This window comes from Juglans regia, chromosome 13 (genome assembly GCF_001411555.2).
Source record: "Juglans regia cultivar Chandler chromosome 13, Walnut 2.0, whole genome shotgun sequence".
Taxonomy (NCBI): domain Eukaryota; kingdom Viridiplantae; phylum Streptophyta; class Magnoliopsida; order Fagales; family Juglandaceae; genus Juglans; species Juglans regia.
This window is the reverse complement of record NC_049913.1, coordinates 20,752,803-20,824,891: the sequence shown is the minus strand read 5'-3', so window position 1 is coordinate 20,824,891 and position 72,089 is coordinate 20,752,803. Positions and strand designations below refer to the sequence as shown.

General features: G+C 35.5%; 3 protein-coding genes and 1 long non-coding RNA gene across 4 annotated transcripts; 2 read left to right on the top strand and 2 right to left on the bottom strand.

Moving 5' to 3' along the window:
* Nucleotides 1–11,851: 11,851 nt before the first annotated feature.
* LOC109006306 (pentatricopeptide repeat-containing protein At5g61370, mitochondrial) lies at nt 11,852–13,734 on the bottom strand. Its single transcript, XM_018985536.2, has one exon. The coding sequence runs from the start codon at nt 13,466–13,468 to the stop codon at nt 12,008–12,010; it is 1,461 nt and encodes a 486-aa protein (XP_018841081.1). The 5' UTR covers nt 13,469–13,734; the 3' UTR covers nt 11,852–12,007.
* A 4,234-nt stretch (nt 13,735–17,968) lies between these two features.
* LOC109005828 (protein FAR-RED IMPAIRED RESPONSE 1-like) lies at nt 17,969–19,397 on the top strand. Its single transcript, XM_018984883.1, has 2 exons — nt 17,969–18,058; nt 18,363–19,397. Exons 1-2 carry the CDS (start codon nt 17,969–17,971, stop codon nt 19,395–19,397), a joined length of 1,125 nt encoding a protein of 374 aa, XP_018840428.1.
* Nucleotides 19,398–38,071: 18,674 nt separating this feature from the next.
* Nucleotides 38,072–43,760, top strand: LOC109006324. The gene is made up of 3 exons (XR_001998643.2): nt 38,072–38,219; nt 40,744–40,864; nt 41,251–43,760. It is a non-coding gene; the product is annotated as an uncharacterized LOC109006324 (long non-coding RNA).
* Nucleotides 39,168–58,206, bottom strand: LOC109006318 (tobamovirus multiplication protein 3-like). Its single transcript, XM_018985561.2, has 11 exons — nt 57,790–58,206; nt 57,475–57,565; nt 57,312–57,364; nt 57,109–57,201; nt 56,929–57,000; nt 43,904–43,976; nt 43,767–43,812; nt 40,735–40,798; nt 40,593–40,646; nt 40,246–40,323; nt 39,168–39,739 (listed from the first exon to the last, which is right to left on the bottom strand). The coding sequence occupies exons 1-11, from the start codon at nt 57,955–57,957 to the stop codon at nt 39,647–39,649; spliced, it is 885 nt and encodes a 294-aa protein (XP_018841106.1). The 5' UTR covers nt 57,958–58,206; the 3' UTR covers nt 39,168–39,646.
* Between the last annotated feature and the right edge of the window lie 13,883 nt (nt 58,207–72,089).

The following is a 72,089-nucleotide window of genomic DNA, read 5'->3' as shown; positions in this document are numbered from 1 at the left end:
TGCAAGGGTCAGTTCCCACTGACACCAATAATGTGATGGACCCCATGGGTTGAACCGCGTCCCCCGTAAATCCCTTCAGTGTGGTTGGCGTTGGGCGAAGTTGGTTGACATTTAAACCCATCTTTATGAAAGCCTCCCATAATAGAATGTTTTCCAAGCTCCTTTTGTCACTACTATCGCGTCATCGTGTGGGGTACACCACCCTCCTAGAATCCTCCTCACTAAAAAAGATTGGGGGTGAGTTCTACATTCGTGCCTGCTTAACAGGCCTCTCTACATTGTAAATTTCTTCGTACCTTGCCTACCTAGCATAAGCCTTTCTCCCCGACGAGGTTGGTCCACCTCCTTCATATCCACCAGTTATAGTACGGATTTCTCCCAGAGGCGGTCTCTGCCTATCTACTTCTTGCCTAGACTGCTAGTTTCTTGGTTCTTGCAACCTTCTCGACTTTTTAGGGGATCTCCTCTTCGGGCTTCTACTTCGTCTATCTTCATGTTTTTGCTTTTTTTCATTCTAGTGTTATGGCGGAGATGTGTTCTCGGCCACAATACTCTCCAGCTCCCCACTTCCCTTTAGTTCCTCAATTTTTTGTTTGAGTGTATGAAAATCCTCAATTCGATGGCCATTCACCATGTGATAGGTACAGTACCTTTGTTGTCGTCGCCCACGGTCCTCCTCTCGCCTATCTTCTTTTGCCTCGTCCTGGTTATGTGCACTGGAATAGTGAACGTGACCATTATTTATACCTCTCGCCTTCTCGCCTTTTCTCGTATTGATTCTTCCTTGGCTTCTGACTATTTTCTTGAGTCATCTTAGGGCCCTCCCTTGATGCATTCTCTTCTTTTTGCCCCAGCCGGGTGGTGAGGGCGATCAATGTATCTTCCGCATTCACAAAGTCGTCCACCCGATCCATAAATTCTCATAAGGTGGATGAGGTTTTTCTTGCTAGCTCAGCCATAAAGAGACTCCTCAGCCATATTCCCCCGAGTAATGCAACCAACATGATTTTTTCATCTTGGTCATCCGCTGTCATTCTCTCTTTATTAAATCGTGTCAAGTATGCCTTCAGACTCTTATCTTCCCTCTACTTTATTGTCAATAAGTACGTTGCCGGTTGCCTCCTCCGCCGACTGGCCATAAATTGGGTAATGAACTGCCTGCCGAGTTCTTCAAGATTTTCAATGGAGCCCAGCCCAGTGCCCCAAACCATCCCCTAGCCATTCCCTTTAGTGTTAAAGGGAAAGCTCTATACGCAATCTCTCTTGGGAACCCATGGAGGGTCATATGGGCTTTGAAAGTCTCCAAATGTTCCACTTGATCCTTGGAGCTGTTGTACATGTCTATTGACGTGGCTTTGAACTTTGGAGGGACTGGGACCGCCATGATCTCTGAGGTGTAGGGTAGGTTGGTACTGGTTAACAACTTGTCAACAGTTGAGGATGTGTTCATCTTTTTGGTCATTTCTTCATATTTATCCATTAGGCTGCATAAGTCATGGTACATCTTCTTTGTACTTTCATCCTCCTGATGGCCCTTACCAGCGCCGGCACTGTTTGCCTCTGTCTCCTCTTTATCAACTTGACTGGGGGTTGCATCTTCTCCCGACAGCCCGTTTCGTGCCTTGAGGGTCTCGTTCTCCTTTCACAGCAAGTCTACTTCTGAGGTGAGTTTCTTCACCATTTCTTTCATTTCCGCAAGCCTTCCCTCCATGTTTATTGAAGTTTCTTCCTGATCTCTAGTTGCCTGAGACCGAGTAGTGATGGGCATGTGAAAAGCATGCTGATTTGTAAGATATAATGATTCCACAAACGGCGCCAACTGTTGAGGACGTGTTTCACCGCTTATCACCCACGACCTCTTCCAACCAAAGGATAAAAGACATCGGGCAGAGAATGAGAGCCTCTGATACTTAAGTCAGTGATAATAGGAGTAATCTCTAGACCAATTCATTTCATGCTTTATTTTATGTACTTGATCCCTTTAAATAGATCTTTTGCTTTCTTCTCATTCTTTGAATTTAACTACCTTATCTATAATTTGAAACTTGAATATCAGTCTTTCGGAATTATCTGTCTATTTCGAGTGAATAAATATCCTTAACCATGCCGAGGTAATGGGCGACAATCTCTCTTATCAGTCTAGTTCGAACTCTATCGGGTTAAATGAGTATTTAGGTCTCATACGTCTTACTGGGTTGTGGACGATGGAGCCCATGTTAACACCTCACGATCCATTGGGAGTATTTAGCCTCTTCCAAAGGAGATCCCAGTTGTCGTCGGCATCTTTGCCTCCTGTCTAGATCTGTTCCGTCGCTTGTTCTACCGCACGGTAAGCCTTCTTCTATCTCTCGGCCCCAGCTCTCTCTTTCTCAACTCCTATTTCTCTCTCTCCCTCATTTTGCTTTCGGGTAATTCGCACTTCGTTTCTCTCTCAATAGTTTATTGCTTTTATCATATATAGGGCTGTACAGAAACCGACAGCACCGGCCGCCACCGACGCGAACCGACCGGCCGCGTCAGGAACCGGCCGGAACCGGTGGAGAACCGGTCGGCGTGCGGTGGAAATTTCAAGAAACCGACGTTCAGCGGTTCGGGTCTCGGTTTGAAGCTGGACCGAACCACTGAACCGACCGATATAATAAAATTCTTTTTTTTTTTTAATATACCCTTATCAAAAACTTAAGTGGAACGACGCTGTTTTAGTTAATAAGTATTACAACAGATACTGGAACGACGTCGTTTGGCATTAAACCAAACGGCGTCGTTTTATTAAGGACGTAAGAAAAAAAAATAAGTCTGAAACGACGCCGTTCCACTTAACTTAAGTGGAACGGCGTCGTTTCGTTAAGATTATTCTTCTTCCCCGATCTCCTTCTTCCCGAACTCTCATCTGTAACTCTCTCTCTCTCTCCTCTGTAACTCTCTCTCTCTCGCTCCTATGCATCTCTCCCTCTCTCATTCTCTCTCATAATTCTCTCAGTAGAATTGCCAAAGAACCGATGCCGATCGAGAACTGGCAGAGAACCGCCTCGATCGGTGTCCTCCTCGCCATCAACCGGTTACGGTCGACGCCTCACCCATTTTTCCAGACGTCGGTCGACATCGATTTTGTCCAAAAACCACGCCGACAACGTCAATTTTCACCCCTAATCATATGCGTACACTAGCAAACAAATCGTGTCTAGAACTCTAAGCAAAACGATGGCTTTTCCTTTTCTAATAAAGTATTTTTAGCTTTCCGTAAAGCAGGTGCAACCCATTTTTAAATTGTTGTGTCGTACTTCTTAAGTGTTATTACGTTATTGCCCATATTTGATAACCATGGCAGCTTAGAGTTGGTCTGGATTTATCTTATAATTTCACGTGGGCTTTGCTCTTACGATGGGCTCGAGTCTTATGTTGAGCTCGATTTAATTTGTACAGAAATTATTTTAAGTTGGGTTGGGCCTAACATTTTAATTTATGTTTAGTTGTAATTGAATAAATATGTTAGTAAAAAAATTTATTTTATAGAGAATATTTAAGGAACTTAAAATATGTTCCCTCCTAAAGTATAAATTGAAAGTTAAGATATGATATTAGTATGTATAACATATTCATTAGATTAAATTCCCTAGTTTCAAATTAAGTAAATAGAATATTATAATACAGTTTCTAAAACTTTAGTGATGTTTAGTACTTCGTATCGGTGACTAGTTACAAAGAGAAAATTTGGAAGCAGTACGAGGTAAGTAGCTTAATAAAAATTAGGATAAACATATGTTAGCAATTTATATATATTATTATTAAAGTAAGTTCTTTGGAAACCAATATTTATGTACCATCTATGTCATGATATCTACAAGCACACCATTCACTAGGATTGAAAAACCGACCTATTGGTTCGGTTTTGGGCCCAAACCGAAACCGATAGGTCTGTTTATTTGGAGAGGCCAAACCGACTGATCATGAGGGGAAAACCGGCCGGTTCAGTTACCAGTCGGTTCACAGTCGGTTCATCGGTTTTTGGCCGGTTTGGGCCACAGGTTTTGGGCCAGTTTGAGCCACTCTGTTTGGGCCATTTTAAGACCCAATTCAACCTCTTTTTTGGCTCAATTTGTTATTCAAGATCATCTACATTTAGACTTTTTTTTGCAGAATTTTTAAAATTAATTAATTTATTCAATTTCTTTTTAATTTTAATCATGCCATGTATATATTATTAGTAACTAATAACTACTACATATATACTACTTATATTTTATAGTCTTATTATCTTATATACTAAATTACTAATTACTAGATAAATAAAATAAAAACTCTACTAGATGTTTAATACACATTACAAACAAAACTAAATTGTCTTAAGTAAGTAAGCAACAAATAACAATTGTTTTTTAATAAAACTCAAAAAATCTTCATTCTTCAACTGCAGTCTTCGACTCTTCAATCATCAATAGTTATGATGTGTGATGCTCCTAACTCTATAAGAAAACACCATATAAATATTAATAAATTAGGATAATGAACAAAAAATTAAATTAAAAAATCAATAAATTATTTATAAAAAAATTAAATAATTTTACTTTCAATAAATTATGAACATTTATTGTCAATAAAAATCATAAATTATTTATAACATATCATAAATTTTACTTTCAATAAACATCACAAATTATTTTACTTTCAACAAAACTGTCAGTCAACAAAACTGTCAATAAAACCGATTGTTCATTGTACAAAATCTATAAAAAACAAAAAAAATCTATAAAACCGATTGTTTATTGTTTATTTAATCTGTGAATGCACACTGCACAGTCCCTAACCCTAGATTAGAATACCATCAATCTTCAATCATCGATTCACTATTTCACCATCTCAAATTAGAAAACACAATCTCTAACCCTAGATTGGAATACCAAACCAGAAAATACAATCCCTAATCCACCGATTGGTCCTCTTAGGCTCTTATCAAAAAATAAATTTCAAGAAAATCACTAATAACTAATTAGACTCATCAATCGACACTCATCACTAAATTTAAATCAAAATTTCAGAATTTTCATCCTCATAAATCTCACAAAATCATACCTAAAAAATAGAATGGAGGCTCTCGGGCTGCGTCGTTTGCCGGAGGAACGTGGAGCGGTGGAGGTTGCGCCGCTACTGGACGGTGGACCACTGGGCATCGATGAGCCATGAGTGGCTGGAGACTGGAGTCGCTGGACTGGTCACTGGAGTGGAGTGGACGGCGCTGACTGCTGAAGTGCTGAGTGTCGAAATCGAATGAGAAGAGGGAGGGGGAAAGAAACTGGGCTCGGGGATAATATGCCCTAGTAGGAACGGCGTTGTTGGCAAACGACGCCGTTCCCTTTATTTTTATTTTTCTAAACGTAAGATGCAAACGACGCCGTTTCACTTATTTAAGTGAAACGACGTCGTTTAATGAATGAATATATTTAAAAAAATGTATATGACGTCGGCCGGTTTTTCGATTTTTGGCCGGTTCAAATCAGGACCGAACCAGTCGATGCCGGTTTTGATAATTTACCATCGACGGCCGACCTGTTCCCTACCGGTTTCGGCCGATTCCAAACTCCGACGGCCAATCTGAGTCGTTCCTGGTCGGTTTGCCGATTTTTTGTACAACCCTAACATTCATCATAATTCATAATTATGTTTAATTATGAATATTATAGTTATGTATGTATTATGCATCTCATGCATTTCATGTTGCATAAGACATGTAAATTTCCATAAGATAAAGTGTAAGATAAAAATTAGATTAATCATATGGTCATTCAGATACATGGTACCAATGCATACAAGCTGGATACGCAAGTCACGGACTCAAGCGTGGTCCACCATAGTATTTTATCAAATCAGATCAACAATTCCTCTTGTGGACACAGGATGTGGGACTGGTGCACAACCTTGCACACAAAGTTTATTGTATTGGCCAGTCAGACAAGTCAGTTAATCCAGATAATTCAGATCAGTCATTATATCAGAAATATTTCCAAGTCATGCATGCAATCAACATATTTATGAACAATCATGATTTTAATTCTCAATATGAAATATTTTATGAAAAAACTTATGTTAAGTATGTTTACGTTATGATGAATTTCTTAATAAGTTTTCAACTCATTTAACTTTGTTTTATGTTTTAAACCTTCCCAAATCAGAATAATTATGAAGGTGGAGCTGCAGAATAAGACTTGACCCAGGAAGTCATGACATAGGCCTAGATCATGCACGAAGATTTAAGTTATGATTTTTATAATACAAAACTTAAGAAATTTTAGTAAGTCCTTCTGTATAGTCTCTTTTATAATTTCAGTACTTTGAAAGATTTTTTTTATTATAAGGAATCTTTGTATCGAGCGCTTTTTTAACAATATTAAATTTTTAACTCAAGGTCAGTAGTAGCCACCGATTTATCAGATATTTCTAAAAATGACGTCGTTCTTAACATTGAGAGAGCTGGGTGTTACAAGTGGTGTTCATAGATGATATTTTAGTGTATTACAAGAATGCCAAGGTTCACCCGAGGTTGGTGTTAGGAGAGTGCAAGGAACATCAATTATTTGCTAAACTCGAGAAGCATGAGTTTTGGCCGGAGGAAGTTTGATTCCTTGGTCACATTATATCCAGAGAAGGAGTCATAGTGGACCCAAGCTAGGTTGAAGCAATGGAGAATTGGTAGCGTCCTATCACGGTGCATGAGGTTAGGAGTTTCTTAGGACTGGCTAGTTATTATAGAAGATTCGTGGAGGATTCTCCAAATTATCAAGTTCTCTCATAGTGTTGATTAGGAAGAACGCTAAGTTCATTTTGATGAAATAAGTGTGAGCAAAACTTTTAGGATTAAAGAGAAGGTTAACCACAGCTCCTGTATTAGCATTGCCAAAACCTCACAAGCCATTTGTAGTTTATAGAGACGCATCAAAGTACGAACTAGAAGGGTTGCCAGAATACCCCCAGAAGAGTCGTCTGCCGTCGTCGACCTCTTCTTTGAAGATAGAAGCTCTATCGGAGTCTCCGATTGCTTGGGCTAGGCCACCACTCTTGTCGGGCTCTTATATCTCGAAAGCCCTAGGTTGGTCTTAGCCCGTCATTTCAATGGTCTAGCAACTGGGCCTTTAACCAGCCCATTTCTGATCTTCATGTTATAGGCCTTAGATCCATTCAACGTAGACAAGTCCCCCTTCAAACCATTAGGCACCTTAATACCCACAAATTCCCGGCCGAAGCCCACAAGCAAGCCCGAGCCCCTATCTACTTTCTTCATCAAATCTTCGAGCCTCTTTCCAGCCAATGAGCACTGCCCTGATATGCCACAAAGACCCCTCGACTTCTCCATATCGGCTCCACCATCATTACGATTCCGTCGGGATACTTCATTTAAACATTCTTCCCTAATACTTCCTTCCGGCTGAAACGCTACCTTCCTATGATCTACATGGCCACTATTCTGATGTAAACCATTGGACCCAGTCGCCAGCTTCATCAACGCCAACAAGTACGATGATGGCATCCATCTCACCGGAACAATACTTGGAGGAACTCATCAATCTAAGCTTGATCTACATGTTTCACGGAGGACAAATGATGGAGTAAAGACATGCTGTATCCACGGTCTTTTCCAAAAGCCTTGTGTTTTCAAGGGTAGAGAAATGAATTATCTTGAAACGCCGGAGAATTTGAGCTATGCTTATGAAAATACAAGAAGACTATCCATTCAAGTTCCCAAGGAGGTTGGAACGCTGATTCATTTGAGGTACTAGAGGATGAGTGCTCGGCGTCGGGCATTTTTCTTCCACCATATGCAATCTTCTTAATCTGCAAACATTGGACATGAGAGAATCTAGCTTGAGCAACTTGCTGGCTGGGATTTGGCAGCTCCCAACATCTCCACTTCTGCTCCATAGTTTACCTAAGCATCAAGCTGACGAGAAGTCTCTTGTTCCAATGAGATGGATGCCGTCACCGTAATGTGGTGGGAGTTGGGAGAATTCAGATTTTGGCGATGAACCGGTTATCGGGCAGAGCAAAAGAAGTGGGTTTCAAGAAAAAGTTTTTTGAGTAGATCAACGTGTACTTATAATTTTATTTATAAATTTTGAATTTTAAATTTCATAATTTTTAGCATATCAATAATTGATACGTAGAAAAATAAATTTTTTGTAAATTTTTTTTAATTACATTTAGCATTTTTCAAGTTTTTTTATTTTTATTATGACATGGCTCTGACAAGTGTCAGGCCACATCAGTGTGAGGAGGTTTTGTGAAATGTGTGTGAACCTAGCAATTTCATCTAGTAATTCGAAAAAAAGATGCTGATATTCTCACATTGAATGAATTTTTCCCAAGGAATTGTTCATGGCAATACTGATCAAATTGGCAGAGATGTGAGGCTATGAGGTAGTATCCTCCTTTCCCTTTGAGTTTTACCTTGCCGTGCTGCATTTAATTGCACATATCCATGATTGAGCATAATACTCTGCCGCATTATTTGCCAATTCCTGCAATTGTAACCATATAAAGAGGAATTCATAAAGGTGAATATGAACATAAGGTACACTATCTCCTGATAGTGGATTCCATATCCTAGACTATCAAAACCAGACTACATGATCTTGTACCAACTAATACATTTGAAACTTAATCCGACTCATCAAGGAAATTAAAGACTCAGTGTGAAACCTCAAAGTTGGTCTGTTAATTCATATGTTTTATAAAATTCCTGTAACCAGCAGACTTACAGCACATTGTCACTAAGCTGTTATAGGCTACAACTTAGGTTGAAGCATTTGAAATCGCCAATAAAATCTCAACGAACCCAAAAATGTCTGCATCCATCCATGCAAAACCATAGTAAAATATCATAGGCATTGTTACAGTTTTTTAATGCTCTTACTCCCAAAATAAAGGCATACTATCATACTTCATACTTATTTTTGAAACTATTTTCTTTTCCTTTTTATTTTCTTTTCTGGAGAGGTAGGGGGTGTCTACAGCACACATACAAATGAGAAGCCAAACTAGCAATTAGCTTGCCTCTTCTCTTTCTCTTGTTCCTTCAGCTGGATAGCTATCCTGCACCCATTCAACCTTTGCAAAACGATAGCTGCAGGAATTATAAACATCAGCAAAACATAGAGTCTAACCAAAACAAACAAACAGCCGATGGTCTGAATGACCAGTAAATAAACATGTAAAATGACAATAATAACTCACCCATCTTGATTCCAAGATCAGATTATGCTAAATCTTTGTTTACTTTCAACCTGCAAATTAGATATGGATAATATTTATTGAACATCAATATGAATATTAGTATAAATAACGATTATGATTCCCTATCTATAGATACATAAGCACACATTATGCACATGCTGACATGTATTTAATCATATGAGAACCATGTTTTCTTCCTCTCTTAAATGTTTGGAAGCCACCTTAGTGAAGAAGATAATTAAAAAATCTTAAACCACAAATGAACCATCCTTCGGGATAAAATCATCACAAATTCCTTTACCTCAATTATGCATGCCAAGGGAGTATAAATTAATCACCTATAAACAACTCACACAATTGTCTTAATAAAAAATAAATAGAGCCGTGGAGATAAATTGCAAAATCTGCACTACAGGAAGTTGTGATTTTATTTGCAGGATATTCTCTGGTAGCAGGACGTCAGAGATTTTGTCACTACAAGGGTTAGCTTCAGCAATGCACAATGTAAGGATATATCGGATGGTCTTGAAGCAAGAAAAGCAGGCAGGGCCTGTCCTGTGTTTTTAAAGATTCTTGCAAGAATAGAAAGCAGACTGGTTTTAGCTGTTTCAGATGCTTGTTTATGGTAAGATGAGGTTCTTAGATATGCTTTCATGATGAGAATTAGAAGAAATCTCAGGTAATTTATTATCCACAGTGCAGGAAATAAAGCAGCATATGAATAGATTCTAGGCTTCATATGTAGATTTTCCCAGGCATTACTTTGGCTTTCCTTAGCATCACACCTTGGCTTAATGTTGTGACACTATTTTTACAAAGCATTTATGCTAGAAAGTTATCAAAGATTCAGAATAAGCTTACTAATGTAAAAACTATTACAATCCAACTCATAAGCCACAAGAGACCACACGTGAGCAGTCAATTCCCAAAATTGACTCAAACTGGAATGTGTATTATCCATAGGAATGTATATTGTTCATATAGGGGATCTTTCTTTAAGCCCCATGGGCCACAAATAAAGCCCATGCCAGAAATTTCTGAAGGACAGAAATCACCTAACTTCAAAAAATAAAGATATGAAGCTAAAACTAAACGAACAATTTTCTGGTGAGAAGAAACCTTAAAGAAAGACAATTATTTGGTCTAGACATTTTTAATATTTAAACTGCTCTCTGCATCAAATACCAACGGTTATCTTGCACAGTGTAAGCTTGTATTTCCAAAAATTTCTTGTCATCTTGGTCAGTCAGACTCCTACATTTTGTCATTTTATAAACAAGTTGGAAGGTATCAATGACTTGGATAAGCCAAGAGGCTAACAAGCTGTCAGTGACCATCTTATTCCTTGCAAGGAGCCTCCAATATAGACAAAATAGAGCTCCATCCCTTCATGTGAATAGGCTATACAAGTAGTTATGAACCCAGTCGTAATTTTCTAGTAAAGGAAATTCAAATTCTTGAGTGGGTTTTAAAGAATCATTTCATGGAGTTTATGCCAAATAACAGAGTTAGCCATTTGTCACAATTACAGCAACTCATCAAGTGCAAACTTACTATCTTGAAACATACATAACCAGTCCAACCAAAAGCTTCAAAACCAAGAAAATGACCCAAGTTTTAGATAGTAATGACCTTCCATGTTCATCAATGTAAAATAACTGCAGTCGCAAATTACAAGCAGAAAAGACGAGATACATTATCAGAAAGGAAATGCATTGAGTTAGTTCCAGAAAAGTGCACAGCCATGAATACAAGGAAGAAAACAACTTCACCTCTAGATAGAAATGTTCATCTGGAAGTGGATCACATCTACATCAACAATAAAAAATCAAGACCACTTTATTCTGAAAATAGTACATAATAGTACAGTTCAAACAAACTAATTAGTACGCATGCTAGCCAAGTCATAAGGGAAAAAAGGTATCAAACTCCTACCCAGTAATTTCGACTTCACAAGCAAAATCATCTGTGGAACCAGTTTTAGAATCAATGACAACCTACATGATTAATAGACAAATCAAACTCAGTAATAGTGAGGAATTCTTGATCAATCAGATATACATTAAGAAGGAAAAGTGAAAGAAAGAAAAGGACCAGTGACAATAATCTACCATTCCCATCCAATGTTTCCTTATTCTCCTCACCTGATGTCCACATAAACAAAAATAACATAATATTATTTGCATGGATATATTTAACATGATAGATGGAATGATAACTTATGATGTAGACGGAGGTTGTGTCATCAATAGACCAAAGCAGAACTTGGATTCTATCTTTTGTCAATTTTAATAAAACAAAAATAAACCTTTTTTTTTTCAAATAAAAAAGAAATGGAAAAAAATAAACTCTCGTAAGCGCCATGTCTACAATCCCTTCGCTTATCCACTCTTTTGCAACAGTCCCCTTAGGCCTAAAAAAAAAATTGATATGAACTATCAACTAAAGCTTAGACAACAACTTGGCTATTAATACGGCTTCTCAAATATGCAATAGACAAAGGTAGTATATCATATGGAGATACTGGCATCTCCATACTTGTCCATTTGTCATAATTTTATCATGAGATATGAAAGCTTGACAGGAAGATTAACCATCAATAGACTGACTCATCAGATGGAATAAGAGATTCAAATAACACATGCACTATACAGTTTTTAACGTATCAAGTTATACATTTGCTAGTGGATTATCCAGGGGAAAAATAACTAATGATAAATGTGCTTGCAAAAAAAGAAGCCTCATGAGAGCTTCATAGAAGGAGACTAAAAAAAAAAAAAACTGATCATTTTGAAGCAGAGGTCTTGTTTTTCTTCTTTTTGTTGCTGGCCTTTTCAAAATTATTTGAAACTTGTACTAGCTTCTTGGCTGCGGTGCATTCCACAAGGCTGACTTTTTCCAAACTCCTTGTTGGCTTGAAAACCTTGGTGATTGAAGGGTCCAACACATCACTTGAGAAGTGAAGAGTAACACCCATTCCCATGGCCTCGTTCCAGAGCTTTTTACCCTTCTCAAAGTCCCCTCCCCTACACAGTTTTGGGATAAGCACATCATAAACTGGCCCATAACCACCCAATGAACATCTCTTCATTCGCTCAAAGAGCTCAAGAGCATGATTCACCCTCTCAGCTCCACATAGAATACCAATCAAATCATAGTAAAACATACGATCTGGTACCAACCCTTCTGCAATCATCTCATCCACTATTTTATTACCTTTACCATATCTCCCAGTCAAATACGATACCCTTGCAACAAGATAATAGCTAGTCCAATCTGGAGAACAGCCTGACTTCCTCATTGTCTCAAGAATTCGACAACATTCCTTCACTCTTCTTGCCCTTACAAGACAAGAAAGCAAGATATTATAACTAATTGACGTTGGGACAATCTTATAGGACCTCATTTCCATCATCACATTCAAGGTCTCAGGAACAAGGGCAGAAGGATTGCGTTTAAGATTTCTCTCACAAAGGCAACGAAGGAATGTATTATAGCAAAATAAATCCGGCATAAACCCAGCCGACTTCATTTCCTTGATGATTCTTCGCGCTTCCTTGGCATTCTCCTGCTCAGACCAACCATAGAGAAGGCTCCTGTAAATGCATTGCTCTACACCAGAAATCTTATCCTTGTGGTGCCAAACAACCCCCTCTGCTCGCCTAGCATGTCCCTTTCCACATAAAGCAGTAATAATTGCAGTGACAGTAACTCTATCTTGGGGGCACTTGTACTTGTCCAAGTTCTTGAAAATACCCAATGCCTCATCTTCTCTCCCCAGTTTAACCAATGTCTCAGCTACAACGCTAAAAGTATGAGTATCCATAGCCCGACCCTCCTTCCTAAGATCTGAAATCAATATATCCATTGCCGTGCGATCATTTTTCTCGGCAAAGACTCGAATGGAATGATTATAATCCTTGTCTTCCAAACTATAATTCAAATTCTTACGAGTCCACAAAAAGAATCTCAGCAATCTTCTACTGGGTGCTTCATGCTTGCAAGAGTCAATTACTTGGGTCACTAGTGATGATGTTAAAGAAGCCGAAATTTTATTTAGATTCAATTCTAGTTCATCTAATCCACCAATTGAACTTGAAACAATACTGCATAGCTCCTGCAAATTGGGTGGTGGCAGGTTTGGCTGCATTGTGCAGTAAAGACATAAATATCGACGTTCGTGTTTGTGGGCTCTGATAACTTGCCAAAGAAAATTTCGCCATTTCAATTTCATAACGATGTGCATCTTCTATCTTCAGTAGGAAATTTATCAAGCAGGCGGAGTGCATGTGCAATGTAATTCTATCGGTCATAGAGCCATCTGAACATACATACTGGCAAGGTGGTCGGAGAGGGAAATGGAGAGAGAGGAGCTTACTGGCGTGAGGCGGCGCGGCTGTTGCGGCGTGTAGATTGGGGTCGCACGAACAGGGACGACGGTGGCAGCACGGTGTCGCTAGGTTGGCTATTGAGAGATGTAGCGGAGAGAGCAAGAGTGAAACACGGGGAAAAGGAAAGAGGCGGGCCTCGTTTTTTTTTTAATTTGTTTGTTTAGATAATGAGATGAAATAATTGAAATTAAAGTTAAAAATTAAATAAAATATTATTAAAATATATATTTTTTAAATTATTTTTATTTTAAAATTTTAAAAAATTAAATTATATATTTTATTTTGTGTAAAAATTTTAAAAAAATTATAATAATTAGATAAGTTGTGAAAATAAATAAGACCTGAGTGCATTGGGGAGAGAAAAGTCAAAACGCACAGTTTGGTCCTCTTTTTTCTTTTTGGGCTAATATGTCTTGAGCGAGTAATTCTACGCAACCTTTCCAACCTTCACATATTACATTTTTAAAATTTTAAATTTTTAGTATTTTTTTTTTAAAATTTTGAATTTATTTTTTTAAAACTAATTTAATTATTCTATACATTATTCATATATTAAATATCTGATAAAAGAAAAAAAATTAAAAATTAAAAAAAATGTGGTGTGTAGAAATTGTGAGGAGATTGTTTAGATTTTTTCGTCTTGAGCTAGCGTCACAGTTATTCGAGAGCTACTGCACGACAGCATGTATAAAGCCTACTTTTTTTTTAAAAGTAATATTACACAACCTCTCAATCCTCCACACATCATATTTTTTAAAATTTTTGAATTTTTGAATATTTTTAAAAATTTTTTTTTTGAGTTTATTTTTTAAAACTAATTTAATTTTTTTATTCATTATTTATATATTAAATATTTGATAAAAGAAAAAAAAATATTAAAAATTACAAAAGTGTGGTGTGTGGAGGTCATGTAAATAGTAAGAAGTTGTGTAGATTTTTTTCTATTTTTAAATAAAAAATCTACACAACCTCCTACTATTCACACAACCTCCACACATCACACTTTTTTTTAATTTTTATTATTTTTTTCTTTCATCAAATATTTAATATATGAATAATGAATAGAAAAATTGAATTATTTTAAAAAGAATAAACTCAAAAAAAAATTTAAATATTAAAAAATTTTAAAATTTTAAAAAAATGTGGTGTATGGAGAATGGGAGATTGTGTAGCATTACTCATTTTTAAACGTCGAGACCCATCCAAATATGATTTTTATCTCTCTCCTCCATCTCTTTCACCGAACCTCATCCCTCATCATCTCTCTCATAGAACCCCCCTCTCTCTCATCAAGCTCCTCTCATCGAACCAACTCTCTTTCATCGAGTTCTCTCTCACCAAACCCCCTCTCTCTTATCAATCTCTCTCTCTCTCTCCTTAAGCTCTTTCACCAAATCTTCTCTCTCCTCAAGCTTTCTCTCAATCTCTCCTCGAACTCACTCTGAACCCTCTCTCTCTCACACAACCCTCTCTCTCCAAGTTATTGTGATCTGGCTGCAGATCTAGAATGAGGTATGGTTTCCCTTCGACATTAAGTCCAGTTCACAGATCACGGGACACCAAGAGAGAGGATGAAATCGATACGGGTGAGAGGAAGAGAGAGGAGCTCGAGAGGGAAGTTAGATAATTTTAGAGGGAAAAAAATAAGATATAATCGGTCCGGTTCTGTTTTGGACATCATTTAATATCAAACTGATTTGTACCCATTTTTTATTTTTGAAAATCAATTGCATCTGTTACTCTTCTAAATCGATAATTTCGATTTTATTGGTTCAGATTTGATTTGATCCGGTTTTTTTTATTTTAATAAAATATAAATTTGACATAAAATATTATTAATATATATTTTATATTTAAAACATACGATGAAATATATTTTTATATTTAAGATTAAAATTTTATGTTATAAATTATAATAATAATATTATTTTATATATAATTATAATTTAATAATTATATATAATATTAAAAAATTAATTTAAAATATATAATAAAATCGGTTCAATCTTAAAAAGTATTGAACTTAACCAGTCGGTACCAATCGGTTTTAAAATTAAGAAAACTGATTTGAACCGGACCGAATCAATTTTATCGATTCAGGTCGGTCCGATCTGATTTTTTTATTATAACTTGCAGTCCTAGAAAAGAAAAGAGATGAAGCACAGTAGTGGGTATTTCATTAAACCGTGATTTGACCTTAAACCGTGATGTGAGGGAGGAAAAGGGGAGACGGTTTTTTTTTATCTCTAAACCGTGATGTGACCTTAAACCGGGTTCACACATCAAGTGTGTTGTGTACATTAGAAAACCGGTAGCTGAGGAGCTTTTTTTCATCCTCAATATCATGGAGAATGTATATTCGCTCCTTCAAAGTTATAGTGGGTATTTCATTTTATTTTAATAGTTAATAAAGTGAAAATTAGTAAAGTTATATATATATATATAATAAATATAGTATTAAATAGTTAAGAATGATTAAATTTTTTTTTTTAAAAATTCAAATGCACTAGGGGCAGTCCGGTACATTTGCAGCCCCCTAGCATTATCCTTGATATTTTTTTTTTATTTTTGATAACTATCTCAACTATTACTTTTATTTTATATAAAAAAATATTATAAATAAGCTTTATTTGTTATTTTTATTTTTCTGTTTAAAAACATATATATTTAAGTATTAAAATAGAATAACAAAATAATAAATCACATATTAATTAAGTGGAAGTGTGTGGTATAAGACTTCTATATAAAATTTATTTTTACATATCTCCTCTTTTATAATAATTTTTGTTTGATTTCTACATTTTCGTTTTGTCCTGGTTCATCATTAAAAATATAATTAAATTTTTTATTATTCTACTATTAGTTAGAATATAATAATAATAATAATAATAATAATAATAATAATAATAAGAATGAAATATTAATAACTTACAAATAGTCTAATGAAGATTTTGGTTTATTAAAAGGCCGAGGGCAGGAAAGGAAGTCAAGTAAAATTTGTACGTGGAACAAATTAACAAATTATAATGTTTTTTATATTTCTTCTTAGATTTAAAAAATTATATTATTTGAAAAAAATAATAATTATCTTCATATTATTTTTCATAGTAATTCATGAAAATAAATTATAGGTCATTGGCCTAATAGTATTTTTTATTTTGAAGTATTATTAAAAAGATTAATAATACTTTTGTCCTTTAGAAAACTATTTTGGTAAGAACATCTTTTCATTTTCTAAGATGCAATTCCAAAATTGAAAAGAATAATAATATTATGTTTAAGTTAAAAAATGAAAATTTTGTCTTTAAATTTAAAATATAATTTTTTATTACTATAAGATATCGTTTTAAAAAAGGAAAATACTACTCTTACCGTTTATTTCTACCGCTCTATTCTACCGCTGTAATTTTTTAATTTTTTTTTTACTTAGTGATTAAGAAAGTATTTTTTAATAATATTATGATTTTTTTATTTTTTTAAAAAATATTTAAAAGTATTAAATATTACATGTAAAAAAAGTTTAAAAAAAAAAAAAATAGCCTAACGGTAGCTCCCAGCGGGAGCTGGGAGCGGTAGGCGTAGCATCACTCTTTAAAAAAAGAGAGTTGCTACAGAACGGTCCCATTTAACCAGCCCCGCGGCGCACAGTGACTTGACATCTTCTTCTAGCTTTCTTTTATCTTCTTTTTTCTGACAATTGTACTTATTTTATTTTTTTTCTTATTTTAATTTTTTAAATAAAAAAATTAAAATATCTTTTTAAAAAGAACTCTGTATTTCAGTCAGTTTTATTCCTCTTCTTCCGATTTTCTCTCTTTCAGTCTGGTGTGAGGAAGCTGATGTTGTGAGTAGACGCCACGAAGAATTTTCTGCCATTGTGAAAGCAACGATTCTGTCTCGTAAAGAAGGTGCTTTCATTTTAGTGAAGTTAAAAAATATATTAGTTTAATTTTAGTTAGGTTGTTTGGAAACCCTTGCTATGTTCATTTAAACCCAACTATAATCACATTGTATATGATACAAGATTTGTTGATGATAAATATTATTGTTTTTTGATAGTTAGCAATTTGATTAAGATCAGGCCAAAAGTCAATAGAACAAAAAGTCACAAAAAATAAAAAAATAAAAAAATTAATGCATCTAGATGAATGTGGCATGCTTAAAATGCAAGGAGATTGAACTATCTTGATCTGCTCATTTCTGGATTTTAGTGACTGCTCAAATAATTTACTTATCTTTTTGCAATGTAGTTTAGTGTCTGCTACGAGCAGGTTCACAATCAAACTTATTTATTTGATTTTATTTAGGTTTATTTGGCTAATTGCTTCATTTTCCGTTAGGTCTATAATAGGGCAATGCCACCTGCATTCTTTTCTCATTTCAATCCTTATTCTCTTTTGATTCCTTATCCAAATGCCAACTCTTATCACCCACGGGTAATTCAGGTAATATGTTTGTTTAGTTTTTTTTTTTAGACATTTTGTTTATTTGTGTCACAAGTATTTACACATGAATAATTCAAAATTGCAACAGCTGCTAATCAAACCATTTCCATCATAAACTAATTATCCAAATCTACTCAATCTTTGTTCGTCTATAGAAGTTGAAAAGACTCTCATTCAAGATTCAGATTCAAGGGATGATGAATTTGATCAATAGGTATACCTTTATTAATAATTCTTTTTGGATCTGAAGCATTAATAATTTAGCTGCCCATGCATGATTTTCTGCCCATATATGATTTTCTAGAATTTGAATGGACAAGATGAGGATTTTGGAACTATTTTAGAGGTGGATAACGAACAAGATGGAGTAGATGGACAACATGAAATTACACCTGAAGCTCATATTGAGGTTGCAGAGGAGGATGATGATGAAATTGAAAATGGAAATGTCTTCAACGAGAATTCTACTCTTGAAGAACCCACTCGTGGATTGATGTTTCATACTAAACAGGATCTCCAAGCTTATTATAAGCAATATGGGAAGCAGCTGGGGTTTGGGGTTAGCATTCAAAGAGTCAAAAAGGATGTGGATAGTACTTTCAAATACTTAACTCTAGGATGTGCTCGTGGTGGTAAGGTACGTAACCGCACACGTGATGTTTCTAAGCCACGTCCGACCAGCAAGACAGAATGCAAGGCCAAGATCAATGCAATGCTAGTAAACGGCTTGTGGCGTATAACTATAGTAGAGAATGCACACAATCATGGGTTGAGTCTCCAAAAGTCCAGATACCTTAGATGCCATAGGGAAATTGACACAATCACCAAGAGGAAATTAGACGTAGTCGATAGAGCTGGGGTACGCATGAACAAAAGCTTCAACACTTTAGTTGTTAATGCAAGTGGGTTCGAGAATCTTCAATTTCTAGAGAAGGATTGTCGTAATTATATTGACAAGGCCATACAACTTCGCCTTGGCAAAGGAGATGCTGAGGCACTTCGTGCATATTTTATGAGAATGCAAGTAATGAATGATGGATTTTTTACCTTGATGGATTTAGATGATGATTTGAGATTAAGAAATGTGTTTTGGGCTGATGGACGGAGTAGGGCAGTATATGATTATTTTGGGGATGTTGTGACGTTTGATACGACATACCTCACTAATATGCATGGTATGCCATTCGCACCATTCGTGGGTGTGAATCATCATGGCCAATCGATACTATTGGGGGCAAGATTGATATCATTTGAAGACACAAATACATTTGTTTGGTTATTCCAAACATGGTTGTCTTGCATGAATGGAAAAGCTCCAAAAACTATAATAACGGATTAAGACAAGGCAATGAAAAATGCAATTTCAATTGTTTTTTTCCTAACAAGTCATAGATACTACTTGTGGCACATTATGAGGAAATTGCTAGAGAAGTTGGCTTCCAATGCTCAATACAATAGTGGGCTAAAAAGTACACTTCAGCGTTGTGTGTATGACTGTCCAACTGCATAGGAGTTCGAGAAGCATTGGGGCTTATTTCTTGACACCTACAACTTGCATGATCATGCATGGCTGCAAAGTCTATACAGTGAGAGGATGCATTGGGTACTGTTGTATTTAAAAGATGCATTTTGGGCAGGGATGAGCACCACACAACGTAGTGAAAGTATGAATGCCTTTTTTGATGGTTTTGTTCATTCAAGCACTACACTTAAAGAGTTTGTCGATCAATTTGACAATGCCTTGAGGAAGAAGGTTGGGAACGAGAATGCATCAGACTTCCACTCTTTTAATTATACAATTCCATGCATATCTCTTTTACCATTTGAGAGGATATTTCAACATGTGTACACAATTGCCAAGTTTAAGGAAGTGCAAAAGGAAATAATAGGAGTGATTTGTTGCAATGCTCATCTTTACAAAAATGAATGTGCAATTTCAACGTATCATGTGGATGACAAAATTAATACTGATGACTTTGTCAAATTAGTTGCATTTTCAGTTTATTTTAATAAAGATGAATTGGAGGTGAGAGGTATCATGTGTCAACATGCTCTTTCTGTTTTAGATACACAAAATGTTCAAACTGTGCCTGAAAAATATATTTTGGAACGATGGAGGAAGATATAAAACGAAAGTATACCCTTATCAAGAGTAGTTACGATGGCTTGAGTGAAAATCCTGAGACACAAAAATATGATCGAATCATGAGGCGATGTTGTAAGGTAGCAAAAATGCTTCTACAATGGAGGAACATTGTATTGATATGCTGAAGCGATTAGATATCATGGATGGCGATTATCTTTCCTCGAGACTTCCAACCTCACCTTCTAGAGGTAATGATCCCACTGAACCCACAATAGTGAGCTCAACAAAAGTGCTCAGTCCTCACGTTGTGTGAGGCAAAGATAGACCACCATCAAAGCGGAGAGTGCTTCCAATAGAAAAGATTTCCAAGAGGTCGAATACATGGAACAAGAAGGTAAAGGACACTAGTGGTGTAAATAAAAGGAAAAAAAAATCAGTCATGTGAAACAATAAAAAGAGGTGGAATGGACGAATACTTGATTCCCAATACAGCTAACTTGCAACAAGATTATATGATAGGAACACAACACAGTGTCATAACTCAGGTGTATGCTCACAACCATGCAACATTTTACTTGTTATTTTGTTATTTACAGTGTATTGTGTTATTTAACAATGTGTATTATTCATGGCAAATGCACTATATCAGAGATGAAAGTTCTCAAAATTGAAGATATTAAGAAAATTATGCATTGAAGTGATTATGAGAAAGTTTAAATGTATCACTTCATTATTAGTTGAATTTTGATGTAATGTTTGACATATTGGTTGAATTTAAGGTAGCTTAGGAACATGTAAATTGCTTAAGTCATTGGGCAAGTTGTTGTATTTTGTAAAATGACCATGATGATGCATTCTGATGATGTCAATGCTAATGAATTCCAAATTAGTACTAATGAATACAAGTATTTATGAATCAAAATCATGATGGAATATATTTTGCTTGGTAGTCATTCAATGTGAAGACTAATGCTCATACTTTGCTGAAGTTTAGATTTTTTTTAGTCTTGATTTTTTGCTTATTTTCATTAGTACAATTGATTTTTCACCTTTCTTTATCCTTGTATTTTATTCTTCTAGAAAAATACTACTCACATTATCGTCAAGTGCCACAATAGTCTTGGCCTTGCCCCTCTACTGACTTTGACTCATTTATTTATTCAGGAACCAAACCATAAATGAAGGAAAGTTAGAAACTCAATGAAACTGGAAAAAAATATAATAGTGCCAATTGCACAAGATAATGCCATAACAAAATCTTATGGAAAATGATAATATGTCCACCAAATGTGTTCACTCATATTTTTTATTGTTTTATTTTTTTCTTAATAGTTAAGAAAATGACTATTAGTAAGTTTACATTTTTTTAATTTTTTTCTTAATAGTTAAAGATGTTTAAAAAATCATAAAGAAAAATAATAAAATAAAATAAAATAACTCATTTATACTAGTGTGCATATTTGATAGTCACACTAGCATTGTCTAAATTTTATTCCATTATACAAGTTCAATTGTACCATAAAAAGTAAGAGATTTACACCAATTGTACTTCCAAATTTTATTCAATTATCCAAGTTTAATTCTAAAGCATTTGATTTTTTATTTATTTAAAAATTCATAAAATGAAAAAAAAAAAGAAAAGAAACATGTTTTACACTGTCAGAAGAAAGAAAAAACATGGATGTCATCTCATGGTGTGCCACGGGGCTAATTTACCGGGGCCCTTCCATAGACTTTTTCTAAAAAAAATAATTGTCTTCATATTATTTTTTATCATAATGAATCATATTGAATAACACTTTTTAAACTAAAATTATTTTTATTTGAAAAAAAACCATGATTCTTTTTTAAATTTCATATTAATAGTCTATTTTTAAATTTTATCATTTCAATAGCAATTATATCCATATAATTTTCTGAATTAATTAAAAAATATTATTTTTCTTTTTCATTTATAAGAAAAAAATTATTATTATTATTATTATTATTATTATTTTGTATATGTTTAATTGGTCTTATCAGTAGAGAAATGCATGTCCTATTATGATTTCAATATAATAAGTTTTAAACATTTGATTTGTTATATGTTCAATAGTTTTACATTTTCTATTTCCTTAATTTTTTTTCAAGTATAATTATAACCATTTGTAAAATTTGTTACATAGATTTACGACTATCTTTACATTTATCATATATTTTGTTCTAATTGATATATATGCATCTTAAAATATATTTACTGTATAAAAAGGCATTAACATGTAGGCTCCTACCTAGTGCGTGTGTTTGTGTGTGTGTGTGTCTATATATATATATATATATATATATATATATATATATATATATATATGAAATTTCATGCCCAAGTTTATAGTTCAATAACTAGTATAGTCAACCAAAGCAATAATCTCAAGCCTGATTTGTTTTCGCAGATGAGATGAGATAAGATGATAAATGTGTAAATAGTATTGAGATATTTGAGTTAAGATGAAATGAAATGATTTCTAAAAATGTGTGTGTTTGGATATAGAGGTGAAATGAGATATTTTTAACTTTTTTCTTTTAGTTTGATAAAGTTGTGGATCCCATCAATTATTGTATAAATTTTTAAATGATTAGGCAATAGTTATTAAAATATTTTCCATTAATTAATATCAATTATTAAATAAAATACCCATAAAAATATTTTTTTCCCAAAATTAAACTTTATAATTTAAAATAATTTATATAATTTAATATTTCCAAGAAATTCAATTTATTTTGGAATGTATACTTCAAAAGCTTCCATATGTTATTTTGGATGCCAATTTATTTGTTCCGAAAATTCTAATATTATCCATGGGTCCCACCAAAAATTACCTACATAGTAATCTTCATAAAAATATAGGCACGAAAACTCTCATTTTTCCTGTTATTGAAAAACTATATGATAATGGCTTAGAAATTGAGAATTCTTATAAACTATAGTTGAATCCTGATTTTGTTAATTCGAAAATTCAACCTAGCAGACACTTGTATATTGCTTTTATTAAATTTTTTATTAAATTATAATTACACAATTTATTGCTCTTATAAACTTTAGTATCTGGGTATTTATTTAATTCGAATATCACAAATTTTTCATTAAATATTAATATTTAAAGCACCAATCGTACCGATATTAAATATTGGAAAATGTTTATATATTTCAGTAAGAACTACACCATTACAATAAATAACTTAATTACATATATGCCCATTTTTAATTACATGTTCAATGGCCACCCCTAACTGCCCACATAGGTATTGCAATCTCATCTTTTATTGCAGCCATAACTTGGCTTGATTCAATTGTCATGTTTGGATGATGAGATGATCCAGCTCCATCACCAAACCCACGCGCATTTTCAGAGAGCTGCATGTTGCTCCATCTCTCAAATATCCAATTGTTGGGAGTAATTGTTCTAATAAAATTATGCAGCGTAAAACATGCTGTAACCATGAGTCCTTGCCTCCCAACGAATTATACAAGCACTAAGCTTAAACTTTTAAAGCTTTTTTTCAACACACCAAAGGTGCATTCTATAACATTACGAATTAAGAAATGATGGTAATTAAATTAGTCTTTATACCCCCGAAATGAACGTTGATTATGACGATCACTCCTGTGATATCTTTTTCTCTAGGATAGGGGACAAAAATCCCAAAGTGCACGGGAAAGCAAAATAGATTAGATAATAGTAACTTGAGCAAATTTCATCCAAAACATACAGTTAATTACGAATAGAGAAAAAAAATATGCTTCAAACATTTCACATATGAAATTAAAACATAAATAATTACCTTAGATATATTTTATTTTGGTTTCATATTAGTCAACTCAAGTTACGGATTTTTTTGAATAATGGGAAATTTCATGGGAAATTTTTTATCTCAAACCAAGGAAAATTTCGAGGATTGCTTGCAATATAGGGGTGCACCCCATCTATGTGTGTTGGCGCAATAATGTCTCCCAAGCTCACATAGAGCCCTTATCACTACCGTTATATAAAGATTAATTGTTTGGCTCGAATTTTGAAATCAGTCCCGACAATGTGTTGTCCTTATGCATGGCCCACCAAAAGGCAAAACATTGCTACTAATTCCTCCACAGTCATCAATCGTCTAGAATCAATCAACAAGTGTGATGCCCCTGACCTCCACTTGGGATGTAAGAGACGTCGAGACATGCAACACAATATTACATATCTCGTACATGATAGTTAATATGCAATGCATCATAGAAATGCAGCTAACAGTATGCAATAATTGCAACATGAAGTAAGGGTTAAAATGAACTTATGTCAGAATAACTAAATCATCCCAATAATATTGATTAAACCATAACTTTCAAATCATCATGTAGCTTAATCTTAGTACACAATATTTCCAAAAAAACTAAATTAGCTGCTTCATGCGCTCTATGGCATGAAGGGTCAGGCCTAGAAATATCAAAATAAGATCAAGTCTCTTGTCGACGTTTGGTTCCTCCTCAATCCTCTTAATCCACTCGTCCATTGGATTCATCTGCACCTACAACTTCTCTCATTTCGAGTGAAATGATAGTAGGCCCACAAAGGATGAGATTTACTTGAAATCTCAGTAAGTTAAACAACTAATGTGCACAAAGATAGATTATGCATGATGAATGATAAACACGAAATACGTGCAATACAGAAAAATTCTATTTATCTCCCATTCAAATTTCTCTAGAAAATAAACTTTTGATGCACATTTTCTTACAGAGAACATAATTTCACTTCCGTCGTTAAAAACTTAGTCTTTCATCAAGAATTATAATAAAATCATGGAATTAACGTAACGTATGGTATCATCACAGTTCTCCATATGCACTATGAATACCTGCCGGTGACTATGGTACAACTCACGCTGAAACTACATTATCTATAGACTCATTCTTAATGCATTGATAATATAACATAACATAATATCGTACAAATCATAACATGTACACCCACCAACATTAAGTGTCGTAATATATGACTTCGCTCTAGCGTTCTTTAAAAAGAATCCATTTGAAATCTATTGACTGTTTTTCGTCAACCCAAGTGTTAGCACTCCATATTTAAATACTCCATAGTAGACAGAGGAGTTCTACCAGGATACTTCCTCATCCTAGCCTTTGAGGTCGTGATAAAGAATAATTTTTTTTCATGCAATACTTAAACAATTAAGATTTTCATGATATGAATAAATGTGGCACATTTGAAAAATGATAGTTGTATGCAAAATGACAAAATGAAACATAAGATATGACATTTCATGCTCAAAATAACCGTTATAAATTAAATGCAATATTTATCAATAAATCATAAATAATCATCAAAGTGTAAGTTAGAGGCCAACTTACAGACTGTTGAAATTGGCAGTGAGGTAGTGGCTGTGATAAAAATTGCACTAAGTTAGAATCATATATGCTTTGATGATCAACACAAGACAAAAATTAAAACTTATTATGACATGTTTCTAACCTCAAACTAAACCTTCAGAAATTATTCTAAGTGACTTACTAAAAAATGAGCAGCATGACGGCTATCCCAAGTATAGGAGGATGTCGCGTAATAATTAGGAATAAATTTCTAGATTGTCTCATCAGGAAAAGTTGTTTAAAATCAAACACGTTTAAAATGTTGAAAATATTCACAAAGAGAAAATAAAAGTTATGGTATCTGCAATGAATGAAAGAGTGCAACGGGAATAAAAATGGCACTAGTCATGAACTAGATTTATATTTTTAGATTATTTGAGTGTCGAAATGAAATATAAGAGACTAACAAATTGAAATTAACAATTAAGAAACCAACTAAGCTAAATAATCTCAATTAATCAGAAAATTAATTAATAAAATCAAAATTAATTAAGTCTTAATTAACCTAATATGCAATGGAACTAAAAGATTAACAAAACTAAATTAAGAACTAAGCTAGATTAGAAAATAATTAATGCAATATGAGTTGAAAATTGAAAAGCCCTAAAATAAAAAATCTAGGGTTCATCGTTGTATTTAAATCATAAATTCTCAAAATCAATCCATAACAATTGTAATATTTATTTAATGGAAGCTTAGAAAAGCAAGAAAAATAACTAATATCAAGTAAATAAATAGCAAATAAAATGTCCAAATGTCTAAGCCAAATATCTAAAAAATACATCATAAACTTTAAACTAAAATTAAATAAATAGTAGAGAGTGGAAAGAGCAAACCAAATGAATGTAAATGGAGGCGGTAGGCAGTGGAGGAGGCTGAGCAGCGGCAGTTGGACCCTTCAAGGTTCTTCAACGGCGTTGCTGTGTGCGTCTCTCCAGAAGTCAAAAAGAAAAAACTCTTTTTTTTTGTGTTGGCGTTAAAGACCCTCCAGCCTAAAAGAAAAGTTCTTGTATATGAGCAATAAACCCAAAAGCCCTCTATGTCTTGCTTCCGTCTAAAGTCCAAACACCCATAGATAAAAAATGTTGGTGCCTCTTTGACTTGCCTTTTTGTGCCTTTTGACTTTTCTCATGCTTTTGCATTTTTTGGCTTGGAAAGAAAAATAAATAAAATAAAAATAAAATAAAATAAAATAAAAAATAAAATAAAATAAAATAAAGAGAAACAATAGAATATCAAAAATGTGTTGCCCAATTAAATCACAAGTTATAAAATTAAGTATTAACTATGCTAAAAATCAATTTAAATCACAACTCAGATTTATGCATCTTAACTATTTTTCCATCTAGGACCAATAATAATGTAATGAAATAACTTAAATATATGTGTTTTAAATGTATAAAATATACAATAATTCAGTTTAATCACACCCCCCAACTAGCCTTTTGCTAATCCTTGAGCAAAATAGTGAAAATTAATTGAGATGAATATTGCATAAAAATCAAAATCCAAACAAAAGCAGTCAAACACAATTCTGAATTCTCACAAAAGGTGACCCATGACTTTTCAACCCCAGGAGCTATACCCACAAAGACTGTCTCAACAATCATTCACATAGAATTGGGGTAAATGTCCCAAAACTCATATGTGTGTGTAGCTAAACAATTGTGTGTTCCTCATTACAAACCGTGATTTGTCCTATGATTTTTCAACTTTAAGATTAATCATTACTAATTCTAACTATCTCAAAGCCTAAGGAAGTAGCAGTTTTCACGCCAATTTTGTTTAAAGGTTGAACACTCAACCCCCAAATTTTTTGGTAACTGTTTCTAGCCTTTTACTTAGGAAAGCTCACTAAGTCGCCTTTATCCCTTTTTTTTCTATTCTTTTCAAATCTTTCTTTTTCTTTTCCTTTTTTTCTTTCTTTTTTTCCTTTATTTTTTTTCAGCATGGCTCGGTAGTCCTGCAGTTTACTTTTCCTATGTTAAATCAGTGAACAATAAATAAGAAACACTACAAGTGTAAGCATGTACAAAATGTCCTTCAAGATTTGTCATTCGTTCTATATAAATCTTACCAAATCTTATCTCAATAAGTATAGCATCCCGGTATTTCAAGTCACACATCAACAAAATATGATGCAAAAAAAAAAACTATGTTCTATGCTCAAGCTTGAAAATAAATCTTCACAAAAAGAATTCCGCTCAACCACTCCACCAAGGTGCTCAAATTTCACAAAATGATTGAAATAGAGTGTGTGTTAATCATTTGTATATCAATACACATCACATTAATGTAAAATTGTGTTATCTGGTGCACACACGCTACCCCTCAACTAGTGAGAGACATGATCCTTAATGAATCGAACGAAAGAAATCAAAGTGCACAGGAATAAGTAAGCAAAACAAACAACCTAGCATGTAATATAAAATCAAAGCAAAACAATAAATATAGATAAAAGACAAAATGCAATTAAAAAAAGCCGTAATGGGAAGAAAAAAAATCAAAATCAAAATACTTCCCTAGGGTTTTGCACAAGCAAGATCTATTCGTTTGGATCAAATGCAATCAGAAATGGCTTTAGACGTTGTCCATTAATAGTGAAACTATTGCTATTTTTCGGATTGACAATGTCTACAACCTCGTGAGGATGAATCTTCTTTACAATGTTCGGCCCACTCCATCGGGATCTCAATTTACCAGGAAAAATATTTAAGCAAGTGTTGTAAAGAAGAACTTCCTGGCCAAGTGTGAAATGCTTGGGATGGATTTTCTGATCATGTAAAATTTGCATGCATTCCTTTGCCAGCTGAGCATTGTCATAGGCATCTCAACGAGCCTCATCCAATTCATTTATCTGTAATTTTCTCAACCCTGAAACTTTATCAAGTGACATGTTAACATGTTTTATAGCCTAAAGAGCTCGATGTTGAATATTAACAGGTAAATAACAAGTTTTAACATAAACTAATCGATAAGGGGACATCCCTAGATTAGTTTTAAAAGGTTTCCTATAAGCCCACAAAGCATCAAGAAGCTTAATTGACCAGTCTTTCCTATTAGAATGATAGTTTTCTCCAAAATAATCTTGATCTCGCTGTTTGTCAATTCTGCTTGCCCATTTGTTTGAGGGTGATAGGGGTAGAAACTGGGTGTGTGATACCATATTTCTCAGAATGAAATCGGCGCTTATCTTGGATGGATCATTCAGAGGGCATTTGTTCAATCACCAAATAATTGACTATGTCAGCAAACCAGGGAGCTTTGTGAACCAAAAATAGCTGATCATCCGGAAAACTATCATCAAGAGGAATGATGACTTTTGAAGAGGAAGATGGTGGCAATCTGGAGAGATGGTCAGCCACCACATTTTCGACTCCTTTCTCGTCTTTAATGGTGATGTTAAACTCTTAAAGTAGTAAAATCCATCGGATCAAGCGTGGTTTTGCATCTTTCTTAGCCAACAAAAACTTAAGAGCAGAGTGGTCAGTGAAAATAGTAACAGGGGAACCAAGAAATAGTAAAATGCATTACCAGTCACATGTTCTAAAATTTGATCCAAAAATAGTAAAGGAAAATGATCTTTCCTACTGGCTAAATTAAGTTTTTTTATAATCAATACATATCCTCCAGCCAGTGACCATTCTAGTTGGAATCAATTTATTTTTCTCATTTTCGACAACAGTTAAACCAGATTTTTTTAGTACCATTCCAGTTGGATTTACCAACTTACTGTCTGTGATGGGGTAAATGAAACTCACTGCAAGCAGTTTGAGCACTTCATCTTTGACGACTTCCTTCATGGTAGGATGTAGCCTACGTTGAGCATCACGAACCGGTCTAGCATCGTCTTCAAGATGGATTATGTGGGTACAAATAGCATCATCAATACCTTTGATGCTGACTATTGTCCAACTAATTGTGCCTCGATGCTTTTTTAAGATTTCAATCAACTGGGCTTCATCCTTCTGATTTAACTTCAAGGAAATCACTACAGGAAAAATGCATTCTTCAGGACCAAGAAAAACATACTTTAAATCTTGAGAAAGTGGTTTCAGTTCCAAATGGGGAACTTCTTCCTCTGAAGATTTAAGTATGTCTGGTGGTGGTAGAGTTTCAAACTGTGGCTGCCATCTTACGTCTGCAAATTGTACTTCAAGTGGTAAAGAAGAATATGCAAAATAGTTCAAAGCTTCAAGGACATTTTCGTCAACATGATCAGTTTTTTCATCAAGTAAAAATTCAGGTGTCTAAGAAATGGAATCATCATCAGAGAAATGAAAAGTCGAGCAAATAAATTTTGTTGGTGTCAAACTCTCTATAGTATTCAAATCATTTGTGTCATCAAAATGTACTGGCATCTTGCAAGTATTGAAAATTTTTAACTCAAGTGCCATGTTTCCAAAAGCAAGCTTCAGAGCTCCACTTCTGCAATTGATCAAAGCATTTGACATAGCTAGAAATGGTCTTCCAAGGATGACAGGAGCTTGGTAAATAGTGGAGGCTGGCTGTTGCATATCAAGAACTACAAAATCCACTGGGTAGTAAAATTTGTCCATCTGGACCAACACATCCTCAACAATACCCCTCGGCACCTTAACTGATCTGTCAGCCAACTGTAGCATAATGAAAGTCTTTTTTAGCTCACTCAAATCTCAACTGCTCATACAATGAGAAAGTTAGCAAGTTTACACTACTTCCCAAATCAAGTAAAGCTCTTCTAATGCGTGACTCACCAATCATAATGGAAATATTGGGAGAGCCGGGATCTCTGAACTTCTAAGGAGTCTCGCTCAATATCGATGCACTTACTTGCTCCGTTAGGAAAACTTTATTTTTTACATTCAGCTTCCTCTTCACTGTGCACAAGTCCTTTAGAAATTTTGTATATGAAGGAACTTGTTGTATGACATCCAAGAGTGGAATATTAATCTTTATTTGCTTGAAGATCTCCTGAATCTCAGTGTGGTATTTGTTCTTTTGGCCAGCTGCCAATTTCTGAGGATAGGGAACCACAGGTTGGTACCCCTACTAGTTTTGACCTCTGCACTCACAGGCTTCTTTGACTCTGGTCTCACTATCTCTGGTTCTTTTTCACATTCATTAGTCTTTGTTACATCTTCATGTATAGGAGCAACTACCTATTTGTCTATGGTCATCTCAGGTTGGGGAACTTCATTTCCACTTCTCAAAATAAGAACGGCTTTCGCTGTCTTAATAACCTCCCCTAAGATATTATGTAACTATTGTGGTTGTTGTCGGTATACTTGAGGATTAGGCTGAGATTGTGCTGGAAATCTCCCTTTCTCTAGAATGCTCAATGTTGTGCTCATCTTATTGATGGTGCCTTGCAAGTCCTTTATGGCTTGAGTGCTTTGATTGTTTGTGGTGGCCTGAATCTGCATGAATTGCTGAAATGTATTGGCCATCTATGCCATACTGTCATCTAAAGACTTCTTCGCAAATGATTGAGGTTGAGAACTCTATGCAGCTACATGAGGCTGAAATCCTAGAGGTGCTACAAAAGGATAGCTCTGAGAACTCTGATATGGCTGATATTGGTGCTGAGGAGCAACCTGATGAAATGGCTGCTGAGAAGGTGGCAGAGACGGACCAGGTTGATCATTCCTCCATGAGAAATTTAGGTGATTCCTCTACCCCGGATTATATGTATTGGAGAAAGGCTGATTTTGTGCTCTGTTAACCCAGTTCGTTGACTGCATCTGCTCAGACCATTTCTCCTAAAAGACTGGCATAATTGGGCAGTCTTGGGTCTTGTGGTTTGAATTAGCACATAAAGAACATGCCTTTATTGCTTTCACGGCCTTCACTTTTTCCATCTCCATGACCTTTAATCTTCTAGTCAATGCAGCTATTTGGGCTTGAACGTCTGTGTCCTCCTTCAGCTCATATATGTCCCCACCAGCAATAGCCCTCAGTGGCTGTGCTGTCAATGAAACTCGATCAGTCCGAGTATTCCATTGTTGTGTGCTCTCAACAAGATAGTCAAAAAATGACAATGCTTCATAAGGTTCATTGCTAAAGAATTCTCCATTGCACATAGTCTAAACAAACTACTTGCATTCTAGAGTGAGACTAGTGTAAAAATAATTCACCAGCCTCCAGGATTTAAAACCGTGATATGGACAGATGTTCACCAAATCCTTAAACTTTTCACAGTTGGCCTAGAAAGTCTCGTCAGATTTTTGATTGAACTGGCTGATCAGCAGGTAAAATAATGCATGTTAGTGTAGTGGTGCAAGTGGGCTGCAAATAATCCCTAAGAGTGCAGGTGCAGCCATGGTTTGTTCAATTCCAATGTCCATATCTGTAGAAAAAAACAGAAGAGCTATCTATCTCTTAGTTGTGTCTGTTACTCTCAGTGCTCAATGTAACTCTAAGCAACCTATTTAAATTGTCTCTCACCCATGACATGAAATATCAATCCAAATAGCATAAGTAAGGTTCAATCGACTGAGTAGTAGGTGACAAGTAAAATGTGTAATCAGAGATAAGATAGTGAAAGAAATATTTGAGATAAAAATTAAAAATAACGAGTTTAAATTTACGTCAAGCAATTATCCCGGGCAACGGTGCCAAAAACTTGACCAACTAAAAAATGAGCAGCACGAAGGCTATTCCAAGTATAGGAGAATGTCGTGTAATAATTAGGAATAAATTTCTAGATTGTTTCCTCAGAAAAAGTTGCTTAAAACCAAACTCGTTTAAAATAGTAAAAATATTCACAAAGAGAAAATAAAAGTTGGGGTATCTGCAATGAGTGGAAGAGTGCAACGGGAATAAAAATGGTACTAGTCATGAACTAGATTCATATTTTTAGATTTTTTGAGTGTCAAAATGAAATATAAGAAACTAACAAATTGAAATTAACAATCAAGGAACCAACTAAGCTAAACAATCTCAATTAATCAAAAATTAATTAATAAAACCAAAATTAATTAAGTCTTAATTAGCCTAATATGCAATGGAACTAAAAGATTAACAAAACTAAACTAAGAACTAAGCTAGATTAGAAAATAATTAATGCAATATGTGCGGAAAATTGAAAAGCTCGAAAATCAAAATTCTAGGATTCATCCTTCTATTTAAATCATAAATTCTCATAATCAATCCAAAATAATTGTAATGTTCATTTAATGGAAGCTTAAAGAAGTAAGAAAAATAACTAACATCAAGTAAATAAATAGCAAATAAAATGCCCAAATGTCTAAGCTAAATATCTCAAAAATACATCATAAACATTAAACTAAAATTAAATAAATAGTAGAGAGTGGAAAGAGCAAGCTAATTGATGGAAATGGAGGGGGTAGGCAATGGAGGAGGTTGGGCAGCAGTAGTTGGACCCTTCAAGGTTCTTCAACGGCGCTACTGTGTGCGTCTCTCCAAAAGCCAAAAAGAAAACATCTTTTTTTTTTTTTTTTTTTTGTGTGTTGGCGTCAAAGATCCTCCAACCTAAAAAAAAAGTTCTTGCAGCGTACGTGAGCAATAAACCCAAAAGCCTTCTGTGTGTTGCTTCCATCTAAAGTCCAAACGCCCAAAGATAAAAAATGTTGGTGCCTCTTTGACTTGCCTTTTTTACTTTTCTCATGTTTTTGCATTTCTTGGTTTGGAAAGAAAAATAAATAAAATAAAAATAAAATAAAATAAAAAAATAAAATAAAATAAAATAAAAATAAAGAATAGAATATAAAAAATGTGTTGTGTATGTGAAGAAATATTGCCCAATTAAATCACAAGTTATAAAATTAAGCATTAACTATGCTATAAATCATTTTAAATCACAACTCGAATTTATGCATCTTAACCATTTTTCTATCTAAAATCAATAATAATGTAATGAAATAATTTAAATATATGAGTTCTAGATGTATAAAATATGCAATAATTCAACTCAATCACTAAGACATACTCAAATCATATCATGAATTATCAAGGCATGTCATAACTAATATCTTCACTAAAATAATTTAAACACTAAACCTATCTACCAATATTTCGACTTCTAGCTAAACATGGTATCTCATGCTATATTCACCCAAGATTAATACTAACACTCAAAGACACAACTTAACACATAATAACACTCAAATACACAACTTAACACATAATAACACTCAAATACACAACTTAACACATAAACTAAGATCTAGAGAGAGAAACTTACAATGATTTCGTAGCCCTTCTAAGCTACCCACTCAAAACTAACAAACTCAATAACTCACTTAGAACTTCAAGAACACCCAAAAAACAAGGGAAGAGAGGCTCTCAAGAACACTCAAGGTAGGCTTGAGGAAATGAAGTGAGAAACAAGTGAAGGAGAGACGAGTTTATATAGGGCTCCAAGGGGTGATGAGGCGCGGCCAAGAAGGCTTGCCATTGGTTGGTTTGGGCGGTGGGTGATGATACCGCCTAGAAGCCTCTTGCCGAGTGTGGTTGGTTGATTTTTTTATTTATTTATCATCATTGCATCTATGTAGGGCTGAAATAGCTAGGGGAAGAGGGAGAGTTGTCATGGGGGGGTGGAGAAAGGGAGGAGAAGTAAATGCCTGGCATGACGGCAAGCCATCAAGCCGCCGTGTAAGGTGCATTCCCAAGGCCAACTATTTTGTCTTATTCATTTGGACACATCTCTATAGTTGTTATGCCTAACTTTAAGGCACTCTTAAGTGCCCTACATAAGTGATAGACGATGGGAGATTGGTTGCCAAGTGATGATGAAATGGTAGCCCAATGAATAAGGTGATTTAATGGTGGTTGCCGAGATACTTAAAGGTGCATTCGAATTGGGGTTTTAGCTAGGGTTCTTGAAATCAATGCTTGGTAGAAAAATTTCATGAATAAATAAGGGGCCAATGACAGAAATGTCCTTGATAGAAAGAGGGAACCCAAGGATCCAGCCAAATGTTTGTTGATTCTCCATTGTAAATTTGGAAGCATCAAACTTTTTTGAGCAAATATTTTTGTTTTGAGTATTCCCTTTCACATGCATGAATCTGATGCCTTCTGCGAAACCTCCCAAAATGTTGTGTTTTTTAAATATTTAGCAATTAGGATAGTGTCACAAGTCATTTCTAGATTCACTTAATTCTCATCCTATTTTTGCCAGCATTGCTTGATTCATTTTTTCCATCAATCTGATACCAATACCACATTTTTTCGATTGACAGATAGATTTCTAGGACTTGAGTGTCAAATTATGAATTTTGTCTTTTGAGAATCTCCACCAAAAAATTTTGAAGGTTGTATCAAGAGTTTTGCAAACTAATTTGGTAGCTAGAAAGTACTCATATGATATGTTGGTATTGTAATTACTACATATTTGATTAACATGGTTCTGTCTGCCTGGGCTAATAGCTTTGATTTCCAACCTTCCGATTTTTCCCCACTTTACTCAACATTTCATTGTAGTTTTCTTTTTTGCTTCTACTGAAGGAGGTAGGTAATCCCAGATATTTCATTCTAGTTGATGTTGGTTTGTAAGGCAGCCATTGAGAAATAGTTGTTTTTGTTGCTTGGCTTGTGTTTCTAATGATAAATATTGAAAATTTGCTTAGATTGATCTTTTGTCCTAACCAACTTTGATATTTTGCAAGACATTCTGAAATGTTTTGAGCATTTTTTTCTGTGGCCTTGACAAATATAATTGTGTTGTCTGCAAATAATAAGTGTGACACTGTTGGACTGTTTCTGCTAATTCGAACTTCTTCCAACTTCTGTTGGGCTTTAGCCTTTAGTAAAATCCTAGATAGGGCTTCTGTGACCAATATAAAGAGAAATTGTGATATTGGGTCACCTTGCCTGATTCTTTTCTGAGATTTGAAGAAACCTCTTGGTGAACCATTGATGAGGACAGAGAATGAAACTGTTGTTATACACTCCTTTATCAGATTTATCCATTTTTTATTGAATCCCAAATTTTGCATCACTATAAAGAGAAAATCTCACTCCACCTGATCGAATGTCTGTTCCATATATAGCTTAATTTCCATCAAACCTTTTTTTCCTATCTTTTTTTTTTTTGAAATGGTGAAAAAGCTCATGAGCTATGATAATATTTTCCTTAATGTTTCTGCCTGGGACGAAGGTTGTCTGGAGTGGAGAGATGATTTTTGGGAGTAGGATTTTAAGACAATTGGCCATGATTTTGGTTATAATCTTGTATCTGACATTCGTGAGACTGATAGGGCGATATTGGCTTGGACTATTTGGACTTGCCATCTTTGGGATAAGGGCAATGTTGGTATGATTAATCTGCTTAAGAAGCTGGCCACTGCTAAAGAAGTTCTGAACTGCCAATATGACTTCTTTTTTAACAATACTCCAATAGTGCTTATAGAATAGAGCTGTCATTCTATTTGGCCCTGGAGTTTTATTGCTGGGAATCTGTTATAGAGCTTCTAGTATTTCCTCTTCTTATGGTATGGCGATTAGAGATTCATTCTCTATATCCAAAATTTGCTTTTCAAGGTGATTATCCAGTTGAATCGGAACACTTAGATTTGAAGATGAATATATAGTTCTAAAATGATTAATAAAAGAAGACTATAACAGTAGGTTCCATTGACCAATTACCTGGTGCAAGTTTGATTGATTCAATAACATTCATTCTTCTTCGGATGGCTGTTGTCAAATGATAAATTTGGTGTTGAGATCCGTTGAAGTAAGCCAGGTGGGTCTAGATTTTTGTTTCCATAATATTTCTTTATATTCTCTTTGCTTGTGAAGTCTATGTTGCAAGAATTTTTCTTTTTCTTGATTGGAATGAGTTATAAGATTGCCTTGTACCTCGAGCAGTTCACTTTCAATCTGATGTATATTGTGATTGATTTGCCCGAAGTGATTTTTGTTCCAAACTTTGAGTGCCTCTTTGGTTGACTTGATTTTCTTGATTAGAATGTAAGACGGATTGCCCAAATGGGGTTTACCCCATGCTTCACTGATTATTTGATGGCTTAATGGCTCGCGGGTCTAGAATTCTTCAAACTTGAAGGATGGTGCTTGACGAATATTAGCCATAGTAGATAACAAGATGGGACGATGATCTGATGCTGAAGACTCTAGGTGTTGCAATGTAGCATCTAAAAGGAGCAGTCTACATTCTTAATTTGCAATAGCTTTGTCTAATATTTCCCTTATAAGTGCTTGACCCTGTCTAGTGTTGGTCCATGTAAACTTTGGGCACATGTAACCAATGTCTATGAGGTCATTTCTATTCATAAGGGCTTTGAGACCTTCATTTGGAGTAAAAGAGATAGGTCTTCCTCCATATTTTTTAGATTGATCGATGAGGTTATTGAAATCTCCCATACAAATCCTAAGGCCGGCTCAAGGGGTAGGCAACTAAGGCCATGCCCAAGGCCCCCAAATTGAAAGAAGAAAACAATTATTATGACCCTAAGAAATAAACTATAGAAAAAATATTAGTTAGCATAAAAGATGAAAATTTTTTGCCTAAAATAAAATCAATCTTAAATGGTAAAAAATAAAATAAAATAAAATAAAAAAACACCAGTAAATATTAAAGTTTTACTAAAAAAAACTTACTGTAAAATTTTCAGACAATAGTAAAATTGGAATAGAAGTAGCAAAATGATGATATATTACTCTTGAATATTTGATAAAATGTTATGTTTATTTTGATATCGATGGCCTTATTTGTTTTCAAAACGAAGTATTAAAAGAAGTATATATATGGATAAGGGATAATAAATACTCTACAGAAAAACTAGATTATCTTTCAAATTGTTATAGGACTTATAGATATTATTAATCAAAAAAATATTAATATTTGTTTTGCATCTCATAAATTTTCAATAAATTTTATTATTTAATATATAAATATTCTTATCATTTTTAAATTAAAGCGTCATGTACTTAATAATCGCCTTAGGCCACAAAATATATTGAGCCGTCCCTGACAAATCCAAAGCCCTGGAAAGCTTGATATAATGAATTTAATTAGCTCCAGAAGTTAGCTTTGTTGTTCCATTGGACTGCATATACGCAAGTAATCAACCAAGTTAGAGTGCATTGCTAGTGCATGAAAAGGATATCAGTGTGCTCAGGATTACATGATCATTGTTGGTACCCATGGAGAAAATACTGGATTTACTTCTCTCTCAAAGTGTATCCTACCTACCTACCAGTTTTACCCAACTAAATTTCTTCCCGGAGGCTTTATCATCACTATACATGCCGTATCACAGTGGTGGTGCATTTTGCTCAGCTTTACGTCCTTCTCTATGGAATTTCCAATGCACCCTTTTTTAGTTTGTGTATTATGTAAAGTAGTCGGAAGATCCAACGATAAATGGTCCATCTTTCATCAGTTCAGTTGGATGAAAATCTGATTATTTAAGAGATTAATACCAAAAAGTCAAAACCTACCATTCCATATGGCTGAGGGGATGTCACCAAGACCGGTAGAAGGTGAATGGAGGACACAACAACATTGTAGACCTGTCCACCCTTCTAAACAACCCTTTATATTTCCCTCAACTTCCTAACACAGGTTCGTTTTCCTTCCCTTATCATTCAAAGGTTCATCCTCCCCACATCTGTTATCGAATATAGAATCCTACGAGAGACAGCTTGAAGGAAGACAACCAGAGTTTCAGCCATGATAGAAATCCAACCAAACCTGTTACAAGGTATGCTTCCTTTGACCTGGATAAGTCTCGTGTAACTCTCTGCTTAGCATCTTCAATCAGATTCATCCTATTCACAATTTTGCCATCAAATAAGAGTACTATTTTTGGAACCATTCTAGCTCAAATTCTTCTGATCTTTTGCTGTATGCATCTTTTTCTAAAAATTGTATTCGAGGATGCAACACATTACTTAACACTTGAGTAGGGGTGTAACCGGTCTGATCCGATTTGGTTTTGGACAAAATCTAAGACCGAACCGGTATGTACCGATTTTGTATTTTTCAAAACCGATTACGCACTGGTTACCTTCCTAAACCGGTACTTCCGATTTTACCGGTTTCCAGTCCGATCCGATTTTTCGGTTTTTTTAAAATGTAAGTTTCACAATTTGTCATTATAAATTTGTTTATAAAAAAAAAAAAAAAAATTATTTTAAAAAATATTGTTTTATTGTTTTATTATAAGTTATATATTAGTATTAGTTATAAACTATGTATTTAATATTAGTATTAGTTATAAACTTTTAGTGATTTAATATTAACATTTTATGTAATAATTTATAAATTATAATAAGAAATTATTTCATATATAAATATATATAATTATATATAAAACTTTCACATAAAAAATTATAATTATACATAATATATAAAACTTATATATATTAATATATATATATATATAATATTTTGTATAAAACTTATATATATAATAATATAAATATTTTTTTTTTTATCGACCGGTCCAATCCGAAAAATCCTAAAACCAGAACCGGACCGAAACCGGCCGATTTTTACATTCTAAGAACCGGTCCGAACCGATTTTCCGGTTTCAACTTACACCCCTACACTTGAGGCACTGCTTTGGAAAGCAAATGCCAAATATGGGTATCGCATGACCACAGCATAACCACATTGGGTATTGGTTTAGAACAACACATGGAAAATCTCATTCTCAGTGTGTTTTTCTTATAACTCACCAGCACTCTTAAAACAATCCCCATAGTAACAAATTACAGCAAAGCGGGTAGAACATGTCCTACCAACACTTCACAGTTTCAGAGGTTCAATAGAGAAGCTTTAGCATTGACATTAACATGGTTCTGTCCGTGTCGAACCGAAAAGAACAATTATATGATCCTAGACATAAACATCAAAGATCATGCATGACACTAACAGAGTCTTTGGCATATCCCACAATCCTAAGTACATTCTTTTCAACAAATCTACAATTCCTCAAGGATCACAAGCTGACAGTTCAGAACCCATGAAAATTAAATTGTTACACCAAACACAGAATGGTACTCTTGTCATCCTCTCGTAGCACATCGTCTATTCAGTGGCTAGATAAGCATCTAACAACTCCACCCATCCATTTCTCCTCCTTTTCTAGAAACTGCTTTCCATATTGTGTTATCTCCAATCCCCTCAGCGAATAGGGTGATATTGTGTGATCCCGCGTTTTGGAGGCAGCTTCCTTAAAATGAAGAGGACCAAACAGGAAGGTAATATCTCGACCAACTGAAAATGAAAAGGAGGAAACGAAGAAAACTGTCAACAACAGGAACCATTAGATGCACAAAGAACATATAAATCAAAATCAAACTCTAGAATACCACAACAATACATATCCAAACAACATCACTATAGCTCAATTGCAATTTTCTGGAAAGGTGTCAAGGGTCAACCTGGATCGATAAAACCCCTAATCACAACATGATGTCCTCATAAATTGTAGTATGATATAGTCTGCCTATATAATAGTATATTTAAAAGAACGAAAGCTTAGCCAATCAGAAATTAGGTTAATGTGCTTGTTCTCATCCCCCAGTTCTAGATGAAGATTCAATGCACATTTGCTGTTCAAATAATTGCAACCTGATGACAATCAAGGCATAAGCAAAGATAATTCAAATTCTCACAGGCACGCCACATGCACAGGCACACATTAACTTTAAATGAGAATGTCCACATAGGATTATACCTATAAAAAAGACGTCCACATAGGATTATAGATTAAGAATTACCAGGTAATATATTAAATTGAGAACAGGATGATCCAAAACATCAAGGTCTGCTGCTTTATCAAATGCACTCAAACACGTCTGCAGCAAGAGAAAATAATAAAAAAGAAAGAAGAGAAGTTCATGTAAATAATTTAGTTAGTTGACAAAACTCATGTTCACACAATACTAAAAGAAAAACAAATGTGCACAATTATGAAATTAGATATCATCAGATTTATCAAACGGTACTGTCTTTGGTAGTAAATTAAAAGCATAAAATTTGCTTCCCTTTTGGTTTGTTGGTTTAAGAAACAGAGGCAAGGTTGAGGGATATGGTAAAATGGTAGAAAAAATATACAAGGTCTCACCATAATGCATCTCACAAGGAAACATGAAAAACATATGGTGGTCACATAGCCGACCTGAAAAGATGAGACATTAACAACAATTAATAAAAAATAAAAAAAGAATAAAAATGGTATAAATGAAAATTTCTGAACAAGTAAATACCTCTTGCAGCTTCTTACGCCGTCCTTTGGATTCTACTGGGAAGCGCTGCAACATCAAGAAGAGTCTGCCAGAAGATGACAGTTGGAGATGTCAGAAGATCGAACAAAACTTACGCTTTCAGAAAACACAGGTATTCGTCAAAATTCATCATTCTGCTACATCCATCCAATCACATTACCAACTTATTGCGGAAAACATGGATGCCAATGATTTTGAAAGTAGGGGAATCGTTCCAAACAACATAATCAACGTAAAGGTATTATGTCACAATTTCTAACACAAATTGTAGAATAAGCCCAAGGAAATTAATATCTTATATAAATTCTGCCTCTTCACACCAAAAGCCCATGCTTACCACCACAGCAATCAAAATTTCGGCCACACCTTCACCCAATAGTCAGACCAACTACAGGGTGCACATTTCAGAATGATGTCTACAACAGTGGCCAATGGAATTGAGAGAGAGAGAGAGAGATTTATTCTTAATATTAATATTACTAGTTTTTTTCACAAAAGAATGAGGCTCCACATCCACAAATAAAGAGCCTTTGCAGAATTGAAGAACGGCAAGGAGCAGGCAGCTATGGGATGGCTGATCAGAGTGACCCACCAAAAACAAACTGCTCATTAATCCTTGAGCACCAAAGCAGTGGGCTTTGAAGTATTCGGCTGTTTTCTAAGGACCATTGGATATAGGATTTTGTCTTTCACCTATTTAATAAAACATATCTTTCTAATTTATAATATATAAATGTCATTTTCAAAAATTTGTCTTTCATTTTTTTAAGTAAAAGTTTTATGGATAGCCAACTAGGCAAAAGCCCAGTACATAGGACGTATACAAGAGGAGGCACCTGGTTAGGAAGAAGGGGATTTTTGTTTTTGATTGTTACCGGGTGTCTGAGAACAAAGTCCCGACTAATCCAAGGGCGCACGGTCCTCCTAATTCAAGGGTAAGTTCTCCCATTCCGATGACCCCTAGAAATTGTTTGCACCCAAAAGGATTTGAATCTTATACCTAGAGGGAGCATACCACCAAGACCAAGGCCTTTACCACTTGAGCCAACCCCTAGGGGTTAGGAAGAAGGGGAATGAATACACTACAAAAATAATAGTATTTTCCTCAGGGTCTTTTCCTTTAATTAGGCTTCAGACATTAGGGTCTTTTCCTCCTTCAGATCCGACTGCCTCCCCCTTCATACCCGAGAGTTCAGCCTCCAGCATATATCTCAGGCTATTAGTTTATTCTCCTCCTCACTGGCACCGAGATCAAATTTATGAAACTTTTGAGAAAAAACTCTTGAAGAAAGGTTTTTATGGGATTTTGTGAAAGTGATGGAACCCATTAGAAATGTGTTTGGATTGAGAAGGCTTTTTAAAGATGTTTTTAGTGGGGTCTGAAAACATGGTGAGATCCATTGAAAATGTTTTTGAGGAGTTTTTTGTGAGAGAATTTTTTGAGTTGAGTGAGATTATTTTGGTGTAAAGATGTCTAGATAAAAACTAAGAAGATTTTCTCACAAACCTATTTTCGCCAAACATCATAAAGATTCAACTTGTTACAAAGTTTTCCATTTCCCTCGACCCACAAAAGAAAAGATCAACCTTTATTTTCTACCAGTCATAACCCATAGGCAGCTAACTACTAAACTTACTTTCCAACGATACACCAACCCAGAATATAGTAATGTAAATATTGAGCCAAAATTTTTCTATCTACTTGAGTTGCAACTATTGCACTTTTCAATAAAGGATGAATTATTATTTTAAAAAATAAAGTTAAGCTTTCACATAATTGGGGTCATAAATTAGATAATAGTGCACAAGTAGATTGGTTTTGAAGTTCAAATTTCAATCATTTGTCAATTTGAAATTTAAAATCAAAGACAAGCTAGGAAACCCCAATTTCAGATATCAGCTAAGATTAATGAATTAAGGAACTATGATTGCCATTGAGAGTGTGAATATCTCCAATAATACAAAACGCTTATAGAAGTCTCATTTTTTTCTTTTAAGAGGGGCACAAATTCAAGCCCTAATGTGTATGAATGCATACAATTTCGCATGTGTTAGTGTATGTGTGAGGCATTTGAAATCAAGCTGACCACTAACTTTAGGTGAGAGTACGTGGATTCTGGTTTGTGCCTGTGTATCTATGGTCATTCACTGACTCATACAGATGCAACCGGTTTGTGCCTGTGTATCTATGCTCATTCACTGATTCATAATTGATGCAACCACAGTACCAACCGATCTTAGACAACTTAGACACTGATTAGCTTGCAATCAGAAAAATTGTATGCCAAACAAGGTAAGCTACATAAAGGTATCACAACACCAAATTTCCTACCACATATTGCAGGATACGCCCAAGGAAACCTTTTTGATAGGTGGAAAAGCCCAAGGAAACTGATACCTAAAGCCTCCATTTCCCTCAACCCACTAAAGAAAGATTGAGCTTCTATTCTATCGATTTTAACTCATTGGCAGCTAAATGTTGATTTACTTCCAAATGGAACACTGACCTAGAAGATAGTAAATAAAAACTGAGACAGTTTTCACATGATTGGGATCATAAATTACATTGTAGTGCTCAAGTAGACTGGTTTTGAAGTCCAAAATCTAATCACTTGACAATTTGAAATTATATACTCATAGAATAGAGATTGCAGATATGGGTTCTTAATAAAGAAAGGAGCCAGAACTGGCATTGCGAGTGAATACCACTGGCAATATAGAAAACTGTTTTAAGTCTCACTTTTACTTATATGTCTTTAAACTAATTGGTATTCCACAGTGGGAGATGGGTATGAACTCAAGCCCTAATACTTAGAGTGCATACAATTCCCCATATGTATTATGTATGAAGAATAGAAGATCAAGCTGACCAACAATTTCAAGCGAGAAAAAGGGGATTCAAGTTTGTGCCTTTGTATATATGCTGAGTCACAGATTCATACACGATGCAACTGCGATAAATTCATCTTGATCCAAAAGAAAATGTAGCAGATAAGCAAAAGCAAGAAAATTACCTTCCACCATAGACAAGAAATCCAAGGGCTGCAAACAAAGAGACACCTGCCAAGATATATGGGTCAGGATCGATGATTCATTATCAGGATAAACTGCATAGTTTCACTAAAAAAAGGTGTATCTAGTATAGATAAACCTGCAAAGAACATTTTAGATAGGATGACCACCACTCGTACAGGCTTCCACCATAGTATCAACCACAAAGCAATCTGGATGGATAAGACCAAAATAAGAGGGGAAAGCAAATGGTTAATCAATAAAAACCACATAAATTTCATTACACAACACAAACAAAATCGTAGTTTAAGTAACAAATAAGAGAACAGAACATGGCAGGATAATCATTAAAATTAACACCATGCATAATGATCCTGCCACCAAAACTCGATACAGTAATTCAGGTGGGTACTGATGAGTGGGAAAAATTGGGAGCATAATTTTAAGACTGAGACCTAATATATGGAGACAGACCATAAATGTACATAACACATGGACGCTCACACCCCCTCAAACATATGTATGTGCCGCAAACAAACATCACAATGATTGCACTGAATGATGATTGTGTAGCAATGTAATTTTTTTTTTTTTTTTTCTTTTTGGAGTTTTATATCAAGAAGCAAGAAAAATCAACATATGAATCCAAACTTCCAAAGCATTTTAATATCCACAACACAGAAAGTAGATGTTCATTCCACATAAATTTGCAGAAACTGACTTTCATAAGTCATACTGTGGACCTTTTTGTGAGAGTGGTCAATAAGGAATTACAAAACGAGAAGAGCTTCAAATTCAAACCATGGATTTTTTTTTTTCATTGGCGACTCAAAAAATTTTATTTATTTATTTTCCTTTCTTGCTTTATTATATTTTTTTTATGTTGGTTCAATGGCAACAATCAGCTGCAAAACAAACACACCATCTAATCCCAACCCCTTCCACGAGTGTTAAAAGGTCAAACATACAGATTCCATACATACAACATGTGAGTATATATCAAGTAAAGGTTAACCTTAAATCATTTTTAAGGTCAAGGAGAACTTCATTTTCTTTTAATATTTTTTTTTTCCTGTCAATTCTCCCTGTCTGGATTGGGGAATTTAAAACTCCAGAATCAACTGAATAGAAGGAATACATCACTATTATGGAGATGGAAAAAATCAGGCAGGGCATCTCCTTCAATCATGCCAGCCAAGTGGTAAGGAGAAGGTAGTATAAAGCTTTGGATGGAAAGAAATGAGGAAAGATAGATAGGATATTGGATTGGGTTGAAGGGCTGAACCATCCACTTTGATTATTAAATACAGTTATGGAGTTTCCCTGCCTAACCTACTAGATGGAGTAGTGCCCTCTGATGCACAATAACACGAAAATCAGATCTGCTAGGTAGACATTATTGAATAGCACCTTTTGATGAGAGATATGAACAAGACGCTCATCGCTTCTTTCTGGCGACTAGCCTCTCAAGTAGGTGGCTTGGTAAGCAAGCTACATTCAGAAATGGATGGTATCCAGGTCGTGGGCAAAGCATGAGAGCTTGTATCAATCCAAGTTTCTACTCAATCAGATTCTTTTTACAATAAGTAGGAGGAACTAGTCCTAAAAATAATTATTAGGTACAACAATGACAAAATTTGATAACTAATGATTCAATTGACGACCACTATAAATATTATAAGAAAAAAAAGGGCAAAGAGGAGGGAAAGGCAAAGATGGCGACAATCATAAAACTAGAGTAAAATATGAGTTCATTAGTCCACATGTGGTGTGTCTATATCTTATACCTCTTAAACAAAAGCATAAAATTGACTAAGCAAAAAATTGTCAACGATGAAAGGGGTATGCCTAGCCTAGTGGTCAGGCGCCTCCCTTGGGGAAGGGAGGGCACTAGTTCGAGTCTCCAAAAGTGCCTTTTCAATTAAATTGATTTTTAGCTAGGTGCTTCTCATGTATACTACTTGTGTACCTGGGCTTTGCCAATTTCTATGAATAAAATTTCTTGATTACCTATCAAAAAAACAAATTGTCAACGATGATTCAATTGCATAATACTAACTTGAATAGATATCTTTTTCGATACGTAAAGATGTGAAATTATATTAAAAAGCGCAGGGAAGAACCCAAATCTATAGGGGGTATTCAAAGGAGAACCTCTAAGGAGGCAAAGAAAAAAAAAGAATCTAGAAAATGTAAATTCTATTTGCTTTTTATTGGTGGTGGAGGAAATGAAGTATGAGAGCATGTGTTGTGGACGATGTACTAATATGGGCAATGGGCTTTTCAGAGTAGTAGCGTGAAAAACATTCTCCATGGATGGAGTATTTTCCAGGTCTATTAGATTTGGTAGGACAAGTACAAAATCAAATTTTTGACATGATGTGTTGTGTGGAGATCAAGCCCTATGGGAAGTCTACCAAGAGTTGTTTAGAATGTCCAACTGCAGGGAGGTGTCAATGGTTAAACTTCGCCAGCTATCTAAGGGCTTCCCACAATGGAGTCTCTCCTTTATCCGACTAGTGGGGGATTAGGAAGTGGCTCCCATCTAGAAAAAAAAGGAAGTTTCAGTTGAAACGGTGCTTAAGTAGGGTCCATAAATAGAGATAAGTAGATAGAAACGGTGCTTAAGGTGGTAAACATAGCTATTTCTCACATATGTGATGACTCATAAGGCTTTCATGTGGGGAGGGAGGGAGGGAGAGAGAGAGAGAGAATAACTTGGATGGGATAAAAAAGATTACAAATGGTAATGGACCAATGGATCTGACGAGCCAAAATTCCAAGCCTGATTAAATTAAGAAAAAGTATAGCTATAAATCTAGTATATGATAAAGTTGCTAGGGCTCTGAGTTCCTACTTAAACCATTTTTTATTTGGGCCGTTTCAGAAATCGAAACAAACCAAGGCCCTACAATAACCTTGCAAAAATAAACACAATATGCTGGAAAAAAGGTTACAAATGGGGATGTACCAATGGATCTGACGAGCCAAAATTCCAAGCCCTATTAAATTAAGAACCAAGTGTAGCTATAAATCTAGTAAATGATAAAGTTGCTAGGGCTCTGAGTTCCTACTTAACCATTTTTTATTTGGGCCCTTTCAGAAATCCAAACAAACCAAGGCCCAACAATAACCTTGTAAACACTATGCTGGTCAAATCAAACATGTTCACTTTCTACATTGGCTTAAGATAAAATTCTTTTCATCCCATTTAAAGGTTTTACTTCTTTGTTTGGATGTCCCAAAAAACATATTTACTTTCTATGTCATTATATATAAGTTTTTTTTTAATGCCCATACTATTCCTAAAAAGCAACAAGATTGAATTAAATTCATGCCATTTTTACTTTTTTATTTATAATCAGGACGTTTCAAACCAAGGCATATAAAATGGAACAAAGTATATGCATGCACGTATCATCAGTCTTTCCTAACATTAATGGCATCAAGAAACAAGACACCAAGCACCAACATATACTTCAATGAGGGCAAAAATGATATTTGATGCTAAAGGGGGAAAGGAAAAAGGAAAAAAATCCTGTTACCAATTGTTGATCTAATCGAAGGGAGGTCCTTTGAGGCCAAGATAGTCCTAACCTCTAGTTCGCATGAAGTTACCGATTTTAAATATTTGAACCCGGCAATTGAACTTGCAAGCTTTCACCACTACAACAACAATAGCCCCTACAATCATCTGTTTTTTTTTTTTTGGGTTAATGCAAAATCAATACTTAGTTTTCACATTTTTACAAATCGAATGCTTAGGTTTTCATCATTTGCAAAATTGATACCTGAACTTCAAAAAACTCACAATTAGGTACCTTCCTCAATCTCCCATTAAAAACTAATGGAGGATTGATTACTTTGATTGGCTGACATGGGGTATCAGTATGTCACGTCAGCCAATCAAAGACAAATGCACGACATATTAATGTCATGTGGCAATCTATTAGCAGGTATCAATTTTGTGAAAGTTGAAAACGTAGGCCTCGATTTATAATAACGTGAAAACTCAAATACTGATTTTGCAATGAAATCTTTTTTTATCTATCATTTAGTTACGACATATTATTGTTATGAAAGAGATAATGATTCTTAGTGGGAAATTAACAACTAAATCCATTCCCCCAATCTCTTCAACATATAAGGAGGAGATTGAGATAAGGGAATCCCTATCTCCATTCCATTACTATTTGCTTTCGTAATGGAAGCATTTAGCAAAATGATCTCCGGTGTTGTGGAGGGTGGTTTTATATCTGGCTTCTCAGTGGAAGAGGCAAATATTGGCTCTCTCAATATATCTCATCTCTTATTTGCGAATGATACCTTGTTATTTTGTGCGGCCAGCCATTAACATATCCGTGCATTGAGGGCTCTCCTTCTACACTTCAAAGTCATTTATGGATTGAAGTGTTCCAGTGGGGCAAGTGCATAATGTGGATAGTATGGCTTCCATCCTGAGATGTAAGATATCTCATTTACCCATGAAATATCTTGGCCTCCTGTTGGGTGGTCATTACAAATCGATATCAATTTGGGATGATGTGCTAGAAAAATGGAGCAAAAACTTGCTAGTTGGAAGCAGATGTACTTATCCAAAGGTGGCAAAGTCACACTTATCAAAAGTATCCTCTCCAACTTACTGACCTATTTCCTCTCTTTATTCTCGCTTCCATCAAAGGTGGCTTACCGCATGGAGAAATACAACAGGATTTCCTATGAAGGAATGAATGATGTGTTCAAATTTCATCCCATCCAGTAAAATGGGCCACCGTTTGTTCCTAATTTCAGGAGGTTTGGGAATCCAAATTTCCAGCTTTTTAATTAGGCTTTGTTGGGCAAATAACTATGGAGATATCCCATAGAACATGGAGCTTTGTGAAGAACAGTTTTAAACTCAAAGTATGGTAGAGCAAGGGTAGGTTGATGCTCGAATGAGGTGAGTGGACCATATGGGGTGGGGCTCTGGAAGCACATCAGAAGAGGATGGACAAAATTCTCTAACTTTACACGTTTTAAGGCAAGTGACGGGTCCCGAATCAAATTCCACCATGGCATATGGTATGGTGAAAGGACACTCAAGGAAGCCTATCCAAACTTCTATGGTATAGCGAGAATGAAGGAAGCCTCGAATGAGGACCACCTAGAACAATCAAATGGCACACCCTAATGGAACGCCACATTTTTTTAGAGCTTTCCATGATTGGGAAGTCGAAGCAATCTCTGAACTTTACAATCTATGTTCCATTGGGGGTGGGGAGAAGGTGAAGACAAGCTTTTTTGGTGCCCCTCGGTGAAAGGGAACTGCACAGTCCTCACCTACCAATTTATCTATAAGCATAATGCCAAGTGGTAAGGGTCTTGATCTTGGGGTATCACTTCCTTCAAGGTCCAAGGTTCAACACGTCATTGGTGCAAACAATCCTTTTGGAGCCACACCTCCTGGTGAAAAGCCAGCAATTTAACCAGTTCCATGTAAGAAAACTTCCGAGGGTGTAGTGCACGGGACCAAGATTTATTCTGCAGGGGTGGGTCCGAAGGGCCCTGCCTTGAAGAGGTTCCCTAACATATAAAATAAAAAATAAAATAAAAATAAAATTCTATAAGCATAATGCCAATCCATTCCCGTGGAAGAGTATTTGCAAGACAAAGGCCCCCTTAAAAGCATCCTTTTTGTATGGACAACTTCTTTGGGATAGATTCTCACTATCATCCAACTAAGGAAATGTTGAATCATAGTCTTGGATTGGTGTTGTTTGTGTAAAAAAAGCGAAAATCCGTTGATCATCTACTAATACATTGTGAGATTGCCACGGCTTTGTGGAATGACTTTTTTGCTAGGGTGAGTGTTGCTTGGGTGATGCCAAGAAGGGTGATCGGCCTCCTAGCTTCATTGCTTGGGTGATGCCAAGAAGAGTGATCGGCCTCTTAGCTTCATAGAGAGGTCTCCAAGGCACTTCTCAGATTGTTGCAATTTGGAAGATAGTTTCGTTCTGCCTATGGTGGTGTCTTTGGAGGGAGAGGAACAAAAAAAACTTCGAAGATTGCGAGCGATCAATGGATAAACTTAGAACTTTCTTTTTAACAATTTGTTCCAATGGTCGATTGTAATGGATTTTAATGGCATGAACATTCATGAATTTCTTGTATCACTAGAACATTTACTCCTAGGAGTTGCTTTTGTATATGACCCGTGTACTTGGGTTTTTGTCTCCTTTTTTTTTTTTTTTTTTTAATTATAGAAATCTTGTTTGGTCTTGGAGCTTGGGATTTTTTCTCTCCTAGAAAATTTTCTCTCCGTACACATGCATTTTTTCTTGGTCTGGTTCTTGATTCTTTCTGCTTCACCAACTTGGGTTGATTGGTGATAGTTAGATGGGTAGTGTTATAGAACTAGTTATTGAGTCCAAGTGCTTCACTTTAGCATTATGTGGAGGTGGCGGTCTGAGAATTACTGAGAGAAGTTGGAAGACAGAAAACTCGGTGTTGCTGGGCTTCTCCTCTATTCAATGGCTTGGGAAGGTGTTAGAGGAGAGCTTGAGCAGAAAAAAGGAGGTTTACTCGGCAACACATGAGGGGTATTGTAGTTTTATTGCTCAACGTTGTGAAAATAGGAATGGAAGATATGTTGAAATATCAGAGTATAGTCAGGGGGGAAGAAGAAATATGCTATGTATTCCAGAATGAGAGAATGGATGGGGATGGAGGAAGATGAGGGAGGCTTTGATAGTGAAAGGGAAAGAAAAAACCAATGAAGGTGGTCTGCATGGAGGAGCCAAACCGAGTGATGGAAGAGGGAAACTGAAACACTATGAGCGATCGTATAAGGATGTCCTTGCGGCGTCGATACCGAGAGTTGCAAAGGAGAAGATGGCTGGTGCGAAGATGACTGGTGCGAAAGTTTTGGACAGAGGTAAGGGACGTTGGCAACGTGATGGTACGGTGAACCATGCCCATGGCAGGGCCTCTGTCGAGTGTCAGTCATGGGAAATGCAAAGGAAGTTGTTGGAAATGCAGGGGCAGCTAAGCGCATTGCAGAAGGATATGGCTACTATAGTAGCATTTGTCGGTTCAATAAAGGAAAGTGAGGGAGCTGAGAAGCTGAAGGAAAATGGGCTGAGTTTCACTCGGAAGAAGGCTCAACAGAAGGGAAAATATACAAAAGGATGGAACGTTTGGCGTCGGGCTAAACCACAAGAACATTTTGGGGCTGGGCCGTCGCATGTTAAGGTCCATAGTTTCGAAACCCAGTCCAAGGCCCATTCAGGCGGGTCGGTATCCAGGACCCAATTAAACGAGTCAGGATCCGGGCCAACAGAACTCACGAAACCGAGTTCTAGCCCGATACGATCCATCGAGCTTCACGGGCTAGGGTTTGTGCCGGAAAGCATACAGACGGCGCCGATAGAGGTTGAGGGGCTACAGACGGCGCCGACGGAGGTAGTGGGGGTCGCCGGTGTGGTCTCGCCGGAGTCTTGTGCTCAAAATCCCCTGTTAGGCGTAGAAACTCAGGTTCCTTCGGCGCTGGAGAATCAGACCTCGCGGACGAGGGAGGCTGGGGTGTCTCTAAGTCTAGTGGCAGGGTCGGGGAGATCAGTAGAGGACCTCGAGTTGGCTGAGGTTGAAGAAGACTCAGATGACTTCATGCATTCTGTGGAAGATGAACTTTTCATCCCTTGTGGTTTGGAGGATTTTTCTATGGGAAGTGAATTTCAGAACCAGAATAATAAGATGGGGAATCCTACCCCATTAAATTATTATTTTCCAGATCAAGCATCAGATTGGGTTATACATAAAGCTAAAGAAATTCAACATGTTGTGAGAATTGAGTGTGTTGGGTATGAGGAGCAGTTTATAGCCTTGTTAACTGCTATGGCAGCTGGCCATCATCAAGAAAAGAGGGGGAGCACAAAGAAGAGTCGGAAATTAAAAAGATTAATGTGGTCGATGAACTCGGAAGCAAGTTCTAGTAGGAATAAGGCAAATGGGAAGGGGCTGAATGTTCTCCAATGAAGCCTAAGATTTTATCTTGGAATGTCCGGGGTCTAAACGAGGTAGAGAAGCGTCTTCGGATTCGTCGTCTACTTCGTGAATGGAAAGCGGACATAGTATGTCTACAAGAGACAAAGCTGAAGTTGATTAGTAGAAAGATTATTCGGAGTTTGTGGAGTAATATTTATGTGGATTGGGTATATTTGGCCTCTTCAGGGGCTTCGGGAGGAGTAGTGATAATGTGGGATAGACGGGTAGTAGAGAAAGTGGAGGAGTACATAGGGAGATATATGGTAGCTTGTTCTTTTAAAAGTGTATCAGATGATTTTTTGTGGGCATTTGCAGGAGTGTATGGACCTAACTTAGATGCTGATAGAAGTATATTATGGGATGAACTTGCAGGGGTACAAAGTTGGTGGAACCTCCCTTGGTGTATTGGGGGGAATTTCAATGTGGTGCGCTTCCAGAGTAAAAGTCTGGGAAGTAGAAGATTGAAACCAGCAAGCCTGGAGTTCTCAGAGTTTATCTTTGATTTAAACTTGGTAGATCTTCCATTAGCAGGGGGCCCAGCTACTTGGTCAAATAATCAGACGTGGTCCCGCTTGGATCGTTTTCTGATTTCCCCTAAGTTTGTAAGCCATTTTCCGGATGTATGGCAAAAGCGTTTGAGTCGTATAACTTCGGATCATTGGCCTATTCTACTGGATTGTGGAGGTGTTCGTAACAGCAGAAAGTATTTTAAGTTTGAAAATATGTGGTTGAAGTCAGAATGTTTTGTGGAAAGGGTTAAAAGATGGTGGACTTCGTATCAATTTGAAGGAACACCCAGTTTCATTTTTACAAACAAACTGAAAGTCTTAAAAAGGGATCTAAAGGAGTGGAATAAACAAGCTTTTGGAAATGTGGAGGAGAACAAAAATTTCAAGTTGATGGAAATTCAGTATTTTGAAAGGCTACAAGAAGGGAGGTCACTAAATGAAGAGGAACAAGCACAAAAAGTTTTTTTGGTTGCTGATCTTGAAAGGTTAATTTTACAGGAAGAAATCTCATGGCGCCAAAAATCAAGAGCTCTTTGGTTGAAGGAAGGGGACCGGAGTACGAAGTTTTTCCATAGAATTGCAAACTCACATAGAAGAAATAATAACATTGAAGTGCTGAGAATTGAAGGGGTTGAGAATAGAGAAGAAGAGGTTATCCAAGACCATGTGGTTGTTTTCTTTAAAAAGCTCCTCACGGAAGAGGTGGGTTGGAGGCCTACGTTAGATGGTTTGGCTTTTGACACTATTGAACCAGGGGATGTTACCAGATTGGAGAGGGCTTTTGAAGAGGAAGAGGTTTTTGAAGTGGTAAGAAAGATGGCAAAAGATAAGGCTCCCAGACCGGATGGTTTCTCTATGGGTTTTTTCCAAGAATGTTGGGAGGTGATCAAAGTGGACCTTTTGAAGGTATTTCAAGAGTTTTTCTTGTTAGGAAAGTTTGAGAAAAGTCTTAACACTACTTTTCTTGCACTAATCCCTAAAAAGGTAGGAGCCATTGAGATCACAGATTTTCGGCCTATAAGCTTAGTGAATGGTGCTTACAAGATCATTGCAAAAGTGCTTGCAAATCGATTAAGTGGGATATTGGGGAAGATTGTCTCCAAACCACAGAATGCTTTTGTTAAGGGTAGATAGATCCTTAATGCGGCTCTTATCGCTAATGAATGCTTCGACAGTAGATTGAAGATAGGCAAAGCAGGGATTATGTGCAAATTAGATATGGAAAAGGCGTACGATCATGTTAATTGGGAGTTCCTTCTTTATTTATTGGGTAGGTGTGGATTTGGTGAGAGATGGAGGTCATGGATCAGATGGTGTATTTCTACGGTACGGTTCTCGGTGTTGATTAATGGTAGCCCAGCGGGTTTCTTCTCAAGCTCTCGTGGCTTGAGACAAGGGGATCCGTTATCTCCTTTACTTTTTGTCATTGTTATGGAGGCACTGAGTAGGATGATCTCAGCCTTAGTGACTAATGGGTCCATCAGTGGTTTCCAGATTGGATCACCGAGTAGGGGTATTACAACTGTTTCTCACTTGTTGTTTGCAGACGATACGCTTATCATGTGTGAGGCTGATCACGCTCAGTTGAGGGCGGTGAAGGCTTTGCTGCTGTGTTTTGAAGCAGTATCCGGCTTGAAAGTGAATTATGATAAATCCGAATTGATACCGATTGGAGAAGTTCAAGATATAAGGGTTTTGACGGGCATTATGGGGTGTAAAATTGCGTCTTTACCTATGACTTACTTGGGATTGCCGTTGGGTATAGCTCCGAAGTCTCGTATGATATGGGATACAATGATTGAAAAAGTAGAGAGGAGATTAGCAGGGTGGAAGAGAATGTATTTGTCGAAAGGGGGTCGGACTACTTTAATCAAAAGTACACTTTCCAACCTTTCTACCTACTTTTTATCCTTATTTCCTGTACCGGCAAGTGTGGCGGGTAGACTTGAGAAGTTATAGAGAGACTTTCTGTAGGGGGGCTTGGGAGATGAGTTTAGATTCCACTTAGTTAAGTGGGAGATGGTATGTCGGCCTATCTCCAATGGCGGTTTGGGTGTCAGAAATTTGAGAGTTTTTACTCGGGCTTTACTAGGCAAATGGTTGTGGAGATATACCAAGGAACTAGAGGCCTTATGGAAGACTGTGATTGTAAGCAAATATGGTGATCTAGGGGAGGGGTGGTGTACCAGAGAAGTTAGAGGAACAGCGGGTAAGGGGTTATGGAAATACATTAGAAGAGGATGAGAGGTTTTCCAGCGATACACTAGATTGCACTTGGGGACAGGTGTCAAGATCAGATTTTGGAAGGATGCATGGTGTAATACCAGTGTTTTACTCGATCTGTTTCCATCTCTTTTCTTGATTGCAAGTAACAAAGATGCCACAGTGGCGGAGGTTATGGAAGTCTCAGTCTCAGGTAGAAACATTCACTGGAACATTAATTTCAACCGGGCGGCACAGGATTGGGAGATGGAAAGTTTTGCAGAATTTTATAGCCTCTTATATTCTGTTAGACCGAACATTCAGCAGGAAGATGAGTTGTGGTGGCATCCTGCAGGGAAAGGGGTATTCTCAGCTCGCTCTTTTTATAAGGTTCTCACACAAGAACCAGAGATACAGTTTCCTTGGAGAAAGCTTTGGCATCATAAGGCTCCTCCCAAAGCCTCTTTCTTTGTGTGGACAGCGTCTTTGGGGAAGATCCTCACTACAGATAATCTAAGAAAGAGGAGGATAATTATTGCAGATTGGTGTTGTATGTGTAAAAGTGGGGGTGAGTCGGTAAATCATTTACTTTTACACTGTGAGATAGCTAAGGCTATTTGGGATGCGGTGTTTAAAAAAATGGATATGGCGTGGGTGATGCCGGAAACAGTTTTGGATGTATTGGCTTGCTGGAATTCTATCCGTGGGGTGAGATAGATTAAAGCAGTATGGAAGATGATCCCTATCTGTATTATGTGGTGTCTATGGCAGGAACGAAATGAGAGGACTTTTGAAGACAAAGAGAGATCTGTGGAGGAGCTTATATTGTTATTTTTTAGAACTCTTTGTATTTGGGCCATAGCTGTAGACTTAAATGGCATGGACCTTCACGAATTCCTAGTTTCCAACATGCCTACATAAACAGGGCATTTTCTTTGTATCGTGTTACTTTGGTGATTTAATAAAGTCTTATTTTTACTTATCAAAAAAAATAAAATCTTTTTTTTAGATCGGTAATCAATGTATTTTATTCATAAAAACAAGCAAAACCCAAGTACATAGGAAGTACACATGAGAAATAACCAATAAAATCTTATTTATTGATCAAAAAAAAAAAAGGAGGGGATGAACAAGAACCAAATTATGAACCTAGATCTAGGCCATGAAATCATAGCATATAAATTTTCAAAGCCTGGGCTTTACCACCCATAATCATGCATACCAACTGATAGGTAACTAGCCCTATTGCAGAAAGCAACAGACCAAGATCTAAAACAACTCCCACTAATATGCGCATGCAAGAATAATAATTGTTTAACATGAATAACATAATATAGCATGACACCAATATGTACTTCAGTTAAAACAAAAAAAAAATATTTGATGCACAAGGGGTGGGAAAAGGCCATATTATCCACTTTGTGATGCCATCTAAGCAAGGCCCTCTAAGATCAAGATTTGGTCCTAACATTTAGCTCACATGAATTGGTCGATTTAAAAAGAAATGAACCCCTATACTTAGCTTGAAAGCCCATGACCTTTACTATTACATGAACAGGGAAAAGAGTGTGAATAGAAAAGGACCGATGAACCTAAATCTAAGTCACAAAATCAATAATATTCCTTTTTTTGAAGCCCAAGCCTCACAGCCCATAATCATATATGGCCAACCAATAGAGGTCAACCATTCAAACAAATATGGGGCTTCACGTGCAAGTACACTCTCTATGTGTTATCGGTACTCAAATTTCTAATTATGGGATCTGTACAGGGACTAGACCCATAGCAGAAGACAACATATGAAGAAAAAAATAAAATTTCTAATTCATTAGCAGCTTGAAATCTACAATCAACCTTTCTTGAAGCCCCAGGACCTTCCACTCGATAGAAGCCCAAACATTTCTAGTAATTCTCATGATTCTTTTTATATATATATATATATATATATATATTTATTCTCATGATTCTAGAATACGTTCACGCACAACCCTTGGATAGTTAAAAATTCAAGTAAAAATATAAGAACACAGAAGGTTCTTCAAATCTTTCATAATCACAACGGAAGATTTTCTTTTATAAGTATCACAATGGATGATTTTTGTAAGTACACAAAAGGTTCATTCACAGAATCTCAATTACGCTGTACACAAAAGTCCCTCAATATTAAATTAGCAGGAGAAATTATGGTATAGAAATACCATAAGTTGCTTCCACCTAGCTCTAATTACTCTATACATTTACTAACTCCATACAAGTAACAAAGGTAAAAGGGAAAAAAATAAGGAGGCGGAGGGGGGTAACAGCTAAAGGAAATTCAATGACAATGCTCAATTCATGAAATAGAACTAGTTTCTCCACATAGGGAATCCAACTTCAAGACCTCTCCCATTTGCCAGGACTTTGAAGTGGGACAATGGGAAAGAAATTTCACCTGAACAGCATAAACTATCGCATTAATCGTAATGAAACTTGGTCTCAGTCCATCAGTAGATGCAGCACGTGCCTGTTTTACATTCAAGTCAACAGTGTTATTATCAGACTACCGTTTGTGCGAATAGACCTCATTATTCCAAAACAAACCAAAAGCAGATAACACGTTAATATCCCTAACCTGGTAATAAATCTCTGCCCAGAAAAGGACCAAAAGCGCATATGTCGTGAAGAAAGCAAGACTTGGCATATCAAGCAAGACATGTTGGACAGTCTAATGGACATACCCAAACCACCTACGTGTTAGATATACAAATAAAATAATACAAGCTAAAGATTAAACCTTCTGAGAACAACAATACAACATAAACCATCAAGTTTAACCTCAGGTTGTATCTTCTGCAGCTCCCGACGAAAGATAAAAACTAATGATCGAACTGCGAAACAGGAATTGTAATCAGTAAAAAAAAAAATGATATACAATTGATTGCAATCAACAGAATAAAAATAAAATTAGAATCTTTTTTCCGAATCAAAGGATACAAACCCCCATTCACCAAGAAATTAAGGAAGTGGAAGACCTTCTGCGTGGTCCATCCATATTCTGGCACTCTCAATTGTATCCTAATCAGTTGAACCTTTAGGAAAAAAAAATCCCAAATCACCAATCGTATAATTGAAATTTAAATTAAAAAAAAACTAATATAAGTAAAACCCTAAGCGAAATTAATTCGATATGCAAATTCCCGTCAAATTGCCCAACCAAAAAAAAAAAAAAAAAAAAAAAGAACCCTCAAGCAAAAAGTAGTATGACTTGTAGAAAAATAGACACGCACAGGCATATAGAGAAGACAAGACATACCAGAGCTACGGCTGCTACAACACCGTAGAGAGCCGCGAGGACGTGAAAGATGCGATCCTGCCAGACCGGAGAACGGTTAATTTGTTCCCACCAATTGGAGGCGTCTTGGAGTTCGTACGCCGCCACTGCCGTCGGTAATAATAAGCCGATACTACTGCTGCGACCCATTCCCTTTAATAGTAACTCCCTTCCACGGCGTCCCTCCGGCGTCTCCACGCCACACCCAGCAAACCCTTCCTTTCGTTTTTTCAAATTTTGGATGAGGATTGTGCGATATTTACGATTCTTTCTTCTCTTAAAATAGTGACAATTCTAAATTTCTAACATATAATCTCGTATGTGTGTATATATATATATATATATATAGACGAAGGCACTAGAGTTTATTAAAAGTTAACATGAATTCGACAGGACTCTTCTTATTTACGGAGTCCTTAAAGGTATTTTACTATTTAGAAATGCTTTGGGTGCTTTTTTTTTTTTTTTTTTTTTTAATTTAATAATTAAGAAAGTTTTTTTTAAAAATATTTATGATAATTAAAAAATACCTAAAAAATTAAAATATATTGATCGGATCCAAATTCGAGCTGCTTTTTCGATAACTGAAACAGAACTATTTACTATTTTTATACGAATTTGGATCCTTCAAGGATGTATATCTTAGCCTAGACAGCACGTCCACGGGAGGTAGTTAGTTCCTCGCATCCGAAAAAAAAAAAAAAAAAACAAAAAAACAAAATTCAACAATGCTACAAGTTAGAATTAGTAGGAACACTTATCAAAAGTTTGTGTCAAGGTTCCGTTTATTTCGCTGTAAAATGATTTTCTTAAATAATTGTAGGATGTTAGTGTTTTTTTTTTTTTTTTAAAGGAAACATACTAAGCTTTATTGAAATAATTGGAAACAAAAAGAAGAATACATGAATGACATCCTTCAATCTAACCTCATCCTATCTTTTTTTAAAAGAGTAATGTTACATACAGTCGTGAAGTGTGCAAGTGTTGTGTAATCGTTTTGAAAAAGAGTGGGATCCACTGTTAAAAAATTAATTTCTTTTCATGTGGGTCTCATATTTATTCACTTTTTTTAAAGCGACTGCACGGCGTTTGCACACTCACGACTGCAAGTATCATTTCTCTTTTCAAAAATATTGGCACATCATTGGAGATTATATGACAAATGAGATTATATGACAAAGGCTGTGCTGAATGTGCTCAATGGTGGTGAATTCCCTTCAGCCCTGAACAAGACTTTCATTGCATTGATTCTTAAAAAAAAATCTCCTATGCATGTATCTAGCTTTAGACCTATTAATTTTTGTAATGTTACTTATAAACTTATTTCAAAAGTGTTAGCTAATAGGTTTAAAAAGATCATTCCTAGCATTATCTCTGAGTTACAAAGTGCCTTTGTACCAGGTAGGTTAATTTATGATAATGTACTCATTACATAGTGTATTCATTTTTTGAAACAAAAAAGAGTTGGGAAGAAGGGGAATATGTCCATTAAATTAGATATGAGTAAGGCTTATGATAGGGTAAAATGAGATTTTTTGCAAAAAATGATGGAGACCTTGGATACTAAACTGATTAATCTCATTATGAAGTGTATTACTTCTGTTTCTTTTTCTGTTTTTGTCAATGGGTTGCCAACTGGACATATCATTCCTAGTAGAGGATTAGGACAAGGGGATCATTCGTCCCCTTATCTTTTCCTCCTGTGCACTGAAGGGATGGATCCACTTATTGAGACAAGCAGATAAACATCATAGCATACCAGGGATATAGATTTGTTGAAGGGCACCAAGAATCAACCATCTGTTTTTTTGCAGATGACAGTGTAATATTTTGTAAGGCTGATGTCAGTACAAATCAAAACATCATGTGTGGCAGAAACTTCAAACTTGGAAGGAAAAATAGCTATCACAAGGAGGCAGTGAGATTCTTATCAAAGCAGTGGTTTTATCTATACCAACTTATGCTATGAGTTGTTTCAAGTTATCTGATTGTTTATGTAAAGAATTGGAAGAAATGATGGCACACTTCTGGTGGGGTAAAAAAGAAAACAAAATAAAGATCTATTGGGTAAGTTGGAGCAAGCTGTGTGCATCAAAATTCCATGGTGATTTGGGGTTTAAAGATCTTAGGAACTTTAACATGACTCTTTTGGCAAAACAAGGATGGAGAATTTTACAAGAAAATGATACTCTTCTTCACAAGTTTTTTAAGGCAAAATATTTCCTACATTCTGAATTTTTTGAGGTAAAACTGGGATAGAATCCCTCCTATGTTTGGAGGGGTATATGGGAAGCTAAGTTATGTTTGATGAAGCGTTGCCAATGGCATGTAGGTGATGGAAGAAAGATTGAAATATGGCAAGATTGTTAGATCCCTGGTCATAACTCATTACAGCAAGAATCTATCTTAATACCAGAACAAAGGAGAGATGATACAGTTGATACTTTAATTGATAGAGCTACAAAGTGGTGGGACTTACATAAGTTTCGAGCTACCTTCAATCTAAGTATTATTATTGATATGCTAAAGATTGTTCTTAATTTAGAGGGTGGAGAAGACAAGGTTATCTGGAGGCAAGCAAAGGATGGAAGATTCTTTGCAAGAACAACTTACAAGCTGCTGACAGATAGAGAGATTGGGCCAAATGTTGAAAGTTCTCACTATCAACAACTAACTCCTTTATGGAAAAGTCTATGGAAGCTAAAGATACCTCATAAGGAGAAGATATTTGTTTGGAGAGCATGTAAGAATTGTTTGCCAACTACAAAGAATCCGATACATAGACATGTCAATGTGGATCCCCTATGTTGTTTGTGCAATGATGTCCCAGAATGCATTTCACATGCTTTATTATACTGACATTCGATTCAAGACACTTGGAGACAGGTGTTACCTACTGTGCTCAATAATGAAGTTCAAAGTAGTTTTTTACAAACTGCTTTGGATATACATAGCAGAGGCTCAACTGAAGAGATGAGATTGTTCTTTTTACTAGCATGGGGCTTTTGGTTTAGAAGAAACAAGATGGTGCATGACCAAATAGCTATCAATCCAAAATAGATTGTAGCTCAAGCCTTGTCTTTGCAGAAATATGCTCAAGATCAGATGCAGTCACCACAATCAAATCTAAAGTATTATAGCAGATGGCATCCACCTCCTTTTGGTTTGGTTAAACTCAACGTAGATGGCGTCATGTTCTCAGACCAATAGAGGGCAGGACTAGGGGCAATTCTAAGAGATCAAAATGGTGATATTTTATTTGCTGTTAATATGAAAGAACAAAATGTTGCTGAGCCTGAGGCAGTGGAGCTCCTTGCAATGCTTAGAGGTTTACAATTCTGTTTGCAAAGAGGGATTAAGCAGCTAGTCCTAGAGAGTGACTGTTTGATGATGATCAAGGCTATTCAAGTGAAACAATTGCTTATTTCTCAATTTTATTTCATGTGCTACAGGAAATCAAGAATCTTATGAGAAGGTTTAATTTACGTTATGTCCAACATATATGTAGATTAGGTAATGAGGCTGCCCATGGGTTGGCTCGTTATGCATGGCATGTAGATAATGTAGTTATGTGGGAGGATGTAATTCTTATGCCTATATCCCAAACTATTTGTGTGGATAAGGCTTCTTTGTAAGTCATTGATTCTATAATGAAATTTTCTTACTATCAAAAAAAAAATCTAACCTCATTCTCCTCACTCTCTAAAGCATACTTAGCCAACACATATGCAGTCATATTGACATTTCTTCTCACATAAACTGCAGTTCAGTGATCAAAATGAGACTAAACTAACTTAGCATCCCATAAGAGAATCCCCGAAATATGGAACTATGAAGATTTAAGAATGATACTGTGAATTACTTGCAATGCATCCCCTTCCAAGATAATGCTTTTCAAACCTATATCTCTTGCAAAGATGATTGCCTGTAATGCTCCTTGAGACTTTGCTGTGAAGGAATCAATTGACATATACCTTTGCATGCTTCTAGAAGCCACCCCCCTTCCTTCAAAATCCCTTATAACAATACCTATGTCAACTCTACCAACCTCGTGTTTGACTACAGCATCTCAATTCATCTTATAAGTGCCTAAAGGAGGAGTTTCCCAACTAGTATGATTGCTTCGTGAAACACATTTGGAAACTACCTTTGAAGCTTGGCATTCTTGATAAATCTAATAGTAACTGTTTTGCCTGCAGCATTACCAAGTTTGGATGGATAAATCTGTCTTGAAAAATGAAAGAGTTTCTCCTTTGCCAAATTTTCTTTGCTATCATGATAAACTCCCACAAGGATTTTTGCTCTAACAAGTCAAACATGATAGCTACCAATATCACAAAATCTGATGCAAACAAGTATTGTGTAGTCTTTTTATAAGAAAGTAGACCTTATTATAAAAAAATGTAATTTTTTCTTTTTTCTTTTTTTCTTTTTAAAGTAAGACTAACTTTTTAACAAAGGATCTACTCAAAATTTGAACATTTTAAATTTGTACATGGCATTATTCTATTAAAAAACATTTTTCACCAAAAAAATTCTAAGTTTTATATATATATATATATATATATATATATATATAACTTTCAAAAACTAATTCTTAATCTATTGAAATTGTTCCCACATCTCAATTAACGCTCTCTTCTTTCTCTCAATTTTTATTGGGTTTCTTCCTCTTTTGGTCTTTCTTATCTTTCTCCCCTCCTGAATGAGTTGTTGCTGTTGTTATTGTTTTTTTTTTGTTTTTTTTTAATTCTGTATTTTGTATGCTTTGCGTTTTTATATTTCTAGTCTTTTTCAGTTATAATATTTTTTTATATTTTTGAATTTCTTTATTTATTTGTTTCTTTTTATTTTTAAGTTTTTTTATATTTATTTTAATTCTTAAGATTTTTTTTAAGGTTCAAAATAATTTTAATATATTTGCTTTTGTTTTATGGCATAAAGCACATGCCAAGTTAACATAGTTGATAAATTATTAATAGGTTTCTAAGAAAATGACTAATTCAATTAATCTCAAAATCACAAAAAGTAAAAAAATTTAATTAAAAAGAACAAAAATAAATTTAATTATAAGACAAACTATGAAGATTAATTTTGTATTTAAGTTTAGAGTAATGCTACATATAGTTGTGTAAGCGCCGCACAATTGTTTTGAAAAAGAGTGAGGGTTCATTATTAAAAAATTAGTTTTTTTCATGTGGATCATGTATTTGCTCACTTTTTTTCAAAAAGATTGTGAGGCGCTTGCGCACTTCACAACTGCAAATATCATTTTTCTTAATCTTAATATATGCATCAAACAACAAAAACTTTTTTAAGAAAAATAGTCAATCAGAAAAAAAAAAAAAAAAATTTCTTGTAAAATAAATTTTGAAAATATTTTTCATTTATATCCAAACAAATTGACCATTGTTTAATCACGAGTATCGATAATCATCAAAGAAAAAAAGAAAGTTAAATTAGTAATTCCTTTTGCTTTGCCTAGCTTGTGATTCGATACTTTTTTCTTACTATAAATTTTAAATCAAAGTTAGAATTTCCATCTAACTAATAAAAAAACACGTTACAATTAGACTCTCACGTAGGAAAGAATATGTTATTTTCAAAAATGGAATTCAAATTAAAATAATTATGATAAATTATTTTTATATATTAAAAAAAAGGACGTTGAGAAGGCAAATCTAGGCCTGTTCATTCGAAACGAGTTTTTTCCTGACTCGGTCCGAAACCCGATTATCTGGGTTCCAATTACTGGTTCTTGCCCGGAACAAATCGGAACCGATACCTATATAGAAAAACCAGAGTACACCTAGTTCGAGTACCCCCCCCCCCCCCCTTTTTTTTTTTTTTTTTGTTTACAACTTTCTCACATCCTTCAATTCATGACTCTCTTTCAACATCGGCTATTTTGAAACATGCACTCATTTGTAATTTGTTAAGATGTAAAATTAGTTACTCGAGGGAACACTAAGCAGCTTGCTACTACTTCTCCTACTCCTCCTTTATCTGCAACAATTCCTTCCACCCTACTTACTATCATCAATCTCAAGTATTTTAAATTGCTCGAGGAAAACTTATGATCGAGGTTGGAAAGAAAATTTTCGTGAAAAAATATTTATAACATGTAGGCTTTAATGAAAAAGAAAAAAAGAATCAGGTGTAACTTGGAACCTGGGTTTCGGGTTTTTAAAAACCAATTTCAATCTGAATTCCGGCCCTATTTTAAAACCTAGGTTCTAGTTCGGGTAAACTCGAGTTTCCGAACCGGAATCCAGATGAAAAGTCTTAGCCATAATAAATATATGAATGCATCGCTGTAGATTGATACCATGAAATTCATTGGGCCAGGTTTAAGAAACACCACTAAGTTTAATTACATTCGTGCTGATTTCAATATTTTGTGGCATTTATGAAACATCAATAATAATTAATTTTATTAGTGTTTGCTATAAAACAACTCCTCACTCTCTTCCCTCCTCGAGTATGCTTATGAGATTATGTCCCACTTGTGATTCCATCCCTAGAGATTGCAACTATTTTTGTAGAGAGAATTGTGCCCCTAGAAGGAGAAGAAGGGTCGAGGGCAAACCTTACCAACCCTTAAGCCAGTTTGGATAGTGATGAAAGTTGAATAAAATATAATTAGAATATTATTTTTTAATATTATTATTGTTTCGAGATTTGAAAAAGTTGAATTGTTTATTATATTTTATGTGAAAATTTGTGAAAGTTATAATGATAAGATAAGATAAAATGAGTTGAGAGTGTTTCTCAATCCAAACTAAGCCTAAGACTTCAACAATCCCTGAGCTTGGGGTCTGTTAGTTTTTAATTCACATAAAATTGAAAACAATTTATTTATCTAAGTTATTAACTAAGTGGGTTTATATAGCCCTACTTTGTGGACGATTGTAATATATTAACTTGTTTGAGCATAAGGATAATGATATATGATAATTTGTATGTCCGACTTCTTCAGATCCTATTTCCTTAATAACAAGGAGTTAAGAATGTAACGTCCCAATGGAAGATCCAAACCACATGGCATATATTTTAAAATGACTAGTCAATGATACAATTGGAGTCCTATTTGAACTTTATAAACAACAAGAACTTCTCATTCCTAAGTAATGTGAGACCCCATTTACCACCTACCCTTATCCTTATCACAGGGTATCATAATTTTTCCTCCCTAAAATTCTTGATGTCCTCGTTAGGCCTGTCCGTTATAGGTGATATGACTCAAGTCCCACATTTCTGGTTGAGATAGGCTCTAATATCATTTGTAACGTTCCAATGAAAGACCCAAACCACATAATCTATACTCCAAAAGGACTAGTCAATGATACAATTAGAGTCTCATTGCAACCTTATAAAGAGCAAAAGCTTCTCCTTTTCAAGCAATGTGAGATCTTATTCACCACCTACTCTTATCCTTATCATATTGGGTATCATAAGAGATGCCATTGTAATGATCTTTTTTTCTTTTTCAATTAGGCATGACCAAGGTTACACCACATATGTGTGTGACAAGTGTGTGTATATATATATATATATCTAATGAAACAATGTAGTTCAGTTATATTAGAAGAGAAGAGTCTCCAGCACCAAATGTTGCCTTTGTAATCCCCAACCTCTTTCTCTTTCATGCAATATTGCTTTGATATGCATATACATAAATATTATATATTTATAAGGAAGGGACTTGCTAGGTACAAGCAGTTTGACGCACCAAACCGCGTACCAACACTCACATAACTTTTTTTATTAAAAAAAAAAAAAAAACATTTTTGAGAGAAGAATAAGGTCCTTTATCTCACGAAAATCATTTTTGTCTTCAATTAACATTGTTTCATTAAACGAATGTCTTACATTTAATATTGGTGCGTGGTTTGATGTGCAAAATCGATTGCAAAAAGACTTTTCCATAAATATATATATATATGGATTTTATTATACATCAGTCATTATTCACTCCCACATTTTACTATTGATAGTTTTTTTTTTATAGAGTGTGGGGTGTGGGGTAGTGAATAATGACTAATGAGAAGAATTATTCATATATATATATATATATTTATAAGAAAAAAGAGAACTTAAAGAAAATATTTTCTTTGACAAGCATTATAAGCTCATGCTTGCTCATAGGTTTTGGTATGACTATTGCGGTGTGCGACATCAAGAGTGGGCCTAAGGTGTTTCATTGCCTCACAAGTAGTCTTTGGACCTTTGACAAGGATTTTGATTTTGTCCCCCATGGAACTCTCTCTGGCCTAGTTGGTCAAACATATACAGTCACTCACCATCAACCTTTTCGTACAAAATAATTTCTTTTCTCTGATATTATATAGACATAAAAAGAGTGGAGCAGAGGATCGGGAAAGCTCAATAAAAAACTTTTTAGAGTCCATTACTGCTCAGCAGATGATTTGGGCGCTTTCAGATTTACATGGCCTGGGTCCGTTTTCTTAAGGTTTCGATGATAGAATTAATATTGGGTCATAGGACCATGGTTTTTATACAAGGCTCATTTTGATCCTTAATGAATAAATTGATTTTCTTTTGGATTGGACATATTACTGGACTCACAAGCCCATGTTCTTAGAAGTAAGGAACCCAAGGTTAAGCCTACAAATAGATCCAAGGAAATGATTTTTTTTTTTTATAAAGAAGAGGACGATACCCAAATTTTATTGATAGCCCTCATTTATGACGGATGAATACTGTAGTTACAAGCAGATACCTAAGGGTTACATACAATCATAGAATCCAAACTTAGGCATCAAAAAAAGATATAGACTAACTCAAATCCTATACAGTTATTCAATATAAACAAACAGAACTCAAATCTTAATGAATCAATTTAAACCAAGGAAATCAACTCATTAGGGCACCCAAGCCTATTTGCATACCCAACACACTCCAAAAATCTGTTGAACAATTTGACCTTGTGCTGCAACAGAAGATAGAAAATGAAAATCAGGCTGCTTTTGGATCATTCAATTGGACAATCTCAAGCATGTATCACACTTGCATTTTGAGAAGATATTTAAGAAGGTTTACACAATTTCCAAGTTCAAACGGCAGGTATGTATATAGTTAGAGGTATTGGAAATAATATCTTGTCATTACATGCACACCCAAACTGAGGTTGCTATTGCATGCAGTGGCACCCTCGACCCACACGTGTTATTTTTGTGGAGTTTGTGACACCGAGATGATGACCACACGGATCACGCATCCCAACGACCAGTACTCAGAGTGTGTACATCATGCAATAAGTGTACAAAATACTATTCACATCGGAGAAATAAAAGATATTTCTTTATTAAGTATCAGAATTGTTCAAAAACAGTAAAATAACTTTACAAGAATTAAACAGTTATTCGACAGATAAATTAAAAATAGGAAATAACATAAGGGAAACAAATCCCATAACGTTGAACAGTTTCTCAGCAGCTCAAACCTCCGGCAGAGCTGATCCCTCGGGTTCATACTCGGGCTTTGCGTCAGACTTTACGACACCATAAGAAGGAACCGTAGGATAAAACACCACAATGAGATTATGACATCTCAGCAAATAATTAACTTAAACAACATCCAAGAGATTTATAGCACAATATTGAAATCACGCGTCCCCATACGGACAAATATGCAGAAAAACACCATATCTTTTCCTTTTTTCCAAAATACCCTTTTTACAACTCATGCAAAAAATCTCAGTTTTGGTCCAGTCATAACCATTAATTAATAAGCATGCACCACGGTCTCCCCTATGGACCGTCCGCACGACCTGACTCTCATCGTCACACCACGGGTAACGTCCGTGCATGAGACTTCGTAATGAGCAATGCCCAATTCCGCGCCCAGCGCGTACATGGCCAAGCATCCTCTAATCTCGCCAGCCAAAAGGTCACGAAATCGGTATGAGAGCATTACCGTCTCTTCCGTTCTTGTCGTCACCAAGTGACAACTTAGAGGACATCACGTCAGTCTGTTACGCTCCCGAGTGACCAAAGGAGCTCCACCGAGATAATGCCCCATCTCGACTTGGGGTCGTGATACACACGTACCCACACAATTAATAACAACAGTCTCAATTTCCAACAGCTATCGTGACATCACATCACAATTTAATAAAAACGATAAATACGCATTTCACAATTTATTGGAATACACATTTAAATATTTTATTTACAAATTCTCAATAAAATACAAAAATACAATTTCACAGCTACATCCGTCCTCCAATTCGGCCCAAGGCCCAACACCAAATCCAACCATAAACACGACCCAACATTTTAATGGCCTAAGGCCCAATTTCCAACATGCCAACAGTTACAGATTTCATAAGATAATTATAACAATATTATAAAAAAAAATTGAAAAATTATATACAAAATGAATATGGAAAATTCTGAAAGATTAAGCGAAATGAAGTGTTGCCAAAAGTGCCGGCACACGGCGGAGCTCACAGCGGAGCAGTGCCAAAAAGGCTCTTAACTCACGAATTGGGTAAAATACAAGTTGAAACACACGGGTAACTCTCAGGGGTGATCAAACAACCAAGGAAAAACACTAAGTGTGGTGGTTCGTAGTGGTGCACACGGCAAAAAGACTCAACACTTTCGGGACAACAACCACAAATTTTGGGAAACAAGATTTCGGGTTTGAGAGAGAAAGAGAGAAAGAGGAACTCAGAGGATTAAATAGAGGAACCCATGGCCTATTTATAGGCCAAGTATGGCGGTTTGAGGCACATGGGGATAGCATGCAGAAGAGGAAACCAAAGTGCAAGCTATGGAGGAGACGTGTGGCGCAGAGGATGGCATGGTGAAATGGTGGGTTGACAGCAGTAGAGGGAAGGTGTTGCCGAACGACACAGGGGCAATCGATGAAGCTCGAGGTGGATGATGGTGGCTGCATGGAGCGGTAGTAGGACAACAAGCCTTCAGAATCCCTAGCCGAACGACACCGAGAAGAACAATGGAAGGAGGAGGTGGAAAGTAAGGTGGTGGTGGCTCACGGCGGTAGCTGCTGGAAAAGAAGAAAACAGAAGAAAATAGAATAAGAAAGAAGAAGAAGGAGGAAGCTGTGCGGCACATGAAGGAAAACGATGGAACCCTAAAGTGTTCCTCAAAACGGCGCCGTTTGACAAGCTGAGGGGTTGGGTTCACTTAACCCGCACGGGCTAGGCTTTGGGCTGGGCTGGGTTACCACTTCACAAGGGCTGAGTTCTTCAGGCGCACGGGCTGGGCTATCTCACATGGGTTGGGCCTCTCCTCACACACAACACAATTAAAAAAACACACACAGCCCACTAAAAAAAAAAAAAATAAAACACTACAAAAAATAACATCAATAAAATAACATAAATAAATAAATAGCAAGGAAATAAAAATCCAAATTAAAACACACCAAAATAAATTACAATACCAAAAATAACAAAAACAATCATAATTAACAAAATAACACATCAATTAAAATAACATGGAATTAAAACACATGCAAAAATTAGAGACCTCACACATGCCACATGATATCAAGTAGCAAACCAATTAAAGTGCACTCCAAACAAGCCCTTAAGTGCACTTAAGTTCACATTCTTTGTGATTGTACAAAATATAAAATGTGACCTTCTGTGTAGACATGCACTCTATATATTGTGCATTAAAACTGTTAGTGAGATGTCCTCAAAGTACATTTTAAACCGTTAAAGAAAGGGTTGCGGTGATGACGTGAGGAGCAATCCTAATGTACAAGAACATGATGAAGCTATGGAGAGCATGACAGAATTGGCAACCTTTATAGTAACAAAGGAGAGTAATTTTAGGGAAGTCATGCAATAGGTTGCAGCAATGAAAGATAAGTACTACTTTCGGAGTCCAATGAATGAAAACAGATGTAATAGATATAGAAGTGAATACTAGTAATGTACTGAGGCCGCCCCACATAGTTCATGGTAAAGGGAGGCCATCCCATAAACAGAGACACTATCAACAGTAAAAAAGAAAATTAAAGAACACAACAAATAACCAAGTAATAAAGCCACCCCGGGGTGGAAAAATCAGGTTTTAAGTTAGTATAATAATATTAGTTTAAACACTATCTTCTGAGTTTGCATAATTAACATGATATATATGCGTACATAGATTGTATTTTGTAGGTTTGTCGTGTACTTGAATTAGATACTTCAAACATAAATGAGGGCACAATGCTTATGAGTAATAATATACAAAGTTAATCCGTGCATGACAAGGTTTGTCTGATCAATTAGCTAGCTAAAGTTGGTGTTAAAGGTTTGTCTGAAGTTTTTTTCTTGTCTTCTCTCTTACCTATAGTAGCATGGGGTACTGAATTAAAATTGGATTACATTTGTAGTGTTTTGGACTAAAGTTGTAATGTAGCTTTTCTTGTAAGTTTTGTTTAGCACAGGAGTGTATATAGCTTTCATTTTAAAGTTTGTATAGATTGATAGTATAGTTTCAATTAACTTTTTAGAACTTGTTTCGGGATTTTGTAACCCTCAAGTTCTTTCTTTGTACATGGTATTCCTCTGTCGAAAGTGAAGGCTATTAATAAAAATGAGTCACCGTCATTCTTCTTAAAAAAATAAAAACAACTGCACAATTGTAGAATTCTTAAACTAGTAGTTTCTGTTATTTTATCAGCTTTTTATTTCTGTTCTACACCTTCACAAAAAGACCACCATATATCTTCTTTTATGTGATATGAGATCCTTTTCCTCTTCTTTACTCCATGTGCTTTGACCTAGGGAGCAACCAAACAAGCTATCTTCTGCAATATTAGCTACTGCACAAAGGAATTTAAAGTGAGATTTCTTCCTAAAAATTCAGTCAATGCCCTTACCCATGCTCTCTATGCATAGAATAAGGCTACTTAAATGGTTGGAGATGAGTGTTAATTGATGGAAATATTGGGTTGAATTTAGAAGTTAGTGTTGGCTTGTTTTGGTACTAAAAGTGTGTAAGTTACTATGTATTGTATGGATTATCTTAGGGTTGAGGATTATGTACGGTTTGTTTGGATATAAATGGAAGAAGTTAAGGGATATAATGTGGCATGGGCTAGACATATTGGGTATAGTTATGTAGAAACTTTTTATTTATTTATTTTTATTTTTTATGCTTGAATGTACAATGTTAAGCATCAAAGTTAGCTTGAAATTGTATATTATACTTAAAGTCTTAAATTGTACAATGAAAGTGAATAGATCATAGACATGTTCTATGTTGAAGTGTTGGGTTGAATGATATATGTATGGAGGAAGGGATGTCTGCATTAGTTAAGATCACTGAATTGTGAAACTTGGTTAAAATTAAGAATTGTAAATGATGGCTTGGAAGAGAATGATATATTGAGGTTCACTTTAAGGTGTGAGGCCATGGAGTTGGATATAAGGAGTTGGAAATGTGACCTCAAAGAGAGCACAAATTATGGCATTGAAGCTAAGGAAGGTGTAGTAAAGGAGGTATGAAGCATTGTTCAAGAAAATTATGGGAGTTATGGGCAAGAAGTAGGTTAAACTTTTAGGTTCATGATTTAGGTTTGAAGTGCATGTAAATGACTAAATTCCAAGGATTGAGTCATGACTCATATAAGTGATGAAGATGGGATGTTTAGCAATACCTAGCTAGAGGTATACGTTTGTAACATGATGGATATTGTAAGGATGTATGCAAGTAAAGAATGCCTTATGCTTTGAAGCCAAGGTTATGCTCTTTGAATGAATGAAATAAATATTAATTGAACGATATGGAATAGATCTAAGTGAAGGATTGATGGAGGATTAAAGGGCTTAGAATGTCAAGAGTAGTTTTCTTTAAATTCTAAGGTATTTTAGTAATGCCATTGAAAATGAAATGATGTAAAGCTATTATGCATGTATGTTGACATTTGGCATGGGCATGAATAGATTGCATAAAATGAGAATGGTATGGAGTTCAGGTAATCATACCCTTCTAGAGTTTTCTTAATGTAAATGAAAATGAAATGTAATGTCTTCTTATGAGAAAATGTCTTTTATGCAAATGAAAGAAAATTAAATGTTTTCTTAGAAATGAAATAATGTTTTAAAAATATATGCTAAAAGTATTATTGCTTTGAAGTATTTATGTAATGGTCTTTCTTTGGCAACTCTTTTTATATGCACTTGCACTTTTATGAGAAAGCTATGTATGATGAAATGGATGTATATGTAGTATTCATATTTTAAGCTATTATATTCAATGAAATGAAATGATGATGAATAAAAAGAAATA

Excerpts from the sequence above, each read along its gene's own strand:
- LOC109006306 (XM_018985536.2), bottom strand. The coding sequence starts at position 13,468 with ATGCACATCGTTATGAAATTGAAATGGCGAAATTTTCTTTGGCAAGTT.
- LOC109006318 (XM_018985561.2), bottom strand. The coding sequence starts at position 57,957 with ATGGGTCGCAGCAGTAGTATCGGCTTATTATTACCGACGGCAGTGGCG. Across the intron at positions 57,202-57,311 it reads TGCAGAAGATACAACCTGAG|ACTGTCCAACATGTCTTGCT; the intron begins GTTAAACTTGAT and ends TATGTCCATTAG. Across the intron at positions 57,001-57,108 it reads GGGCAGAGATTTATTACCAG|GCACGTGCTGCATCTACTGA; the intron begins GTTAGGGATATT and ends AATGTAAAACAG.
- LOC109005828 (XM_018984883.1), top strand. The coding sequence starts at position 17,969 with ATGCCACCTGCATTCTTTTCTCATTTCAATCCTTATTCTCTTTTGATT. Across the intron at positions 18,059-18,362 it reads ATCACCCACGGGTAATTCAG|AATTTGAATGGACAAGATGA; the intron begins GTAATATGTTTG and ends ATGATTTTCTAG.